Here is a 66,113-nt window from a genome sequence, read left to right as displayed (position 1 = left end):
AGTGGAGAAGACCACTGGATCTTCAATTGTTGTTGTTGTAGCAGTAGTACATTTGGATTTTTGTATTCTGCTAATCTGAAATCTTCTGGAGTGAGTTGGGTAGGTTTGGCTGAGCAATTAGGGTGGGAATACATAAAGCGCTTATCAGGCTGGCTTAAGTCATCGGCTGGCTTCTTCGGAAATTAACAAAGGAGCCTAGGTCCGAAATCGAACAGTTAACATAAAACTCCTTTATTCCTCTACGAATAAGCCTGCCGATGACTTAAGCCAGCCAAATAAGCGCTTTATGAATTCCCACCATTAAAGAGTTTCAGCGTATTGTGCGGGCCTGTATCACACGCCGGGCAGACGTCCCGCTCGTTTTCGTTAATTCGTGCCCAATACGTATTGAGACGACTAAACAATCCTGAAAGTAATTGCGCCAAAACGATTTTGTTTGACTAGGCACCTGGCGTTCATCAGCTGCAATAGATGGGTGTGTACTCCGAGGACGGCATTCATCCTGTGTAATAGCATCTGCGACTGCATCGGTATGAATGCCCTCAGACCTGCCCCATAGGTTTCTACTGGTTCTCTCTTATAGCGTTGGACCTCCTTCTCTAGATCGTGTATGTCCTTCCTGACACGCCTAGGGGCAATTATATCCACCATATGATAGTTGGGATGATTCTCTCGGTAACACCCAAGCAGATACTGCATCGAAAGCATATGATTATGCTGACGCAAAGGAAGGACTTTCGCCTCCTCATGCAGATGGTCCACTGGTGTCATGAGGAGGCACCCTATCGCAGTTCTCAGAGCAGCATTATGGCAGGTCTGGATGTTCTTCCAACGCATAGCACTAGTATTCGCAGACCACACAGTAGCCACAGGAGCTGACAGCAAGGTTTCCTTGTCGCCAACTAGCGCCTTGAGGACCTTGTTCCTGTTTTTCATCTTGTCGCAGATAGATGTGGCTTGCGTGGACGACTTTAATATGCTGTCGAATGTGACCCGTAGAATCTTGAGGTTGTTCGTGGTCGGTATTAGATTTCCGTCGACCTGCACATTCAGCTGTGCTCTTATCTCCGCAGACCATGTGTTAAAGAGTGTGGCCGTTGATTTCGTGGCAGATATTTTCATATTTCTCGCGTGGAAGTATGCAGTAAGCTCCGCGAGATAGAGGTTCAACCTTTCACGTATGTCATCGACCACCTGACCCGACACCATGATCGTACATACATTACGTCATTACGTCTGGAGGGCGAGGAATTCTGGAAAGATAGAGGTAAACAGTTCCGGAGATATCATCCCACATTAGGCAACTCCCTGTTTCACTCTACGGGCTTATGACTTCTTATTCCGGAATTCCACGTACTACTGACACATATAGTTGATTATCCAACGTCCGGAGGTTAGTTCTCTACACGTCCTCGAACAATATGGCATGATTCACCTATCAAATGCCTTTGATAGGTCAAGGGATACCAAAACTGTTCTGTCACACGGCTTGTTCTGGTTCAATCCTCTACTAATATATATGGAAATGACGTGTAATGCTGTTTTGGACGGAATCCGAGAACTACCCGATCCATTTTCCAATCTTCGGAAACTATGTGATTGGCTAGTGACAGGTTGAGAACTTTCGACAGGTACTGGACTCCCGTCGTATCTAGCTGTTTCAGCATTGCCTTTGAGATTCCGTCTGGGCCCAACGCTTTGGGTGACTTAGCGTTCCGGATGACATTTGCAACATCACCTATCGTAAACTGTGGTGGTTCCTCCTCAGTGAGAAGAGATCTGATATGACGTAGTACTCTTCGGTTAGCTCTGCCGCTCTCCGGGTGCTCGACAAATTGTCGGTTAAATTACTCAAAGCACCTCTTCGAATCAGTCACCTTTACGTCGTTAAAAGTTTTCAGGATTCGAGAGCGACTTGGCAAATTGATAGCTTCCTCTAATGCTGGGGAGAAGTAAAGCCTCAAGATTCTTAGCTACTGGCCTGTACGATTCGCCTTTGCTGGCATCCTTGCCTGGATTCAGTAGCGGGACCACCCGGCCCATTTTTCAGGCTTTGAAAACTATGTGGTTGACTAGCGACAGGTTGAGATCTTTCACCAGGTACTCGACTCCCGGCGTATCCAGCTGTTTCAGCATTACCATTGAGATTCCGTCTGGGCCCAACGCTTTGGATGACTTAGCGTTCCGGACGACATTTGCAACATCACCCATCGTAAACTGTGGCGATTCCTCCTCAGCGGGAAGAGATCTGATATGACGTAGTAATCTTCGCTTCGCTCTCCCGTTCTCGGCGTGCTCGACAATTTGTCGGTTAAACTACTCAGAGCACCTCTTCGGATCAGTTACCTTTACGTCGTTAACAGTTTTCAGGGTTCGAGAGCGACTTAACCGTTACCCATAGCTAACTCATATCGGTTCCAATGTTGCAGCACTTCATATCGGTTCCAATGTTGCAGCACTTTTTCTTCTTATGCTCCTGTACCAACCGTTTGACTTCCGCTGTCAAATCACTGATTCTACGATCAGTAGGGTTGGTACAACGGAGATCATCACGCTCATTTGCTAATACCGCTGCCTGTGCTGGAAAATTTGATGTTATCCCGCGTATTAACGGTCTCTTCTCTGTTTTTTATATAGGTATATAGCGAGCGTCTGCAGCTTTGATGATGTTTCTGAAAATCCTTTCTGTTACCCGAATATCAGAATGGTTGGACAGTTCTCTGAAAGACAAAGAGGAGTCCATTCGGCCTTCTATGAAGAAACACACGTCGGCTCTTTGGTCTTTTATGAAGAAGGCCTCTAGGTCTTCTACGAAAAACTACTTTTGGCCGATTTTTGGAAAATATCTATTCAGAAGTGGTGTTCAATTTCGCCCCTCACTGTACACGTATTTACCCAAAATACAAATACATATGTGTATGATATCAAATATAATGATATTTGGTTCTGCTTGATGGTGATTTTGTTGGTGATAGTCTGCAATACATATTATTATTATTATTAGTTATAGCAGCAGCAGTTGTTGTTCTTGTAATTTTTGTCAAATGTTAGTCTGTTAAATATTTTGTTGGCTTTTTTTGTAATTATATATTTTTGTTTGGCATAATTGTTGGAAATTTGTTTGTTGATGCCAATGATTCGAATAGTCGTTCGGTTAGTCCGACTGACTCTAAATGGCCGAGGGGCCATCACCACCATCATGTCCCATACTTTTGTACTTTAGAATTTGATCGAACATGCGATAAACTCGACAAACGGTCTCTTCTCTGTTTTTTTCATCTCCGGTAAAAGTGTTTAACTCGGTTTTTTATTGTTAACACTTTTTTTGTTGCTTTTGCGGGGAAATGAAATTATAAGTTTAAGTGCCATCAAAATGTTGGCATATCGCCTCGGTGGTCACCAGTTTCTATTTGTTGTCAAGGAATTTTGGATTTTTAATTTATTTTTAGTTTTCCGGTCCAGGCCGAAGAAAGTGAAGTGAGGCTGAGAACCATTTTGAGAAGTTGTGTGGGGTCTTTGCTCTTGAGATCACTTCTTGTTGTTGCTGTTCCTTCTTTTCGTCTTAACGTAACCAGCAAGGAATGTTAATGTATCAAAAAATAGAAAGTATTGCCCGGGGGCAACGGAGAAATAAATCATCACCTAATCTCAATGCTAAATCGAATGGTATGTGACGACCATAGAGTTTAGGTGTGGTCAGGCGGATGTTCTAGCAGTTAACGGCAATAAAAACCATGGAGAACAACTTTATATTCTATTTATAGAATACTCATTTTCAATAGACTTCAATGATTTTTAATCTATGGAAGACATTAATAGCTCAATGATTTTCTAGCAATGTAAGGCCACTTCAATGGTATTCAAATTATAGAAGCCGATTTATTTGAAATTTTTTCTTATAAAGAAATATTTAAATGTTATTCCATCTATATTATTGTCTCTTCATTAACCTTAAAAGCCAGGAAAGCCATAATGACCTTCGATTTGTGGAAGTTACTTTTAAGTTTCTTCGCTTCGTTTGGGTTTTTATTTAATTCAGCTTCTCCCACAGTTACCGCCACCTTTATCAGCCGATGTCCATGCTACCAAATTAATAGTCCATCGTTGCAGACCGTCATTATCCACTTAGGAAATGATATTTAATGACTTTATGGTAAGCTCCAATTTTGTCGTCTTCCATTCTCTTGGCTATTTGCGGTTTGCTATTGATTTCTTTCTGACAATACCCTTCCGAAACCAAGAAAATCTCTTAGGCATTTCCCACTTCTTCGATGCATTACTTTCCTGCTAATTTACCATATTCGTCGAAAAATGTTGGGGCCTTCTGTGAGTATCCGTTTTCCTATTTTCCCTCTTCTACAATAAGATTATTTATTTCATTGTTTTATCAAACTCTCATTAAGGTTGCCCTCATTGTCATTACTTCGATCAGTTTTAAATAAATTGATAACTTCCTCCCGGGGTGGTTTTCTATCGGTCAGCGAGGATACAACACCAGAATTTCCAATATCGATCTTGTTTCTTGATTTAGCCAATTGGTGTGGGATCCTTTAACATTACTTTGCAAGACCTCGCTGAAAATTTCCTAAGCACGTTTATTCCCTTACTCCAACAGACGAGATTCAAATTTTTGTTGGGAAATGTTTGCGGACAGACTCCCTATAGCAGCAAAAGAGGATATTGGTTAGGTTACTAACGGCTACATCAACATCGTCCATATTGCTTACTATTTAGAGTAAGCGTAACTGAACCTTTCCAATAGGGTTTCTGAATTATTACATCAAAAGGGATTGGGAAATATGTTTTCTTATCTTCCGAAAAGTAGCATTCATCAGATACCTTCTAGTTCCTGATTCATCCAAGGTTGTAAGAGTGATGTCAATGTGTTCCCTATTGATGATGTCATACGTCGGGGTTGACCCTTTGTTACATATTCGGATATTGTATCTATATCTTTTTAAGTATAAATAAAATATTGACTGACCTCTGGCCTTTCTTCCCCAAAGATATAGTGGGCGTTAACATCGTATCTGATGGCAACGTTGCTCTTAACCCATGCTTCTTCGAGTAGAATACATAAAACCCTTGTTTTGACTGGCATAATTCATCAGCTGGCTTCTTCGTAAAAGAACAAAGGAGCATAGGGTAAACAAGTAGAAATTGTTAGCCAAAATTGAGCTAAAGGTGAGCAATAAATAAAACGCTTTTTCGACTGGCTGGATTCTTCGTAGAAGCTTAAAGGATTTTTAAGTTGACTTAGATCGATTTTGTCAATTGACTTAAGTCAATCTAAAACTCCTTAAAAGCCTTTTATGTATTTTAATCTTTACCTTCCTCAGGCCAGAAATTTTGTTATTATACCCTCCACCTTGGAAAAGTGGTCGTCTTAGACCCCATAAAGTGTATATATTCATAATCAGCATAAAATTCTAAGTCGATTTAACGATGTCCGTCTGTCTGTCTGTTGAAATCACGATACAGCCCACATTATTTGACGTAGAGCGCCAAAATTTAGCAGAGCTATTTGCATTGTGTCTAGGATGGTTGGTATTGAAAATGAGATATATCGGTCCACGCTCTGGTATAGTCCCCATATAACGGTATCTCCCGATATTCGGTATTTTGATGGTTTTTGCCACATTTTTTCACGGATTTGTCTAAAAATTGGTATTTGTGGGTCATAATGGGTCCTAATTCGTGTGGCGAAACATTGCAATTATAGGTCCATGTTTTGGTATAGCCCCCATATAACGGTACCTCCCGATATTCGGTAATTTGATGATTTTTGCCACATTTTTTTCACGGATTTGTCTGAAAATAGGTATTTGTTGGTCATAATGGGTTCCAGCTTCGGTGGCGAAACATTGCATGCATGGGTCCATGATTTGATATAGCCCCCATATAACGTTACCTCCCGATATTCGGTAATTTTATGATTTTTGCCACATTTTTTCACGGATTTGTCTGAAAATTGGTATTTGTTGGTCATAATGGGTTCCAGCTCCGGTGGCGAAACATTGCATGTATGGGTCCATGATTTGGTGTAGCCCCCATATAACGGTACCTCCCGACATTCGGCATTTTAATGGTTTTTGCCACATTTCTTCTGATGCTTCTTTTACCCTAAAGTGAAGGGTATTAAAAGTTTGGCCCGCCCGAACTTAATGTTTTTTACTTGCTTTTTTTTTTCTCTTTGGACCGGCGGGTTTAGATATAGCATTTCCTGTAGTAGCCTATGACCTTTGGTGCTGAATTAGAGGCAGCCTTACTATTGTTTGACAACCCCGACCCCTTAGACGTAGACGCTGTCGGTATACTCTGATTTTGTTTCTGGCTTTGTCGTGCTCTGCAAAACCGTGGCTCCCTGAGCTGTGGTGCGAGCAGCTCTATTTTCCGAAAGGAGAATCCTGTCCACCAAGAGTTTGTGTTTGGGTATATGAGGATAAGTTCTTTCGAACTTCTTCACGAACTAAGCTTAAGGTGAGAATAAATAAAACGCTTCTTTAACCGGATTAAAGGTAAGAATATATAAAACGCTTTTTTGACTAGTTTAAGTCATCGGCTTGCTTCTTCGGAAAGAGCAAAGGTGTATTAGGCTAATATCAAACTAAGTCAACATAAGACTTCTTTGTTCCTTTACGAAGAAGCCAGCTGATGACTTAAGCCGGTCAAAGAAGTGTTTTTTGTATTCTCACTTTTAGTCTAAATATATGAGATTTCGGATGGTGGGGTTCTGAATTAGCTCTGTAGGGGCAAATGTCATGAGCGGGTTTTCAACCCTTCCACCATAAGCCGTAGGTGTCGAACTATTTACTGAGACAGTATTAGAGAAGGTTAGACAAAAAAACAAGTAAAAAAGCTGCTTTAATACCCTCCACCATTTGGTACAAATTTGGCAATTTCCAAAAAATAAAATCCGTTAAAAATTCAGTTAAAATTTTCAAAATACTGAATGCTTATACGACGACGTGGGCCTGCATAGGCAACTTTTGTCATAAGTTATTACAATATTTAAATGCGAAACCTGAAGAAAAATCTGTTATAATGTAGCTAAAATCATCAAAATTCCGAATATGGGGGGAACCGTTATATGGGAGCTACACGAAGACGTGGACCTTCACAGACAATTTTCTGGCATGGGCTGAAGTATCCATTACGAACTTCAATGCGAAATTTGAAACAATCCCGGTAAATAATGTCGCTAAAAACATCAAAATACCGAATATCGGGGGTACGATATCTGGGGGCTATATGAAGACGTGGACCTATGTGGCCAATTTTCTGTTTTATGCTGCAGTATCTATTACGAACTTCAAATACCAAATTTGGAACGATTCCGCTAAATAATGTCGCTAAAATCATCAAAATACCGAATATCGGGGGGATACCGTTATATGGGGGCTATATGAAGACGTGGACCTACATGTCTCATTTTTTGACTTAGTATGTAGTATCCATTACGAACTTCAAATGCCAAATTTGAAACAATTCCGTTGAATAATGTCGCTAAAATCATCAAAATACCGAATATCGGGAGGTACCGTTATATGGGGGCTATATGATAACTTGGACCTACATGGCCCATTTACGAACTTAACCTGCCTACTGATAAAATATACATGTGTGCAAAATTTTAGCCTTCTATCTCAATTTGTTCGAAAGATAGCGTGATTACAACAGACAGACAGACGGACATGGCTAAATCGTCTTAGAATTTTACGCTGATCAAGAATATATATACTTTGTTGGGTCTGACATGAGTATTTCGAGGAGTTACAAACGGAATGACAAAATTAATATACCCTCCATAGTATGGTGGAGGGTATAAAAACGACATAATATAGCATGCAACCATGAACAGGGAACTTGGTCCTAATTTGTCCTAATCTAAAGACAAACATTTTAAAGAGCCTCAATTTCCTCTTGCACTTACCTCACATCAATGTACCCCCTAATAACCTCTTTCACAATAAACACTCAAAGTACATTTAGATCTACGAAATCAACTTGAACTCAAATGTTAAGGTGACAATACATATAACGCTTTTTTGACTGGCTTAAGTCATCGGCTGGCTTCCTCGTAGTGGAACAAAGGATTTTCAGGTTGACTTAGTCCGATTTCGACTCTGTGCTCATTTGCCGATGACTTAGGCAGTCAATAAAGCGTTTTATGTACTCTCACCTTAAGACAATAAATGCCATGGAATACTTCAAGCTGCTTATGTACTCACATCTTAAATCTTCATAGAAACTAGTGTCTGTCATCAAAAGACTTCAGTGACTTTTATCTGAAAAGTCACTCAATGGTATTCTGTCTACCGAAAATCAATAGAATCCTCTCATTTTTTACTCTCGCAACGTTCTTCAGAATAGAAACACCTAGAACCCTCATCACATACCCATTTTATGCATGTTTCTTATCTCGAAATGAAATTTATGTCATCTTTATACGGTCTATTATTTCGAAATCAAAATGCTATTAAAACCAAACACAATTCACCGTTCTTTAATGGCATGCCGATGCGTTTTTTTTTTTTTTTTTTTTGTAATTTTACCAGAAACCAATTTTACTTTCATTGGTTGAAAAATGATATGGGAAAACGACGGGGAAAGGCGATATTGAATATGGAAACCGATTTTGTAATAGAATAAATGCAGCGATTATCTGCTAACTGGTTACCATTGCAGTGCAATAACAATTTTCTGGCAATTTTCCATCCCAAACGGGGATTTCAAAATAACCGTTAATTGTTTTTTCTCCCAATTTCGGGTAATTGAGGTTAGAAAGCCAGCTCATATAAAATTAATTTTAAATATTCGTCCCAACAATTTCGAATCAAATACATAATTATGTTTGCAATTACGACCAAATTATTGTTCCAAAACAAATGCCATTAAAAGATTTGTCAACGACCCCACCATCCATGCCTTTGCCGTTTTGAAATGAATCGTTGTGGGCGGATTGTTTGGCGACCGGGCGGGTTTTATGTTTGGTAAACGGAAGTTTAATGGATTCACTCGGATGTTTTTGTTTTCTTTTTTTTATTTTATTTATTTATTTTTTTTTTCATAAAACATCTACCGTATAATTTTGTTTTGCAAAAATAGACTTCCGCATGTTTTCAGGAAAATTTTTAAAATAAGCAAAATAATAATTGTGCGTTTTTTATTTATTGACAGTCAATGGGGTTAACACGAAAAATTATTGTTTTTTTTAGTTTTAGTAAATGTTGTTATATAATTGACAATGGTGCTAATTTAATTTATATGCTGTACACCTGTATGTAGATGTTATAATAAGTTTGTGTTGGTTGGTAGGCGAGAGTACACAAAAGGCTTTTTTTGCCTGGCTCAATCATCGGCTGGCTTCTTTGTAGAGGAGCAAAGGTGTTTTAGGTTGACTTAGTTCGATTTTGGCCCTTCGCTCCTTTGTTCTTTTACAAAGAAGCCAGTCAAAAAAGCGATTTATGTTTTCTCACCTTTAAAGAGATTTTTTAATGTCTTAAGTCATCGACTGGCTTCTTTGTTAAAGTACAAAGAAGTTTTGGGTTGCTTTACTTCAATTTCGGTACGTAATCGTCTATGCTCCTTTGTTCTTTAACAAAGAAGCCAATTCAAAAAACACCGTATGTATTCCCACCTTTATGTTATTTATCCTACTAGTATTTGTAAACAAATGGCGCCCGAGCAGGGACAGAGTATGGAGCAAAGAGTACCATCGATAAAGTAGCATACAAAGTTGCATTAATAACATGTCTGCCGTCAACAGCAGTAACACATCGCATTGTTATGATCGCCGGTTAAAGGTGCGGTTTGCACCGGTAAGGGTGGAAATACATAAAGCGCATATTTGGCTGGCTTAAGTCATCGGCTGGCTTCTTCGTAGATGAACAAAGGAATTTTAGTTTGACTTAGTTCGATTTTGGTCTTAGGCTCCAGATAAGCGTTTTATGTATTCTAATATAATCGAAGGTATAAATATTAACACGTGCCACATTTGGACTATATCGACTACTTCCTACACTTTATATGAGATATGTGCCAATTTTTGGAAAATGTGGAAATATGTGTGAGGTACCAGATTTAGCGGACCGAAATATTCCACTTCATCTAATACAGATAAAGATATTGGTAAATCGAACATTTATATCCAATTTTATACGAAATCATATATTCCGATAAATTTCATATTCATATCAGATTTCTGTTTAACAGAAATTAGTTAGAATTAGTTGCAAGTTATGACAAATATAAGTATTGGAAATTGCGAGCCTTTGTGGGTGAGGTACCAGAAGTGCTTGACAGATATCTATCATCTTCACAACAGATTTTGCGTTAGCAAAAATGCTTGGATGTATTTGAAAGTTAATTTCACGTTTCGTTTTTTTTTACATTTTGAACCATTGTGGGGGATGTACCAGAAGAAATGCGCCGATATACCCCATTTTCACAGTAGATCTTGTTTTAGAAAAAAATTGAAGAGAACCGGATGCTTACATCGGATTTTATGATTGTTTTGGTTATTTAATATTTTGACCCTTTGGAATGGTCTGATCTCTACCATCTTTATAACGGATATTGTGTTGATGGAAATATTGAGATGCACCAAGTCTGAATAGAATTGAATGTTAATTTCGCGTTTTAATAGCTTCATGGATATTCAAAATTTTGACCCTTTGTGGGGGAGATACCAGATGGAGTGGACCGTCTTACATCTTCACAGCAGATCTTGTGTTAGTAGAAATAATTTGATGTGTGAAATATAAAGAGATCCTGATGCTTATTTCGCGTTTAATGACCTCCATGGATATTCAAAATTTTGACCCTTATGAATACCTTTATGATAAAGAAAATCTATAATGTGAAAATTCAGCTCAATTTTTATTCTGGTACAAAGCTTAACATTTTCATTCAAATGATCTATAATTTCGAATTTGTATTTCCAACGTTTAAAATTACTTGGTATTTAGTTTTGTTCACCTCATACTTGAAGGCAGAATGTTGTCAGAATAGCCAAAAAAATACTCTTTTGGGCATAAATTTTTTGTCATTTAAATTGTGCGATGGAGATCCAATAAAGTCCACATTTTTCATCGTAGTGTAATTCAATGAAGATTAAGGAAATATTCGGTCTCATGTTACTTTCTAATTTCGTATATTTCTGCCACAATTTGCGAAGTCCCAGAGTTACATTTCGGAGTTTATTTCATATAGACGTACATCCCAAATCTACGTTCCCAACCAATATTTTCTTGGGGGTTACAAATTCAATAGAATACCAAATTTTCTTTTCTGACCACACATTGGTTGGGAAAGTGGACTTGGGGGTATACTAATGTGGGGACTATACTTAAATAAATGCCTATGTGGATAATTATCTGTAAGATGGTTTTCTACCTCAGGGTTTTTTACCCAAAGTGGCCTAAAGACTAAGATGGGCCCTTTTCCGAAAAAAAAAATTTATGAGAAGAGGTTTTCTTCCCCCTAAGAAACAAAGATGTCGAATAAGGGCCAAAAATGGAAAAAGTAGCCAAGACCCCGAAAATACCTTAAATCATATGATGGTGATACTAAAATGTGATAATTTCTTGCAAGGATGGTTTTATTTAAATTATCAACATAAGGCAAAATTAGTACGAAAAATATGGTTAAAATGTAGAATATACTTGAAATCGGGTTGTTCCGTTGTCGGGGGTTATGACCCATATCATGACCTGCCAAAGCGATTAAAGGTATCTTGAATGTTTATAAAAAATTTCTGGAAGGAATTCGCTCTACTATTTTGCGTCCTTTATAGTCGGTATTTCACGGATTGCACTCCCAATGTATTTTGCATTTTGAGTTCTCATTGGATGAATTATTGTCATATGAAAGAAACAGGTCCACTTTTTGAAGTGAACCCCATAACGCTTTTTCGATCATTTTTGTTTGTATAAATGTGTTCGCATCTTCCAATATAGAAATAAGAAAGGATTGAAATAAGACAAATAATCTTCAACTGGTTCGCTGATTTTTTACGGCAAATTTTTAAAGGTCCATATGAAGTTTGTCTGTAGAATGTACTATTATTTTGAAATTCAATTCCATTGAAAAATTTTCGATTTTTCCCGATTTTAGAATTTTCATATAATTTTCTCTTCTGAAATTATATTATTCGTATTACCCAATAAATACATAAAATCTATAAATAACAGTTTTATCCGTTGTCGCTTTATACTACCCAAAAAACTACAAATCATATTAGAATTCCAAAAAAAAAAAAAAAAAGCTACAAATGTACATTTGAAAATAGTAAGTCAAAATGGAAAAAAAATTATGCAAAATAAAACATTACTATTGTACGTTTTAAAAGTCAAAATGAAAATTGGAATTTAGACTTTTCTGTCAAGAGGCAATTCCGAATTTGTCTGAATCGTTAAAATCAGACCGTCGGTCTTTATATTATAAGCGTAGTAACTAACATAACTTTCTTTTACATATAGAGAGACAGATTTAAAAGCAGGCGCGTTCCTCAGCCCCCCTAAATAAATACTTACGGTTGGATGGAAAGCCAACAGTATCTCGTGTAATAATTCTCAAACCGATATCTTCATTAATTTGGCAAATATAAGCATTTTAGATAAATCTAAATAGTGGGCGTAAAAGTAGGCGTGGTCAATATTTTTTTCTTTAAAAACCTAACTCGGGGTATGACGAATGTTTGCACAAAAAATTATTCAACAATAACAAATTATTCAATATAACAACAATTGATTTTTATATATATAGAAGATGTAATTATACAAAATTTTAACCCTTTGTAGATGAGGTACTTAATGGAGGGGACCATTTTCGCACCTGACGTAGCACTGATGCAAATACTAGGATTTTCAAAGTTAGAGCAAAATTGGATTATATCTTCTCTTTCTGTGCAGTGAAATATTTTTTTCCGATCTGTTCCGACTTTGTGCCATTCGAGCGTGGCAATACAATACTACTAGCTATCATAGATCGGTTCTCAAAGTGAGTGGAATTAGTGACGTTACGTAAGACTACCGCTAGAGGGTCGTCAAAGCGTTCTGAAAACGAATTGTGGCAAAGCTTTAAGGTGCCCAATCACGGATAATGGGAGGCAACTCACCAGTCGAGAAAAAGGGAAATGCCTTCGGGAATTGTCATCGGAGCGTCCAAAGTAGAGAGCGGGGCGACCTGAGAGCAGTACATCTTAGCGAACTGAAATCCCTTTACTTGATGCACGAACACCAGATGAGGTGTAACAACTGACAAAGAATCGAAATCTTTATCTTCTGCCCCCGAATGTAGCCAGATTTTTGAATTTAGAGTTAGAACCGGATTAGCAGAAATCAAGCAAATCACGCGAAGCTATTACAAGAGCCAAAGTTCCTCATAAAAGAGCCAATTTAATAAATATCATTTACAAAGGGGTTACATAGACTGTTTTTTCCAAATAAATTAAACAAATTGTTATTTTTAATATGACAATTTTTGTTTTCTTTATTAACACATATAATAAATTAAATTATAAAATATAATCATTCTAATGTAAAACAATTACAAATCTATTTCTTCTTTGACATCATCTTGTTTGATTTCTATCTAAAAGAGCAAACAAGAATCCGCAGCAAGATAGGTTACAACACTAAACAAAATAATAAAAAATAAATGTTTATTTTCTGGGGTATTAAATTAATATTCATTTAAAATAGATATCATAGTTGATTATTTTTTTACTGATCTATGGTTTCTTTTCTGTTAAGCAGTAGAACGAACAGTTGGGTTGGACAATAATTTGCATAAATTTAAGGTTATTGTTTTAAAGCAGGTGAGCAAAGGCATAGGGATATTGAAATTGAATACATACATATATACAGTAAAAACAAAAAGTCTTACTCAATGGCATTTAGGATTGACAATATTTTGAGCTCTGTGTAAGACTCCGTTTTCACTTCATATATATCTGGTAGAGGAGAAGAAGAAAAAAAGCTGAATGGAGATTAATTAATTTCCTCCTCTAGAAATGTATTTCGTTATCAATATAATTTTGATTAATTTTGTAAAAATTTCTGTTTTGTTTTATCTTTTGAAAAATACATAACAAACAGTAGCTACATACGATTTAGTTAGAATAAGATATCTTATACAAGAGCTTATACATATATAAAATTTCTAACTAAAAATATATATTTCATTATATCATATATTTATTAGGGGGGTGGAGACACAAAAATGTGTCTAATTTCTGTTTGTTGACAGGAGTTTGTATTTCTATGTCTTCTAAACTCTTTATAAACAAAGAGTGATTAACAAAATGAAAATTTTGAAAAAAAAAACAACTACACAAAATAGATAATTTGGAAAAAAACAAAATAAATAAAAATATCTCATGTAATATTAAAATTAAAAATATCGCATGTTGGATTAGAAAATAAAAATTTATCGCATGCGATAATATTCTAACAAACATAAGGCAATTTTTTGTTGTTACAGCTATTAATATGGAGAATGAATATCGCTGCTATTGCAAATCTAAACAAATATGAATTAACAAAAATAAAAAAAAAAGAAAACCAATTCTAAATTTAAAAACCAATAATTAAAAAATAAACTTAAAAAATAACTATAAAATTACATGAAATTCTCTTTTCAAACAAATGTTGGATGTTGCTGAAGAAAATGGAGCCATGTCTGTTGGTTGTTGAAACTCCTTCTAGTTTATATCGAGAAGTTTTTTGGTTTCTCCTTGTTGGGCGCAGGCGGCAGGTGTGGCATTTCGATTTCAAAATGTGTAATTTAAAAAAAAATTAAGAGATTTTCTGTATGGCTTCATTGTCCTCATATCCTACGTAGCTATAGCTTGGCTATCTAGATTATTAGCCAGCCTTTTGTGTCAGCTTGGCACGTTGCAGCGCCTCAAAGGCCTCAACCTCCTTCTTCTCTTTGGCTTTGTTGCGTCTCTCATATTCGAGGCGATGTGAAATGATACGCTCCACAATACGTTCTGTGGTCATTGTGTTCGACGAATCAATAAGGCAGAAAATGCCTCGTGTCTTTGGTATGGCATAAGGATCAATTTTGCCATCCTCTAAGGCAATGGGTGTCTGACCATGACACACAACATCCACTTTGAAATGATCCAAGAGATCTTCGGTCACACAGTAGGGAGCGCCAATAACCACTTCATTGACATACTGAAAAGAATGGGGGAGAAAACAAAAATACCATGTTAATAACAACCCGGATAATTTTTATTAAAATATAAAAAAATAATATAAATTACATATAATTTTAAAAATGTCTGCAAATGCAATAAAAACTTGTCTTTAAGGGATGTTTGATAGTTCGCCTTTACTTTCAAGGCAATCTGGTTTGCTTTTAGCTAAACTAAAATCCGGCAATGTCAATATTTTAAGTTTGATAGTTTCTCTTTCGAGTTGAGCTATTGGGTCATAAATAAGAGATGGGAGATGGCACTAGTCCCAGGCTTCCAAACATTATTGATCGCATCTCTTTGTGATCCGGTTCTAACTACAGGTCCAAAAATTCGGTTACTTTTACGGGTTGTAGTCAGAAGTCTTTTGGAGTGAGTGGAGAATTTTTGGCACAGCAATTAAATAGTTCAAAGTCAAACGCCATAATTTTTACTTTTTTTAAATTCCATTGAATGAAAGCAAAAAATGTAGGAAATGGCATAAAATTTTAGAATAAGTTTAGATTTGTTCGATTTTGTCAACTTTGGCACGAAATATGGCCTTCAAAGTAGCTTCTTTATTTCTGCTGATGTTGCTGTTTTCTTCTGTCCACTTCCTTGACGTGGGTCTACGCTACAATATAATCAGTTGTCACTGGAATAAGAACATCTGTCGGACGAGTGGCTTAGAAATGACAGCAGTCTGAAGTTGGTTGCAGTTTTTTTCATTTCACCCTGTATATATGGCTTGGACTTTACACTAGTTTGTAAAATAGCCAGAAAACCTTTGATAATCTAAATAAAATCTTATTCCATCACCTCATAACCCTTACCTTGCAGGCTAAAACGCTCAATACACGTTCATGTAGATTCATAATGGGATAATTGCTACCCTTGTAGGAATTCACAACCGGATCTGTGTGGAGACCGACAATTAAATAATCGCCTAATTCCTTGGCCTTTTCCAAAAAGTCCAAGTGGCCAACATGGAATAGATCGAAGGCACCGGCAACATAGACCTTGGAAATGAAAAACAAAAATGATAATAAATTTTCAACTCATTCTTTTGATGGAATACTTACAATTTTATCGCCTGGTTTGGGGGCTTTGCCATCACTGAACTGTATGATCTTTTGTGTGGTGGGCAGGAACTGACTGCAACCGGTCCATGGTGATTTGGCAGATGAATCTTGACCCATATTCGATGAACCTGACAATAATAATTTGCATTTTGATATTGTTTTATTCATGACATTGTCAAATAAAACTTTATCTATGGTTGTTGTATGTGTGGAGTTGTTTTTGTTTGTTTTTTTTTTAATTTAAAAATATTCAATACAAAATCATAAAGATTTTATTAAATAAAGAAATATAATGAAAGAATGACTCAAGTGTTGAAGACATTTACAAATAACAAAAGAAATACAACCAAGACACCAATAGAGTGTGACAATGTTTTACATTGGATTTTTAAAGCATAGTTTTAGGCATAGATAGATTTGTGCAAGAGTTTTGACATATCAGGTGGCAATATTTTTCGTTTTTTAATTAGCATAAATTTAATAAATATACAAACATTTTTGTTTTGTTTTATTGACATTAGAGACAAAGCAAGATTAAGGTTAGGTTGAAACAGGAAAGAGGATTTATTTTAGAGACATTAGGAAGTTATTTTTACGTAGTTTATAGGTTAAGGAGTTGATAGGAAGGTGTTGAATTAGGTGGTAGGTAGTAGTTAGGTAAGTGGAAGTGGTGTTGGGTTTTAGACATAGAATAAAAAAAGAAAAAGAAGAAAAACATAAATAGTTAATTGTTATTTTCATGGCTTTCATGACTTTTAAAAAATAAACATTTGAAACACAAAGATACACTACACTAAATAATTAAATACAAAACTTTCAACATACAAATAATTTGAGATATATAAATAAATTTTAAATAACCTAATCCATAATAAAATCGTAAACAAATACTCAAGACTTTTTCATTTGAGGAAAAGAATAAAATTGTTCAGGTTTGATTTGGCAGCATGCAATAAAATTGTATAGTTATTAATATTAGTTTTGAAGAGAATTTTAATTAATTTAAGGAGAGAAATAAAAAGAATTTTCAAAACAAATTGAGAAAAGAATGTTCTTTCGAGCCAAGCTTTTTAAGAAAATTGTTAACAATAAAACGTTAAAAAGCAACGAAGTTAAATACAACAATTTTAACAAACAAAATTAAAAAATAACCAAATGAACAACAACTAGCAATCTTAAGCATTAAGTATTTGTATTTATATAATTTAAAATACGTTTTCTTTTTTCAATAAAGCATATTTACAAAAGCATTATAATATGGTACTACTTACAACCAACTACTAATTACTGTTACTAAAAAAACATCAAAAACAAAACAACATACCTTCTTTTTCGATGGCATATTCGGCTGAACCCTGATGGAAATGATTTTTGGTTAATAACAACATGCGACCGACTAAATCTGTTGTTGAGACGCCTGCTGTACGTTTAACTTCCCTGGAAAAGAAATGAGAGAATGAGAAAATCTATTTCTTTTGCTGAACAAAATGTAGTTTTGGAGATATTTTGAACAAATTACAACTAAATGGTTCGAAAATTAGAGAAGCGACTTGATCGAAACCCGCGTCGCAGTGGCCAAAAAATGGGTCGTGAGCTGCACATATAGCAATATTCCATTTGGCAAGTATTGAAAAATGAGCTTGGGGTAAAGCCATTGAAATTCCAAAAAGTGCAAGAACTTACACCGCAACAGAAAGAAAATAGACTCAAAAGAGGTGAAGGAGTTGCTTCGCTTGGCAGAAAGTGGTGAACTGCCGAATTTGGTTTTCTCCGATGAGAAAACATTCGTTGTCCAGCAGTTTGTTAACAAACAAAATGATCGTGTTTACTTGCCAAAGAGGTCAGCTGAAAATGTGCACCTTCGGTTGGCCACTAGAACTCACGCGCCGGTCATGGTGATGGTGTGGGCCGCCATAACAGCCGATGCTCGCTCTCCGCTCGTATTAATCGACCGTGGCATGCCGATCATTATAGCGACAATATTCTGGAGGGTGTATTAAACTCCCAACAGGACTCAGCATCATCGAACTCAGTACGCGCCACCCAAGAATGGTTACAAAATGAGGTTCCTTGCTTCATTTTCAGCGCACAATTGTCACCAAAATCTTCGGATACCAATCCGCTGGACTATTGTGTCTGGAGTATTTTGGAAAGCAAGGTTAGCACTAAAAAATATCAAAGTGTCGATCACATCAAGCAAGCGCTTTGCCGGGAATGGACCAAAATATCGCAGATCAACACTTGGGCAGCCTAAGGTGAGCAATTCCAAAAAATCTAAACTCATTCTAAAATTTGACATTCTGAAATTCCCACATTTTTTGCTTTCATTCAATAAAATTTAAAACAAAAAATGTAAAAATGATGGCGTTTGACTTTGTTGCAGTTTTTTATCTCACCCTGTTAAAAAGATAATGATCTCTTGCTCATCTTTAATAATCTATGCTCTTCTGTAAAGATGACCTTCTGGACTTCATGCAAAAAAATGACCTCCTAATCATATATAAAACTGATTTGTCGTCATCTCTATAATGTCCAAAGTTTATCTTTCTATATGACCAGACAGTGAGCAAAATTTTTAAACAAATTAAAATTTTTTTGCTATAAAAATAGTTTCAAATACGTAAATGAATGTCCAAACTTACTTATATCTATTGGCCTTCTTTACCAAGTGATATGTGTCAACACCCTCTGCGGTCATTGTAATATCATCTAAAATTAAAAATAAAATATATATTATTATTTTTTCTTTTTCACACACACAGCACAACGCTTACCTCCATGCACACAAAAGTCACAATTGTGTTCATCCAAAACCTCCAATGTTGTTACATAGGGTGCCCCTAAGACGACTTCATCCACCCATTTGATGCCTTTTACCATTTTGACACGTTCCTCTTCGGTAAATACGGGTGGTCCCTTGTGTTTGGTTATCTCCTCATCGGTGTGTATGCCAACAATGACTTTATCACCAAGGGCTTTGGCTTGTCGCAATGAGTTGGCATGACCGAAATGGACCATGTCATAGCTGGAAAGAAAAAATATATGAATAAAATATGTAAGTATCAGTGTAAAAAATGTAGAAAAAATAATGATTACAAAACAATTTAAAACGTAATTAATAGATGAAATGTCGTTACAAGGAAAAACATTCCAGGCTCTCTGTAGACAATAGTTATCAAATGTGTGGTTGATAACATTTGTGACACTTGCAGTAATTAGAACAAAATACTAGAAATCGATTGATTCCAACACAATTCAGCTTCCTTTTAATTAGCAAAACTGGCTTTTCCGTTCAGTCAGTCTACAAGTTCAGGGTTGTTCAGATTGTGTTCTAGGTAATGTTTTTTGTTGATGAAACAATGCAATTAACAAAATAGTTATTTGTTGTCTGACGGCTCGAAAAAAACCAAATAAAGAAACATGTTTTTTGTTTGATTGAGCCGGAACTTCATATCTTCCTCTTTGCTAACTAGACATAAAAAATCCCAATTCTACTATAGAGCAATACCCCATGTTAAAATGCATTTCGATGGCTTTTTGGGTACATTTTCTTAAAGTTTTGAGTAGAATATACTAAAAGTGTCACCATTACCATTTAGGATACCTAAGCTTTTTACCCAATCTTATGCAACCCTATTAGACATAATAATGGGTTATTATTTCTAGTTAAAAAACAAGTAAAAAAGCTTTAAGTTCGGCCGCCCGAACTTTGAATACCCTCCACCATTTGGAACGAATTTGGCAATTCTCAAAAACAATAAAATCCGTTAAAAATTCTGTTCTAATCTTAAAAATACCGAATGTAGCTATTATTATATTGTCCCTAAAAATCCCTAAACGTGGACCTGCACAGACAAATTTCTGTCTTGGGCTGTAGTATACATTACGACCTTCAAACACAAAATTTGAAACAATTCCGGTGAATTATATCCCTAAAATCATCAAAATACCGAATATCAGGGGGTACCTCTATATAGAGGCTATACAAAGACATGGACCTGCACAGGCATTTTTCTGTCATAGGGTGTAATATCCATTACGAACTTCAAATACCAATTTGAAACAATTCCGGTGAATAATGTCGCTAGTTAACATTATCAGGATTATTGTAATGCTTTGTAATACTTTATTTAGGCCATGAAGGCTTCTGTGTTACAAGTGAATATATAAATAAATAAATAAAAATCATCAAAGTACCGAATATCGGGAGGTGCCGTTATATTGGGGCTATATGGAGACGTGGACTTACACAGACATTTTTCAGTCTTATGCTGTAATATACATTACGAACTTCAAATGTCAAATTTAAAACCTTTCCGGTGAATAATGTTGCTTAAATCACCAAAATACAGTAAAAAGGGAGGTGTCATTACATGGGGGCTATACCATGACCCAAAAGTCCTGCAGACATAATGCGCATTTGAGTAAAATTTTATCAACCTACTTCATTTCGTTCGAAAGCTAGAGTGATTTTCACAGACGGACAGCTGGACATCGCTAAATCGATATAGAATTTATGCTGATCAAGAATATATATACTTTGTGGGGTCTAAAATGTATATTTCGAGGTGCTACAAACGGAATGACAAACTTAATTTATCCTCCATACTATGGTGGAGGGTATAATTAAGCAATTTTGTCCATAGTCAAGAAATATTTTTAATTTGAGGTCTATTTTAAAAATAACTTTGGCTGCAAAGACCAAGTATTAGAATACTTGTCTCTCTTCTAAAGTTTTGATTTCTTAACAATTTTATACTTTCTTCTCCTTTGTTCAATTAAAAAAGGAAAGTTTTAATTAAAATAAATTTAAACAAATTCTATACAATCATTCGACAGGCAGTTTGCGACGTAAGCACTCAAACAAGTTGGCCAATTAAAATTCATATGCAAAGTTCTTTCAAGCAGTATCGAATCAATTTCTCCAAATGGAGCCCACAAGTCGAATACCTTGAATGTTAAGCCCACTTTCAAGAAGAGGCGTTTTTGGGTTTATATTTTGACTAAACAAAATGTCCAGGATCCAAGTATAAGCTGGCGAAGATACTACGCCATAGTTTGGGTTAAAATACCAATGGTTTTGTGATGCTGATACCATGGGTCAAATGGCGTTCAGTTAAGATATAATGCCAAAAGTTGGATGAAAATTCCTTGCCAATAAATTATTTAAATCCTTTGCATGTCATTCAATCTCTAATTAATGCAATTCTTGTCATGGCAAGCGGCAAATTAGAGATTTCAAAAAATAAAAAAATTATTGATTTCAAATACTTTTGTTTAAAATAATATTTATAGTTTCCGTTAGTATACCGACTAGTAATTGTTAGCGTAGCCAATAGTTGCAAATTGAAAACATTTTCTCTAGCACCTTGGTCACAGAATACAAACTTCCTTTAACAATAATTACAAAGAAAATTCGATGTATTCCATTTTAAGTGCAAGCGCAATTACCTAAAATTTGTGAAGAAAACTTATTTTCTTTCCCCCTCGATATGATTCGAACTCACAACCTCCAGAAGGCAAGGCAAACACACATACCCCTGGACTATGTGTTGGAATCGTAAAACCTGTGTTGTTCATTCATAAATGACAAGATTAGCATTTATAGGAATCCAAAAAACCCCAAGTGTTCACAGAGAGAGAGATATAAAGACGTAAACGAGAGACTAAGAAGAGAGGGAGTGGAGTGACCGTATTAAGCGATAACTCTGGCCAACTGATGATTGTGTGTCAGAGAATATGAAAAAATAAAAACAAATAACAAAGAAGAGACAGAATGAAAAAAAAAAATAAATAAAAACAAACAGACCCCAACAAATAACATATGATGCGGTCCAAAGTCCGTAGCACTTTTAATTTAACCCAATATAAGAAATATATAAAGCAAAACAACAACAACAAAATATGCAACAATAAATACACCAACTAAAGCAAATTGGTACCATGCTAATAAAAATTTTAAATTTGTTTGAAAAAACGTGTCTGGGGGTTTATAAACGGTTTTGTTGTTAGTGTTGCTGTGGTATATCAACAAAAAACGATAACTATTTAGCCACTTTGTTTGTTTTCCTGTTGGTTTCTGCCTTAAGATTGGTCCGGCAATTGTTATATTTAATTATGGCGCGTCTGCCTGCCATATGCATTATTTGAATATTATTATGAGCGCTGAATATATTAGTTTGCTAAAAGATTTTGCAGCAAAACAAAATCGATTAAAAATTAAACTAAAAATAAACAAAAAAATAAATTCAAAATATTTCCACAATATTAGAACAATGTATTTCCGAATTTAGCTTAAGATGAATAAAACAAATTCTCGTGATAAATTATAGGGAAATAATTTTGAAATTATTTTAATGACCCATTTATGCAATTTAGCTTCTAAGCGGAATTCTATAATTTTGTAGCAAAATCGGTTTTATAAATTATTTAAATAATTAAAATTTGTTTTTGAAATTCAGCAAGATCTGCAAACAGTATTTTAATGATGAATAACAGTGTGAGACTAAATGGAATTTTTCCAATATTTAGGGGGAAAATCTAGCAGGATATGGAAATAGATTTAAAAACAACACTTAAATTTTTTGAAAATATTCGGATTGTCGTCGTCGTCGGCAATAGTGTACATAAAAATTTAAAGTCTCAAGCGAGTCAACAAAGGTGTCTTTATGGAATATATGGTTGAAAAACTTACTTTAAACGGGATCGTAATAAAACAAAACACAAAATTATTTGTCATAAAATTCTACTATAGGTCTTAGAAGACCTCAAGAGTCTACAGGGTGAGATGAAAAAACTGCAACCAACTTCAGACTAGCCCGACGTCAAAGAAGTGGAAGTGGAAAACAGCAACATCAGCAGAAATGATTCGAAAATTAAAGAAGCGACTTGATCGAAACCCGCGTCGCAGTGGCCGAAAAATGGCTCGTGAGCTGAACATATCGCGATATTCCATTCGGCAAATATTGTAAAATGAGCTCGGGGTAAAGCCATTGAAATTCTAAAAAGTGCAAGAACTTACACAGCAACAGAAAGAAAATAGACTCAAAAGAGCTAAAGAGTTGCTTAGCTTGGTCAAAAGTGGTGAACTGTCGAATTTGGTTTTCTCCGATGAGAAAACATTCGTTGTTCTGCAGTTTGTAAACAAACAAAATGATCGTGTTTACTTGCCAAAGAGGTCAGCTGAAAATGTGCACATTCGGTTGGCCAATGGGCCAAAATGCAGCGGGCAGCGTTTCGTGCCAAAGGTGAAGGTTAGAAAAAAAATAAACTTATTCTAAAATTTGATTCTATTTTCGAGATTTTTTTACTTTCATTCAATAAAATTTAAAAAAAAAATGTAAATATTTTTGGCCTACTCTTTCAAACATTTTGGCTGGTATCTCACAAATAAATGCTTCAATATTGTCTTCCAATGCAATTGGAGCGCAATGAACTTTCTTAGCAGGGCCATCATGATGATGTCTTCCAATGTGTCAATCGTCTGTATAGGCATGAGCTTTAACTTAGCTTTACAAAAATAATGTAAAGGCGTGCTCGATTTAGGAAGTGAATTGACCGGTCCTGAACAGGAAATAAAATGTTCGCCAAATCCGCTTCTCAAAAGGGCCATTGTTAGGCGTGCTGTGTGGCATGTGGCACCCCGTCTGGTTGAAGCCTCATGTGAGACAAATCGCTCTCTTGCATTTTGCGCCATGAAAGTTTGATATCATTTCACGGTAACCCTTACCATCCACAGTTACGTTACGAATCGCGAATCGCTTCTTGGAGGAGATACGGTTTAATGCTAAATGATGCCACCATCATAGGATTCAATGTTGAATCCATTGGTAGCTTTTTCAATACTCTGGGTGATCTTCAATCCAAAGTTGACAATTCTGCTTATTTTCGCAGCCATTAAGTCAAAAATAAGCTTCGCCCATAAAATGGAAGAATACAATTAATTTTAATGACAAAATCATAAAAATTTTCAAATTTAATATAAAATATTAAATTTTAATATTAAAAATGCATCCCTGTTGCACATCGTTGAATGGGTATTCACTAAACGGAATAGCTTGTAGTCCCCACATATGCATGCATTCATTTACATAACAATACTTATAGCACATTTACACTTTACAAGATTTAGTTAACCCATTGGCTTAAAATTGCCAATTCGTCAAAGGAATCCTCACAAAAAATGTACCCCTATCAAAAAATCGAATATAAACATATTATTAGCTACGCTTAATATTGTTTAAATTGATTTCATTCAGCAAGGACAAATTGATAGAGTTACAAAGTATTAGGGAAACATTTTATTTCTTGTATAGCTACAACTACTACAAATCTCACATATGACGTCCATTTCTTGTTTCGTTAAATAATTTTGTTTCTTTTTCTGGTGCGATTTCTTATCGCAAAGGAAGTGCAACAAAAAATGTAATATTTGCTGCCCGCCCTATCATAAATTATAATTCCACTTAATAATGTTAACAATCCTCATTCGAAAGGCTAAAAAGTCATCTAATCATTTGCTCCAAACCAACAACTATTATAATACATATTCCAATATATGAACACATATATATTTAAAATATATAATCAAGAACCAGAACCCACATGAGACCAAATGGCAAAAGTGTCGTATCAGGCGAAACAATCAAAAGCATTGACGTAATTGAAAGCAACCAAAAAAAAAAAAAAAGAAATGGCACCACCAACACCTCCAGTAGCCAAAAAAATACCCCTGATAATTTGCTTGTGAAACGTGTACACACAAATAGATTTCGTTGCAAAATTTTGCCCTCAAAATGGGGCCACACTTACGTCTGATTTCAAAAGGGAAATGCTAATAAAGCAACGTAACTTAACTAGGTGGTCATTGAACTTGTGATGACTTTGCCCATTTTTTAATTTTACAATTTTCAAATTCGGTCGCGAAAGACCCCCTTTTTGGAATAGCAGCAGAATACGATTGTTTTATTGTCAGTAGTTTTAGGCTCCGGGATCAAATGAGGAGCAGCAGAACATTATCGATAAGCATTTGTTTTTTGTTGTTGGTTACGCGACTAATCGACCACCAATATGTTTAGTGGTTAGTCTCACGCTTCAAATTAAGCAATGCTTATCTTTAAAATGTCTGGCGATTTTTTTCTATGATTCGTTGTCATAAAAGGAAAAGCAAATGGTATGGAAAGCAGGGCAGAGTGGGGAAATTAGGTTACCGCCAATTTTTTTTTTTTTTTTTTTTTTTTTTTGCTGCCTTCATTGTTGCTATCTTGACATTGCCAGATTAGATGGTATGCCAAAATTCATTATCGGGGCATTTTTTTATTTCGTTTTCAATTTACAGCCGTCTACGTACTACCTTCGTAGCTCTAGCTTTAATTTTTCCACATTATCTTGAGATTTGTTCAACCAGTTTTCCGATTTTAAATTTACCTTGGATTTTATGTAATAAACAACAACAAAAATTTAGATAAATTCAAATTGTTGCTATGTTTTGAAATAGTCTACTCTTTTGGGAAGGTGGTTGGTTGGTTGCTAATTGCTATGGGTATTATGATAAATTTATCGATGTGTTTGATTTTTAATTAACATTGGTGGTGTTAGAATTCATTCGGTTAGGTAAAAAGTTTCTTTTGAGTTTATTTTTATGTTTATAAATTGCTTAAATTTGAATTTTCAACATAAAAGGGTAAATATAACATCTTCTAAAACTTCATGGTTATGGAAATTTATTTTAAAGTATTAAGAACTTCATAAACATGGAAATAGCAAATTCAGCTGAGCTGATTATAGCAGAATGGCTATGTAGCTAACTGGGATTTCTTGAAATAAAATTACATGATTTGGAAAACATGATTTTTAAACCAAAAACAAGTTAAAAAGTATCCGTCGGTTTTGCCGACAGATGTTAACTCTGAGTCAATGTTCGATTATTTAAATATATTTTAACTTCTGTTATGGCTTTTTTATTTGTTGACCCTCTATGGAGTAGGTTCATATCTCTATGGAGTAGGGCTATCTTAAAGCCTATACAGACGAGCCCGCTTAATTTCTTGCATTCTTGCTAAATGCTTAAGATACCGGTCGAAATGTTGGAAAGTGTATGCCAAAATTGAACTAATCTTCAAACATTTTTAGAAGTTTGTGTTTTTTTAAATAACTTTTTTGAAGCTCTCAAAAAATAACCCTTTACAAAGTTAGATTCTTATTTTAAATAAAATCCCAGTAGATATCTTTTAAAATACCAATGAAATAATAATCGCGAAAACAATTAAAAATGCAGATGTGCGTAGAAGTGGCGATTTTGCAATGTTGGCGTTACTGAAAGTTAACGAAAAATACGAACAATAAGCACGTTTTAAACAAACCAAATTTAACCACAATAACTGCGCCTGATAGTACTTGAAATTTTAATTTGTTTTTTATTCAAAGTCTAGTGAAAGAAATGATAAGTGCTGGAGCGAACATTTTATACCCTTCGCCTTATGAAAACTTGGCATATGGTCAAAATGGTTATCCTCAAGGTCCCTGCAATCTGGAAATTCGATTATTGTAAGACAGGAATTTAGAAATATTTTTTGACAGGGTTTAAACTACCATCAGAGAACCCGAAATGTGAGAATGCATGAAATTGGAGATATTTAAGAGAAAAAAAGATACATTGAATATTTTTCGGGGGATTTTACCCACTAGAAATTTTTACCCACAAATTTGGTTGGATCTTGGGAGGCACAACTCTGCGAAATACCGTAAATCAGGAGGTACCTTTATTTGGGATCTATGTCAAAAAGTTAACATACGTTTGATATTTCCGAAAATGCAAGGAGCCAATCTACCCATAGAAAACCCGAAATATTTGAGACAGATTGGGTTAGAAATTTGGGAAATCTCCAAAATGCTTAAATTCAGGAGTTGCTGTTAGATGATATAATATTTTATATAATTTATAATAATAAATTAAAGACGGCTTTCTTATATTTTTCATTTAAGCTTTCCCTTCGGATATTTTGCTTAGAATTTAACCGCCCAATCAGCTGTTTTCTGTCATCCTCCTACATCTCTTCTTCCGTACAATCTGATGGCCAACGTTCAACATGAAATTGCTGTTGATGTCATCAACTTTTGTAAAGTGAGAGAAAAAGTCGTATGATTTACTCCCTTGTTGGCGGCATCTCTCTCCTAACAAAAGCACATGGATGTAAACAGAGATGGGAGTTTAAAATTACTTAAATTTAAGAATTTACTTTTTTATTTTTAAATTCCCTGTGCCTTACTTATTATTATTTTTGAAACTCAATACAATGAATGTATACAATGGCCTGCATAAAATCAGCTAGCAAGCCCTCCTGACAACTAAGTTTGCCGTCAAATTATGGAATTGGGATTTGAAATCATAATAGTTTAAAAACTACAAAGGTTAGGTGTATCTGTTAACCCTAAAATCTATAACAATTGTTACTGGAAGCCGTCTGTTAACACGAAAGTTCTGAAAAAGAGAACGATTTGAGGGTGACATTTTTGACAGTTCTTACACTGAGAGTTAGCAAATTATTGTTGGAAAAATTTCTTCTTGCAATCAAATTATTATTCTCCTTCCGGTGAGTAAGCTATTTAAAAACGTTGGGCGCATTTTTAACTTCTGAATGTTTAATTTCCTTTTCATTTCATTTTCATTTCATTTCATTTATTTACCTTACAAAGAAATATAAATAAGCCCACAGGGCCCATAACTTATATTATCTATCTACAATACCCTAACATAATACAAATTCAATGATTAATTCAAACTTAACAAATAACATATTAAACCTAATAATTTATCTTAATAATTCACGAGAAGCTCGAACCCTACACCTCGATTCACCATCACCAACTAAACAATAGTCTAGTAGAGCAGTGAAAAAGTGTAGCAGAAACGAGCTAAAAATAAGAGATAACTATTTTATTACTCACAAAACAGAGTATAAATAGTAACTCACATTATACCCTACAAATAAAATTAAGAAGATAATATAGTGGCTCCCCAGCCCAAACAAAAAGAAAAGCAAAAAGAAAGACCCATAATAAACCGACGCAACCACTACAAAAACATAGCCTACATATTTAGGCGAAGGTATTCAATTACTTTAACCCTAAACAGATAATTGGTATGGGCAAAAGTACGTAAGGCCAAAGGAAGCTGATTCCACAATCTCACCGCCCTAACCACAAATGATCTCTCACCAATGGAGGACGAAAACCTTGGACACAACAATTGAGGATTTCGAGATGATCTACAAAACACAAAGTTGTCACGAAGAGGCGAGTCAAAATTGCACATAACACTGTAATGAAATTGAAGAATACGAAGATCAACGTAGCTGCTAAATGCCAATCCCAGGAGATCATTAACAAAACAATAGCACACAAATTGTTAGTTTTGACAAATCAGCTGATTTCCGTCTTTTTAAGTTTTCTTGCAAAAGAGAATAAAACTACCTTTCTCCTCAGACAATTCCTGCAACAAGAAAAGTAACCAGAATTTATTGTCAAAATTAGTCGTCTTGTCCGATCTTCTGTGTACCTTGGGTATATATGTACCAATCATTTATATTTTTTTTTTATCTTTCGTTACTAAACTAAACCAATGCTTTCCATCCCTGACACCCGCATTCTTTTAGATTTTTTTCTCACCCGCCAATTGTTCTCGTTCTTATATTTAGTTTTAATTTTATTTTTGTTCATCTCTCTCACGCAGCATCCACAAACCAGTACAAGTTCAATGCCATAATTTCGGCATCGCCTGACAAATTCTTTCTTGTTAACGATTGGTTGTGGCCACAGAATCACGTGATTTTTGTGAAGTATAACTACAATACCGACAATGAAGACAACAACAATAACAACAATGTCCGGTTACAATTGAAAACATCCCCCGTCTATGTAAACAGGAAGAGAGGACTCACCTAACTGGAGTTGTTCTCATTTATATATTTGTTTACATTTTGTTTTTGTAGAGTTGTGAGTTGTTGTGCGAGAGATGACTGTTGCAGTGCGTGGTGATGCCAATGGTAAAGAAAAGAAATTTGGCTTTCTTCCACAAAATCAACACAGTGGGATAAAAATAGAAAATACCTGGCAAATTTGAAATAGAAAAAGGCGGATAAAAGGAGACTAGAAATATATAAATAGGAAACACATGAAGATAGTTTACACTCGAGAAAAAAAAACCTGGAAAACCTCAATTTGAATGTAAGGAAATTAATATGATAGAAGTGGTGTGAGAGGCTCGATGCTACCCCAATCCATCAACTCAAATATCATGTGTGCTAATGTAAGTGCTAAATGTCATTGGAATAGGTCTGGTGGAGATTCCCTTTTATACCCACCAACATATATAGTATTTAGGGTATATTAAATTCTCATTCCGTTTGTAACTCATCGAAATAATTCTAGAAACAACAAAGTATAACTATTTTTAATCAGCGTAAAATCTAAGACGACCCGTATGTCTGTTGTAATCACTCTAGAGTCAAAACGGAGAAAGAAAGCAAGCTAAAATTTTAGTAAAGAGTAAAGAATCGACTTGATCGAAACCCGCGTCGCAGTTGCCGAAAAATGACTCGTGAGCTGAACATATCGCAATATTCCATTTGGCAAATATTGAAAAAAGAGCTCGGGGTAAAGCCTTTAAATTTCCAAAAAGTGCAAGAACTTACACCGCAACAGAAAGAAAATAGGCTGAAAAGAGCTAAAGAGTTGCTTCGCTTGGCCGAAGTAGTGAACTGCCGAATTAGGTTTTCTCCGATTAGAAAACATTCGCTGTCCAGGTGTTTGTAAAAAAACAAAATAATCGTGTTTGCTTGCCAAAGAGGTCAGCTGAAAATTTGCATCTTCGGTTGGCCACCAGAACTCAAGTGCCGGCCATGGTGATGGGGTGGACCGCCATAACAGTCGATGGTCGCTCTCCGCTCGTATTAATCGTCCGTGGTATCAGAATAAATGCCGAATATTATCGCGAAAATATTCTGGAGGATGTATTGAAGCCTTGGCACGCAAACATTTTGCCAGCAGTCCTTGGACATTCCAACAGGACTCAGCATCATCGCACTCAGCACGCGCCACCTAAGCATTGTTGAAATCAGGTTCTTCGCTTCATTTCCAGCACACAATGACCGCCAAAATCTCCGGATACCAATCCGTTGGACTATTGTGTCTGCGGTACTTTGGAAAGCAAGGTTGGGACTAAAAAATACAAAAGTGTCTTCGCCGGAAATGGGCCAAAATACCACAGATCAACATTCGAGCAGCGCGTATGGTTTCATTGGCCGTTTGAAGGCCATAATTCGTGCCAAAGTTGACCAATTCAAACAAATCTATACTTATTCTAAAATTTGATGCTATTTCCGATATTTATTGCTTTCATTCAATAAAATTTAAGAAAAAAATGTAAAAATTATGGCGTTTGACTTTGTTCCATTTTTTTATCTCACCCTGTTTAGCCTTTCCAAAGTGCTACAAAATATATTATAATCTTCCTAGTTCTGCTCACTTGGAGGTATATTCATTAGCTTTTGAAAAATGATATTGTCCATATGGATTTAGTAGATCCCGGACTTTTGGGTCAAATTTCCGGGTATCCCTGCCCGTCCTCCAAGAAAATCATTTCCATAAATCAAGATTAAAACACCTACCTCTGCAAAAAAAATCAAAAAATCCGAGAGAGTACCAAACTATAGCTGTTCCTGGTTCTTTGCTATATCCACTTTAAATCGATGAATATTTCCAATTTGTCATTCCGTTCGCAAGACCTTGAAAAATTCCACGCAGATCATGCAAAAGTTACGTTTCTTGGAACATATGTACGAAATTTAACGATTTTTTTCTATTCTCCCATTCGCAAAAAAAATCTAATGTAAATTGCGACAAAAATTTTCCATTTCGAGATTCACAGCGATGTTGTCATAACCGCAAAACCATAACCCCCCAGCAGCCGCCAAGCAATCAACCAACCTTGACATTGATAAGTAACAGACACAATTATCGGTCAAATAGAGTGCAACTGCACCCATCGACAGACGGTGATGATGATGTTGGGGGGGGCATTGTTTTTGTCATATGGATAAAACACTAAACCCCCTTTAAAACAACAAACATGCACACATTCCATTTGACACACATAGGTATAAAGACACAAAAAATTCAAAATTGCTTTTTCAGCTAGCAACAGCAAAAGATTTTGTTGGAAAAAGAAAATGCGCAAAAAATCAATAACAGAAAACCAGCAATGGAAAATTTTTTCAAACATCAACATCATTTGCCGGCTGGCTGACAACAGATTGAATGCAAAAAAATGCATTACAATGCAGATTGTGAGCAAACTAATCTTCGTCGTTGAGCCCCTACTTCTCCTGTCACCACCTATTTTTTTTTTTTTGTTTTTTGTTATTTTCTTTACAATTGTATCCAATTTTGCCGAGTTTTTTTCTTTTTCGTACTTTTTTTTTTGCTAAATTTTTGTTTGTTTATCTTAAATTAACATTTTAGCACATGTGCTGAAAACGTGCTCAGTTTTGTTTTTTTGTGTATTTCTTCTATCTATGCGGTGCAATATATACAACAATAAGGCAGCAAAACAATAAATAATCCCAACAACAATAATAATAATAAACAAAACGAGCGCCAACGACAAAAAATTTATGTAAATTTTTTGTATAATCATCAACGTCAGAGAGTCATCAGCAAACTTGCGGCACAGAGCAATAATGTATAGCTGCTATGTGACATTTATGTCACAGTGGGTCATTCGTAAGGCCATCGAGAACATAGGGTATCCACTTTGCAATTTGGCAATGCAAAATTTCAATAAACCGGGATTGGTTGTGTATGATCTGATCATACATTTTAAAAGATTGCATTTTTTGTTTAAATACTAAAATAAGAATTCTTCTCTTCAGTATTCTTTCATTGCCAAACAAATATTTACATTTTCTGCTGTTTACTTTAGTTTATTAGAATCTACCAATATTCATCATTCTCAACAAACATCTTCCACTGTGTTTCTTGTAAAATTTCCATAACAAGTAAAGAACAACAACAATGTTTAGAACACATGATGTAACAACGATTTGACAACCTAGCCATGCGGCTAGAAAGGGAGTGATTTGGAGAGAGAGAGAGAGAAAACCATTTGTGAAGAGAAAGGGGGAGGCGAATAACAAAAATCTTACAACCTTTCTTAACACAACAAAAAAGGGCGTTTATCCATAACCAGAGAAAAAAAAAATACCATAAAAGAGAGCAACGCCAACAAAATACAAACGAAACAACAACACCGAACACAACGACAAAATTCTGACGTTTCAACTTTGAGTCATTTGTGGAAATTTTCGTCATCGATTCACGAAATTATTTTCAAATTGGCATTAAAAAAATGCTGGTGAGAAAGAAATTATTGGGTATTTTCCTCCAGGCAAAAGTGACTCACCATCCATCACACCATACACGAATTTCCTTGTTAGGTTCCTTCTGGCCATTGACCACCGCCTCTGTATTACCGTTATTCATTTTTGTATCACTCATTTTTTTCTTCTTTCCCTTTTCGATTGGTTGTTGAATTTTCTAAATATTATATTAAATTTTTTCACTTATTTTTGAAAGGTAAGTAGAAAAAATTTCACTTGATAGCTTCTCTATGGATTGTTGAGTTGTTTCTACTTTTATTTTCTTGTTGTTGCCTTTTTTCAAACAACAATCCTCAAAACGAAACGTCGACAACGGTAGGTAATAAAGTAATAATTCAAAAGACAGAAAAACTAAATCACAACAAATGTTGAACGAAGAGCGACCCACACAATAACGCGCTTGTTTCTCCGTTTAACAACTAAAATATTACTGACTGACGTCGTTTTGAGACTGAACGTGTAGCTGAGTGGTTAATTTCTTATAAAATAAAAATTGTTTAGGTTGCCACAAAAAAGACGGATAAAGAGAGAAAGAGAGAGAACAGACGCGTGCGCCAGCTACAAGAAAATTATTTAACAAATGAATGTATAATAACAAAAGTTTTATTTGGTTCTTTCCCAACGGGGATGAGCAATGTGTGAGATGAAATGATACACAATTTGGTACGTGTGTACTAAAGGGGCAAATGGTAGAAGTATACAGGTAAATGCATCGACGCTTGGGAACATTGAAATATCAAAAAATTTAAAATTTTTTTTTCAAATGTAAATAAATTTTTACATGTTTTCTTATACGATGTTATTCGGAGGTTATTAGAATTCGCGTTTTTTTTTTTAATTTTTTATAAATTTAAATAATTTTTCACTCAACATTTTCAATTCCAAAATTGTTTTAACAGTTCAGCAGCTGTGTCGATTCGTCTACCTATATTCTTCTACTATGATATATGCGAAGGCTGGGGTTATGTGCCGACATTGCAAAAGTATAAATACAGGTAGCTGCATGGTAAAAGAGTATAGATAGCCGCGTCGACAAATCTGACAGGATAATGAACTGTGAAAACTTTTTTTGGAATTGAAAATGTTGAATGAAAAATTATTTAAATTTGAAAAATATTAGAAAAACGCGTATTACAATGACCTCGTCAGCAACTAGGAGTTTGGAGTTAAATTTTGTTATGACATTTTTATATACATACAATATTTTTGAAGCCTTTTAAATGAAGTCTATTTTAGTGCTATGCAACATTATTCAACAATTTCAGACATAAATATTGGAAAGTTACTGTTCGAAAATAAAATTTGATAAGCTGTAGAGCTCAAATAAATATGTACGAATTTTATAAATTTGTACAAGCATTAAAATATATCATCGTCTGTTCACTCGGCTAAAACGAAAATAGCAGTAGCCGAAATCAAAGTTATTGCTTTTTTCGTACGCTGAATTTTTTGCTTCATTGTTGGTTAGGTTGTTGTTCTCCAATCGGTTGTTCCATCTCCAATCATAACAAACTAAAAGAGAGCGTATTGTCCTCTCTTTGCAAAGTACTCAACAACTGTATATAATTTTATTGGATTATTGTTGTTGTTTTCTGTATAAAAACATTGTTCATTTGATTTATTGTCTGACTCTCTCTCTATTTTGTTACGAAGGATAGGGGTTCCAATGCATATCTCAGTTAATTGGAAATTATGGAAATATTCCGAGACTTTCAGATCCTGGTTGGTAATAGAATACATAAAAAGCTTTTTTGACTGGCTTAAGTCATCGGCTGGCTTCCTGGTAGAGGCACAAGGGAGCATAGGGCCAAAATCGAACTAAGTCGACATAAAAATCCTTTGTTCCTCTACGAAGAAGCCAGCCAGTCAAAAAGCGTTTTATGTATTCTCACCTAAACTCTGTTGATGTAATTCTTTGTTGTAGTGATTCGTTGTGTTTAATGTACCGTGAACGTGACAAAGTTTAAAAAAAGAAGAAAAAAAAAAAAAAAACAACTGGGATCAGAATAACTTCAAATCGCGGCAACATTGGCCGCCAACACAAAGATATCCTTTTTCGAACTTTTCGGACTGTGCTCTCTTCATGCAACAAAGAACAAAAAACTTCCATCGGTGAAAATCGGGCGCCTAATGTTTCTCTTCGAACTTCCTGATTTGGTTCTGCATTGGAAGCCACCTCCATGAAGTGTATATTCAATTAAATTAGAAATGAAACAACTACAATTACAAGGAGATTTCTAACCTTTGGATCTACACTGACACCTTTTGTGTAGAAAAAGTCTATGGTATCTATGGTTCTATGGTATCCGGAAAAAACAACACTGTTCTGCAAAAGTCTAACAAATTTATTTTTTCGCATTTGTAAAAAAACAGTTTTTATATAAAATTCCTTAGCCAATAACACTGCCTGGGTCGTAAACCATAGCAAATGGACTATGGACCAAACATAAATATTGAAATCTCATTTTGAAATTTTTACGGACTAGCGGATAATCACCACGCCTTGTACATATGTATGTATTGCGTACTCACAATTAATTACTGATATAATGCGGTAGGTATAAAACGGAGATTATTTATTGGTCATGGCTAGCTAACTTGCCCATTAATACAAGTTATATTTATAGGTACCTACTATTCATAAAATTGATTTTTTTACAAAACACCGATCAAGGGTTATTACTGGTTTATATTGAACATTGTTTGGCATCCAAAACAAGAAGAAGAAGAAAAATCACAATTTCAATGATTGTTTGTTTTTATTATTTTTTTCGCTTTTCAATGAAACCTACTTATCATTTCTATTGTATAGAAAGCAATGATCCATTCCATACAACCCGTATTGGATGGAGTAAGTACATCAGCGTATAAAATACCAACATACCGATGTACATAAGTATCGCCGACGGGTTCAACCGGTCGTTGGTTGTATTCTGAATGAAATTGGAATTGATAAAGAAAAAGTCACGCCACTTTTTTGCTTTTCATAGAATATGTTGTTATTGTTATTTCTTTTTCTTTTCTTTTTTAATTTTGTTTGTTGAGTTACTACGTGAGCTACTTTACTATTAAAAACAATAGCAAGCGATAATTAATCAGGGAATCCTACATTTAGAGTGTAGCTGAAAGTCGTAGTAGAAGAATGTGGTATTATAAAATTGTCTATAATGGGAACATGGCAGATGAGGTAAATAGATGAAATGGTATTTAATACGACAGGAAACGGAACTTTTTCTCTTCTCACACTCTCTCATGAGAGAATGAAGTTGCACATTTGCATGCACCAGAGATGGAAACTACGATATATAAAACTACGCGTACGTATCACAATGTTTACAAAGAAGAGGGCATGCACGGTACAATAACAGAAAGTAGCATTTAGCAAGCAAAAATATAAACAGTTTGTCTATATATGTGTGCTATTTTGCATGACAAAGCAAAAAAATTGCTTTTGCAAGTAAATTTTATAAAAAATATTTTTAATAACTTTGTGATAAAACAAATTTGTCCTCCTATCTTGAATTATATCATGTGTTATAGCCCCAATCGTGTTATTTCTCATCGGAGAAAACCAAATCGGCAGTTCACCACTTTCGGCCAAGGGAAATATCTGTTTTGAGTCTATTTTCTTTCTGTTGCGGTGTAAATTCTTGCACTTTTTGGAATTTCAATGGCTTTACCCCGAGCTCATTTTACAATATTTGCGAATGGAATATTGCGATATGTTCAGCTCACGAGCCATTTTTCGGCCACTGCGACGCGGGTTTCGATCAAGTCGCTTCCGCAAAATTATTACAAGGTAACAGCAAAAACCAGATTTGAACCTACAGCACAATTTATTATTTTGTGATTCTATTTTCTTTAAGAAAACCCCGCAAAAACTGATTGGAATATTGGGATTATTCCAAAAATATATATTGTATAATTTTTTGCCCATTAATGTCGTTCATTTCAAATGGTTTTCAAATTGTGTATGTGTTTTTATAGAATAGGCGCACAAGCAAAATTGTATTTAGGAGTAAAGTTGAGAATACATAAAAAGCTTTTTTGACTTCAAAGGAACTAGAAAAATGCAACTCTGTTCTGGTATCTTATAGTGTCAAATAGACTTTTAAATATGTAACAGTTGGCTTTGTTTATTTTTAATTTTTTTAAACTAAATTCTTATATTGGGAAAAACCGGTGAAATAAGAATGGAATTTTGGGGTTATTTCACAAGATTGAATTAAAAATAACGGGACAATAGAGTTTTATCACAGAATTGTGCAATTTTTCACCATTTATTTTATTTTTTTATTCAAAGCAATACACAAAAATTATGGCGTTTGACTCTGTTTCAATTTTTTTATCTCAACCTGAGATAAAAAAAATTGAAACAGAGTCAAACGCCATAATTTTTACATTTTTTTTAAGTTTATTGAATGAAATCAAGAAATGTCGGAAATAGCATCAAATTTTTAAATAAGTTTTGATTTGTTCGAGTTTGTCACCTTTGGCACGAATTATGGCCTTCAAACGACCAATTAACCCGTCACACGCTGCCCGAATGTTGCTCTGCGGTATTTTGGCCCATTCCCGGTGAAGAACTTGCTTGAGGTTATTGACACCTTGGTATTTTTTAATGTCAACCTTGCTTTCCAAAATATTCCAGACTCAATAGTTTAGATTTTAGATTTTGGTGGCCATTGTGCGCTGGAAATGAAGCGAGGAACCATGGTACAATGAAGAGAAGGTAGGTCAACTTTGAAAAAATTGCAAGTATAGAGGTCTACCTGTTTGGCTTGTAATGTCAGAAATAGTATCAAAACAATAAAAAATCAAACAACTTGTTGCATTTATTTTGAATAAATAATTGAAAACCGCGATAACTGAATGAAAAGTCAACACTTCTTTTCAAAATATATCTCTTAAGGATTATTTCGCTACAAAAACTCTAGATTTTGTCGATGCATACGTTGAAATAATCATTTTGAAAACATCCGAATTTGAATATTTTCTGAACAATTTTTTTGTTATTGAAAAGAAAACACATACATAAACAAATAAAGGTGACATATTAAGGCAAGAAAATAAAAAAATTGAAATCATATGGTATCATAGCCCTACCTTGATATCATTGTACCATGCGAGGAACCTCATTTTATAACCATTCTTGGGTGGCGCGTGCTGAGTGCGTGCGATGGTGCTGAGTCCTGTTGGAATGTCCAAGGTCTGCGGACAAAATGTTTGCGTGCCAAAGCTTTAATACACCCTCTAGAATATTTTCGCGATAATATTCGGCATTTTCTCTGATGGCACGGTCGATTAATACGAGCGGAGAGCGACCATCGGCTGTTATGGCGGCCATCACCATGGCCGGCGTTTGAGTTCTGGTGCCCAACCGAAGGTGCACATTTTCAGCTGACCTCTTTGGCAAGTAAACGCGATCATTTTGTTTGTTTACAAACTGCAGGACAACGAATGTTTTCTTATCGGAGAAACCCAAAATGCGGCAGTTCACCACTTTCGGCCAAGCGAAGTAACTCTTTAGCTCTTTTGAGTCTATTTTCTTTCTGTTGCGGTGTAAGTTCTTGCACTTTTTGAAAATGCAATGGCTGGCTTTACCCCGAGCTTATTTTTCAATATTTGCGGAATGGAAAATTGCGATTTGTTCAGCTCACGAGCCCTTTTTCGGCCACTGGGACGCGGATTTTGATCAAGTCGCTTCTTTACTTTTCGAACCATTTTTGCAGATGTGGCTGTTTTCTTCCGTCCACTTCCTTGACGTCGGGCTACGCTACTAGTATCACGGTAACTAGCGATGGTACGAGACACAAAAGATTTATTCACATTTAAATGCTGTAGTGCTCTAACGATAGCCACTTATGACTATCTATCACGCTTGAATTCCATCACGAATAAAATTTTTTCTGGAAAATTCCCACCAAAATACTTTTGTACGCTTGTAAACAATATAATGAGCTGTCAGCGGAATAATTTTAACAGCTGTCGGACGAGTGGCTTTGAAATGACAGGAGTCTTAAATTGGTTGCAGTTTTTTCATCTCACCCTGTATAGTGCGGAATCTTAAGTGATAGACTATCTTTTTCATAAAAGAACAAAGGATCTTTAGGTAGACTTAGTTCAATTTTGGCCCGCAATTTATACTTGTTCACCCTATGCTCCTTGGTTCCTTCACGAAGAAGCCAGCCGATGACTTAAAGCAGTCCCAACTTTTCTAAGAACTAAGTCAACCTGAACCTCTTTTGTTCCTCTACGAAGAAGCCTGCCGATGACGTAAGCCAACCAAATAAGCGCCTTAAGGGTTTATCTAAACACACAAGATTTACCCACTGGATCTAATAAATCTAGTGGGTTAATCTTCAATAGAATAAATGCGCTATAAGACTCCAGTACAGAGTTGCATTTAATTCTAGTTCCTTTGAAGCTAAACTACCTTTCTTGCTGTGCTATAGATTCATGTATTAATTGACAAAACCCAAATAGCAGTTTCAAAAACAAATTTTTAAATCATGAATGAATATTTTTTTTGTAAGTGGCCGTGAATGTAATCTAAATAGCATGTTATCTACTTTACCTTTAGATATCAAATCATTATCAGTGTTTTTTGATTATAGGGGTGTGCGTTTACCCAATCATTATTATAAACTTGTACGACTTTGTAGTGCATGCTATTTCTTTTCCACTTAAACCAATCAAATAAAATTGATGGAAAGAGCATCAGATGTGTAACAGGTAGTTTACAAATTCTTCCTAGGGAACACGGCCGATATAAGCTCGGCCAGTAAGCCCATCTGACAATTAAGTTTGCTGTCAAAATACATAATTGTGATTTGAAATTTAAAGAAAGTCAAATCAAAATAAAAACTACTAAGTTCGTTGTCAAATTAGGTGTTTTTGTTTAATTTTCCTATAGGAATCGCCCAGCAACTTCTTTCTGAGGGTGTAAGGTAGTTTTATTCTCTTATGCAAGAAAATTGTGAAATGTAAACAGACAGAATTCCAGCAAAAACTTGCAAGCAATCAGCTGGTGTGTCAAAACATTGCAATTAGTGCGTCATAAACACAGATTAATCATGCAGAAATTAAAAATAAGCCGAAAACCAAAACACTTGCGCTGCGATTTCCAAAATAAAGATGGTTTTAAATTGCTTGTCCGAATATAAATCACCGGAAGGAAAAGAAATTTGTCCAGCAAGAATTTACAATCTCTCAGTGAATAAACTGTCAAAATAGTTCTCTCAAATTGCTCTCTTTTAGAGATCTTTCGGTTCCATTTATGGTAGTAGAATACAGGTGCATCAACGCTAGGGAACATTGATATGTCAAAATTTTTAAAAAAATTTTGTCAAAAATAAGTAGATTTTTATAAGTTTTCTTATGCGACACCATTCGGAGGCTGTTATGATATGTATTTTTAAAATTTTTTACAAATTTGAATAATTTTTCATTAAAAATTTCCAATTTTAAAATTGGTTTAACAGTTCATTGTCCCAGCAGCTGTGTCGATGGGACTACCTGAATTCTTCTAACATGGTTAAATTACAGAAACCGAAAAGTATCGACACTCATGGTACAATGAAAAGGTATGATAAAGCTACCAGCTGATTACAATTTTTTGTAAATATTTTCAAACTCAATGATTGGAAGAAGCGTACATTGCGGGACGTATATTAGTAATATTAACTAGTTTTGTCCTGGAATTGAAAATTTGAGCAGTTCAAGACATATTCTTAATTTTTTACGATTTTTAACTCATTTAGATAATGAGGAACTATACCAAATAAATTAAAACAACTTGTTGGATGCAATTTTTTAATAATTCTGTTATGAAGCGGGCATAGGTTCAGGGCTGTATTTCTTTAAGGTGGGAATACATAAAGCGCTTATCCGGATGGCTTCTTCGGAAATGAACAAAGGAGCCTAGGGTAAAATCGAACTAAGTCAACTTAAAACTCCTTTGTTCATCTATGAAGAAGCCAGCCGATGACTTAGGCCATCCGGATAAGCGCTTTATGTATACCCACCTTAATGCTAGGAACACAATTGGAGCGAACGACGATTTTTTTCGCGGCGTATGTTCGTCGTCAAAAATAAAACACATATGTGTATATGGAAGTGCACACAATCACGGCACCGGCGAAAATTTCGTCGGTCACCGCGAACTCAATTAGCTTTATTTCTATTTCATACGCCGGCGACCGGCGAACAAAACAGTAAAAGGTGGCCATACTTGTACGAATTTTATGTGTTTTAGTAAATAAAGTTACTTTTTACTTTAAAATTTGTTATGGTCACTCTACTATCTGTTACTCGTATAAAAAAACATAATTAATTTGTTTATTTATTTGTGTACTTGCGCCTGAGTGAAGATGGATATCAGTGAATTTATAATAGAGAAGATGGACATAAGTGAAATTATAATAGAGAACGTAAAGAATTATGTGTTCTTGTATAATTCATTGTAGTCAACAAATGAGCAAAAAGTAAACAACTTCATCAGCTGTTTTATAATTTCGTCGGTATTGTGTTCCATACGACGAATTTTCGCGGCTCATTTTGTCGCCGCGTAGGGCGAAATTCGTCGTTCGCTCCAATTGTGTTCCTAGCATTAAATAAGATCTTAAATTTCTTTGCAAATACAGGGCATATCAGAACATTCCATTTTTCACCACTACTTATGTGCTAAAATACAACCCTGTGCTTATATCAAATGTTTCATTCCAAAATGTTTCAATGCCTCTTGCTCCGTTGCTCTTTCATGTTTCTTAATCATGATTTAATTGTATCAATTAAAATAATACAGAAATTCAATTTTTAAGAATTAAAACAAATAATGGGCTTATTATTTATTAGAAAATAAAGAAATCTATGTCGAATGATCAATCATTTATTTTATATGTAGGAAAACAACTGTTGTTTCTCTTTAGCCAGACGTGAGAGAGCTAGCTAAATTAACGTCCCATTCGGGGACGCCGTTGCATGACATCGTCCATGACTCCGTACTCTGCCTAGCATGTCAATGAAACAGCTAAGTTGGCAAAGTGTTCATTCGTTCACTAGATTTCGTGGGAATTAATAACAAAAAAAGCCATAGAACGAATGGGTCTCTAAACTATTTTACACTATTTACCTCTTATAATATACAAAGTAGTCATATTAATAATAAATGACGTGTGGTTATTTAAATATTGATTAAAACAACCAAACACCGACTGTAGTTTCACAACGCAACAACAAATAAACACAACAACGACAAGATAGTGAGTGAATGACGTAGTAGTGTGGCATAAACTAAACATTTGAAGTTCAAAAAGCCGCAACAACTAAGCAAGTAATAAACGTAATTATAGCTAATAGAAAAGTTTTTTCGTCTTCTGAAAACTAAAATTAGCCTTGTGTGAACACTGAGTACTTTTTTATGTAATGAAATACACTTGATGACCATTTGTAATTAAAATCATTTTGTTTTTGTTGTTGTTTTTATTTTGCATTTGTTTCTTTATGCGAACACCAAAGATATCTACAAAAACAACATCAGCTATAAGTTAAATTGACAAATTACACGCCAAGGAGGAGAAGAAGAAGAAATAATTAAACACAAAAATGCCTAAACCTGATGTGCGAAAACGCAAGGTAAGTACAAAAAAAAAAAAAACCCAAGAGAATGAAAGATATTAATGTAAGATATTTTTGTATATTTCTTGGGATGTGCATTGCATTTGATGCGAGTGCAACAGGTATTCGGAAAAATAGCTGCGGCGTACTAATTCAAATTCATTCATTAGTGTTAAACACTGTTTATTTTGACTACTTAAAAAGGGTTGATTACAAAAGTGATATATAAAAAATTGGGAATAAGCTGAAAATTTCTGCCTCATAGAATAACAAAATCACAATAAACTTGGTTACTGGCGGAAAAAAAACTTGCCATACAAAGAAAACTGACTTGGTATATTAAAGCTTACAATGCAAAAGGGTCTTTTTATACCCTTTCGAACAGGTATACAGTAAAGTAAATAATTTATTATTTGCCAACATAAATATACAAGATTGTCTACCTTGCAGAATAGCCACCATCGTTAGCAGATCAGTTACCGGAATAACGTTCTAGAATTTTATGATAGCAGTCCAATGGAAAGAGTTTCCGTTAGTGGGAAAATTTACCACTGCTCGGAGAATTTACACTTCGCCATACACGCAAAACTCGGCTACGATTAGGGTATTCACCTAGCGGGCTACGCGAACCTAATTTTCTTAAAAATCATTAGTTTGCAGTCTACAGACAGCCTCAGGCCGAGTACTTTTTTTTTAAATATGCGTAAAAATATTTCTTTTAAATCGTTAGTTTAGCGTATATACCCTAGCCGAAGAAGTCAGTAGATATATATTTTATTAAGTAAATATGTTAGTAATAAAGTAAAGTAGCCATTCAAAAATAAATGTGGCTCTTGACGAAAATGAGAATGAAATTGGATCATGCCCGGTCTTCATTTGGGAATTTAATATTTCTGCTAGGTGAAAGACTCAGCTACGCGAATCTAATTTTCTTTTGTGTTGTTGCCTTAGAATACGAATGCAGACATCGGTCGGCTACGAGAACCAAATTTTCTTTAAATTCTAATTACCAATAACTCGGTATACATTTCCAAAAAAAAAAAAAATCATTATTACCAGCATTACTAGATCTACCCAATTCGATCCATTATTCGGAAAAGATATTTCATTATTACCAGCATAACAAGATCTACCCAATTCGATCCATCATTCAGAAAGAACCCTCAGCCGACATCTTCATCAGTAGCAGTCCTCAATTGTAGTTACCCAATATATTTATAAGGGTGAGGGTGTTAGGTCAGAAGAACCCAAAGCGATAGTTTCAAATGAAGTATTTAACATCGCCAATTTTTTTTTTTAAATTTGTATTATTCAGTCCTCCTTGGAGAAAATATTTTATTATAGCAAAAATTTGGGGTTGTGACATAAAAGCTTCCTCCAGATTTTACCCATAATTACAATCTATTTTGTGGTTTGAGAAGATAAAATGTAAATATACGACCACAATGTCCATTCATCCATTCATGTTTTTTTCGAAATTTTCTTTTATTTTGGTTGTCCAAAATAAGGGTTATACCCTGGCTGTATATTTAGGCCGTATTTTTGTGTATCGATAATATCTATCTTTTGCGAGCACCACAGCTTGGTGTTATATCTTTGTGCATCTGTTTTGTAACATGTAGAAGTAAACGAGCATGTCCGTTCGTCCGTCTGTCCATGTATTTTTGTAAACAAAGTACAGGTCGCATTTATTGTCCAATTAAGATGAAATTTTCCACTAATAAAATTGGTCCAAAACTCTGTTAAAGTTTTCTTATACAGTGTGAGATAAAAAAAAACTACAACAAAGTCAAACGACATATTTTTTTTTAAATTTTATTGAATTAAAGCAAAAAAATTTCGGAAATATCATCAAATTTTAGAATAAGTTTAGATTTGTTCGAATTGGTCACCTTAGGCACGAATTATGGCCTTCAAACAGACAATGAAACCGTCACACGCTGCCCGAATGTTGCTCTGCTGTATTTTAGCCCATTCCCGGGAAAGCGCTTGCTTAAGGTGATCGACACTTTGGTTTTTTTAGTGCCAACCTTTCTTTCGAAAATAGTCCAGTATCCGGATCGGACCAGTATCCGAAGACTTTGGTGGGTATTGTGCGCTGGAAATGAATCGAGATACTTAATTTTGTAACCATTCCTGTGTGGCGTGGGCTGAGTGCGATGGTGCTTAGTCCTGTTGGAATGTCCGAGGTCTGCGGCCAAAATATTTGCGTGCTCAAGGCTTTAATACACCCTCCAGAATATATTCGCGATAATATTCGGCATTTATTCTGATGCCACGGTCGATTAATACGGAGAGCGACCACCGGCTATTATGGCGGCCCACACCATCACCATGGCCGGCGCTTGAGTTCTGGTGGCCAACCCAAGGTGCACATTTTCGGCGGTTCTCTTTAGCTCTTTTGAGTCTATTTTCTTTCAGTTGCGGTGTAAGTTCTTGCATTTTTTGGAATTTCAACGGCTTTACCCCGAGCTCATTTTCAATATTTGCCGAATGGAATATTGCGATGTGTTCAGCTCACGAGCCGAAAGGCAATTTCGATCAAGTCGCTACTTTACTTTTCGAACCTTTTCTACTGATGTTGTTGTTTTCTTCCGTCCACTTCCTTGTATCACGGTAACGAGCGATGGTACGAGACACAAAAGATTTATTCACATTTAAATGATGGAGTGCTTTAACGATAGCCATTTGTGGTTTTCCAGCCACATATAAAGAAATCACAATATCACGCTTGAATTCCATGACAAATAACTTGTTTTCTGGAAAATTCTCACCAAAATGCTTTTGTACGCTTGTAAACAATATAATGAGATGTCACTGGAATAATTTTAACAGCTGTCGGACGAGCGGCTTAGAAATGACAGCAGTCTGAAGTTGGAATAAATTGAACCATTTTATCTCCTTTCTTTATAGGGGCGACTTGCAGTCTTCTTTGTTTAAGGTTCTTTCCTGTTTTTTAGATAGAAAACGGACATTCCCTCTTAATATGGAATCCAAATTACGGTGTCCGCCCTTTCGTTTTCATTGAAATATCTAGCAGAACCATGCCATTTTATTGTCAATAACCACCTATCTGTTTAATTTCCTTTATCAGCGTTATTTTCAAAAGCTTTGTGCTTGGGATATCAAATGTATTGTGTTTTTTTTTCGTTCGTTTTTTTACTAAATTTGTTTCGATATTTGACAACAATAATTCATTGGGGTTGGCCAATTTGAAAATTAGCCAAAATTCTTGAAATACATTCAATTGAACAAATTGTACCAAAAAAAACTGAACTAAATGAACTCAACTTACGACCGACATTAGCATCCCACAAATCAAATAAGCGATGACATCAATAGAACAAGACAAGAACATTGGTGTGTTTTAAATTAAATAATTCAACTATCATTGAATCAAATGTCTGTGTAAACATCACTTTTGTTATTCGATTTCATTTTTACCAAGTCATCCTTGTAGAATTTCACAATATTCAAACGAATTTTCCTATATCAGTAATAGATTAGTTTCAAGACCACCACGTTTTGAACTTATCTTGTTGATATGCTCAAAATAAAAATACATACATGTTCATGGTGACTCTTAATATTTTACAATCTTAAAATATCAAAAATTGACCTACGCCACGATGGTTGTGGAAACAGATCAATATTGAAATCACAAAACAAAACAAGCAATGAATTTTTGTTTTTTTTTTTTTTTAATGCGGCCCTAGAAATAGTCCCATGGTTCAATGTGTGTACATATAGTATAAAAATTACTAATCTCCCCTTGCCGCTACTCTGACACACATCTAAGTGTATTTTATCTTCTAGCCTCTACTTTTTTGCAAATCATTTTGTGAATTACAATCATAAAAAACGACAACAACGTGTTCAGAATTAAGTAAACTTGTAAATAAAATAGTACACATTTGCACACTCACAAACAAATTTGTATAAATAGATAAGATGAACTACCACCATGAGCAAAACAAAAAAAAACACAATTGGCGAATGAAGGGGCTTTTTATTTCTATTTAATACCCCCTTTGATTGGCAAGATAAGCATGATAACATTCCATTTAGGGTAAAGATTTCTTTTGCTATTATAGGGATTTATGCACGGAAAGATTTGTAAAAGAACCCCCGTAATGAAAATCCAAACATTTATTTTTCTTTAAAGAACATTTTTGTTTCTGACTCATGGGTTACATTTCTAACAGTGATTTACCAAATTTCAATTTCGAAAAAGGTTACGATAAACGATATTTTTCAGTCAAATTAAAGCGTTTTTTTAATGCCATCAAATTGACATTACCGTTATGTATCTCAAATTCAGTTTTGTTTCCTCTCTGTATTTGCATCTCTTCAAGATTTTCTCTCTCCATTCAAATCACTAATTGAGTGTGGCCAACAACTCTAGTTTACAAAAAACGTTAAAAATGTGAACATATTTTCAAAAAAGAAATGACTTTAAAGCCGTGAATGCCAACAAAATCAAAAGAAAACAAAAGTTTTTTATTATCGCTTAAGTTTTGGGGCGAACATAACAGCTTCGTCCAGATTTAAGCAACAGTAATAGCTGCTTGATGGTTGTGTGGAATTCTGGGGGTTTCAGGACATTAAATATAGTTCCACATTGTGTTGAAGTGCCCGCAGAATCCTTTGGATTTTTCGAGATTTTAAAAATAAAATCTAAATATAGCTCAAATTAAACATAATCAGTTCGGTTGCTTTCAAGATTACTTTAAGTATCGGTAGTAGGTTTAGTCGGAATCAGGCGTTTTGTCTGTAGAACACAATTCTATAGGGAAGGTGTGGCTTGCGGCCGTATTTGCTTACCGATAATTTGGGATTGAAATTGTGATACATGGTTCCACATTTATGATTGATAGCTTTGGCCGGCCTTTTATTCATTTTAACATGTAGATACAAACAATTAGTATTTTTAGGCATATAAAATAGGATAGAGTCAAGATCGTTTAAGACTTGGATAAAGCTTCCATATATATCCTCGTCCGATTTACATTTTATTGTGCCATATGTGTAATATTTGTACAAATAGGATGTATTGCAGCACATCCAACCGAATTTACCCTAAAAATCTATTAACGATATTATTCATCAGAAATTTTTCAAATTTGGTATTTGAAGTTCGTAATGGATACTACAGCCTACGACAGAAAATTGCCCGTGCAGGTCCACGCCTTCGTATAGCCCCCATATAACAGCACCTCCCGATATTCGGTATTTTGATAATTTTGGTATTTGGTATATGGTATTTGAAGTCCGTAATGGATATTACAGCCTATGACAGAAAATGTGTATGTGCATGTCCACGTCTTCGTATAGCCCTCATATAATGGTACCTCCTGATATTCGGTATTTTTATGATTTTAGCGATATTATTTATCGTAATTGTTTCAAATTTGGTATTTGAAGTTCGTAATGGATACTACAGCTTATAACAAAAAATTCTTATGCAGCACACGTCTTTGTACAGCTTCCATATAAAGTTTAGATCTGAGCGGTATTTTTCGGCAGATTTTTTTTTGAAAATTTTCAAGTTTCTTCCGAATGGTGGAAGATATAAAAAGTTAGGCCCGGTCGAACTTAGCTGCTTTTTATTTATTTCTCATATTAAAGATATTACTAGTGTGTGTACATTGTTTCATTTTAATTGTCTGTTCTTCACGAATCTACTAGTTTTGATTCTTTTTTCAATATCATAAAGAAAAATTCGTTTATCATAGTAAAAAAATTGAAATTCTTGCAGCTTTGGAACAGAGCAAATATCTTTTGGAAAGTTGTCCAATTTAAATTGTTTTGTATAATTGTGATTGTTGATATTAGGTAGTGGTACGAATATAAAATATGGGTTTATATTTGTTTTATGATACTAAACCGAGCTGTTCGTCATCTACCATGACATTTAATTCATTCACACCCTTATACCCATAAAACTCCATCTCTTGCTTTAGCTGTTTGTTTACAATCTTACTATGGCATAAACATCTCCCAACCGCTTTTTAGTGAACAAAATATTAACCCCTATTTGCATTTATGCATCAGTGCTTAAGTCGCCAAATAACTCAGATAATCAATTTTTCGTTTTAACGTTCGTTCATTCATCATGCCATAACCCGGTTGTGCTTACATTTGACTAACAAATTGGCGATGATAAAAAATCCCCAAAAGCAGCGCTAACATAAGGCTATTGACATCACTGTTTTGAATTGCAAACAAATCAACTTTTTTCTCTCGCTCTCCTTACCGACGGAAACCAGAAATAAGATTATTTTTTTATTTCAGAGATGGATGTTGTGAGGAAATGTAAATTATTAAACCATGTGTAATAATAGAACAAATATTCTTATTAGAATTTTCCATAGGTTAAAAAAAGTCCAACAGAAAAGTCACAAATTACAAGTTGTTATTAAAAACTTTACATTACAACATACTTAACTTACCGTTACACATACCACAGAGTCACAGCTCCCAACTCTGTTGTAGTAGAATAACAGCACTAAATAAAGAAACACTTGACATAACATGGGAAGTGAAGTCGATAAGAGGAGGACCCACGAAGTAACATCTCATTTTTTGACGTGTTAAAAAGCCAACAAAAATTTATATTCTTTGAAACAAGGAAAACATTTTAAATTTATTTCGTAAAAAAATTATTGATAACGTCATGCAATTTTAAAGAAAAGTAACACTGAGAGTTGTTAGAACTACGGACGTAAACAGAATATGAAATTTGACTACGTTTTGGTAAGCAAAGAGAAAGACCATGTAAAAATAGGGGGTGGGGTGGATTTATTTCATGCGAAACCTTTTTGTTTGCATATTTTTTTTATAGATTTTTATGAGTTTAGTCAAAAATTATAAAAATATTTTCTTATTTAATTTATAGCTAAGTTCCAGCGATGACAAAAATGCTTCAGTCTCCACCACCCGCCGTAAGTCACCCAGCAGTGGTAATTCTGGCGGAGGTTTACCCAGTGGCCTCAAATTATCATTCTTATGTTTAATTGTATCAGTTTGCCTGCTTTTGGTAGTATTTGGTATGTGATGGATGTATTTTCAATCTTTGTGCGCTACTCCTAACATTTTTTATTCTTCTTTTTTTAGGTTTATATATTGACACAACCAGTCCATTTCTAGTACAATTAGCGTCCAAATTGGGTTACAATAAAAATCAATATGCTGTGATTATTGATGCTGGATCGACCGGTAGTCGTGTCTTGGCCTATAAATTTGATCGTAGTTTTATAGGTATGTGAAATTTAATTTAAGTCGAAATGAAATTTAATTAGAGCTGGTTCATCATACCTTCCCAAATCGAGAGACGGGCAAAAGGCCTTTAAAAGGATTAAAGAGCTGAAAAGTTTTTACTGTTAAAAAATAGATAATGTTCTTGCATGCGTTTGCTTTATCAAGTCATCCGGGTTTGTAATATCTAAGTGGCAAAATATTTAAAAACTACGCGTCTAGAAAGCTGCACATACCATGGTCAGGAACGTACTAAGGGTGAACCTTGGGTAATGTTTACATTACTGATATTTCCTTTACATTAAACAGGGTTAATTTTTAATTTCTATGTGGGCTTCCAGAAATTGTTCGAAAGGTATTTATGTGTAGGTTCCTGGTCATGGGAGAACGCTAAAGCCGTTAGGATGCTAATAAATTGTCTCCATTAAAATCTTAACAAACAATTTCTTGGTTTGTAATATGTTATGCGACCTAGGTGTGCATTAAACGACACAGAATCGAGGTATATTCCGGACCATGATTGGTTCTGCATGTATCCAATTGCTACTTTATCGTGATGAAAATCCTCACCATATAAATATACAGGGTGAGATAAAAAACTGCATCAAAGTACATTCCTGGGGAATTGCTTGCTTGAGTTGATCGACACTTTGGAATTTTTTAGTGCTTTCCAAAATACTCCAGACACAATAGTCCAACCGGTATCCGGAGATTTTGGTGGCCATTGTGCGCTGGAAATGAAGCGAGGAGCCTCATTTTGTAACCATTCTTGGGTGGCGCATACTGAGTGCGATGGCTAAATGCGGCCAAAATGTTTGCGTGTCCAAGGCTTTAATAAACCCTTCAAAATACTTTGCGATAATATTCGGGATTTATTCTGATGCCACGGTCGATTAATTCGAGCGGAGAGCGACCATCGGCTATTATGGTGGCCCACACCATCACCATGGCCGGCGCTTGAGTTCTAGTGGCCAACCGAAGTTGTACATTTTCAGCTGACCTTTTGGCAAGTAGACAAGGTAATTTTGTTTGTTTACAAACTGCTGAACAACGAATGTTTTCTCATCGGAGAAAACCAAATTCAGCGGTTCACCACCTTCGGCCAAGCGAAGCAACTCTTTAGCTCTTTTGAGTCTATTTTCTTTCCGTTGCGGTGTAAGTTCTTGCACTTCTTCAATATTTGCCAAATGGAATATTGCGATATGTTCATCTCACGAGCCATTTTTCGGCCACTGCGACGCGGGTTTCGTCGCTTCTTTACTTTTCAAACCATTTGTGCTGATGTTGCTGTTTTCTTCCGTCCACTTGACTTGACATCGGGCTACGCACCAGTATCACGGTAACGAGCGATGGTATGAGACACAAAAGATGTATTCAAATTTAAATGCTGGAGTGCTCTAACGATAGCTACTTGTGGAATAATTGGAAAAATTTTAACAGCTGAAGTTGCTTGCAGTTTTTTCATCTCACCGTGTATAGCTATATCTAAACAGATTTTCTCCATATTTGATGTACTTGCTTCCAGACTGAATTCGGTGGGATGTATCAAAGTTCATGTCATTTGGACTTATATTGGCCATTTGGTGCACTATCAATCCGAAATCTGTTGAGGATGTATGGGAGCTATATCTAAATCTGATCCGATTATCGCCAATTTCAATAGGGTTCGTTCTTGGCCCAAACAAATATTGTTTGAAAAATTTCAGCTTAATCCGGAAAATAAATGCGGCATGCAATTTATTCACAAGAATACTTGCACAAACTATGGGTCTATCTCGCTTCCTTCTCCATGTTACAAACAAATGCACAAACACAATACTCTTACCTCTACGTGTGTAGGACATTTTCGACTTACTTATTCTAATGTCTTTCAATCCGCCCTGTTTATAACTATTTTTTTTTTACTTTTATTTTCAGATAACAAATTGGTACTCTCCGATGAGCTGTTCAAAGAACGCAAACCCGGCCTTTCATCATTTGCTGATGCCCCAGAAAAGGGTGCCCATTCCATTAAATTACTTTTGGATGAGGCTCGGGCTTTTATACCCAAAGACAAATGGTCTTCCACGCCGTTAGTACTTAAAGCTACAGCTGGTTTACGTCTTCTGCCCCATAGCAAAGCGGAAAATCTTCTCAATGCTGTACGCGATCTTTTCACCAAATCTGAATTCAGTGTTGATATGGATGCAGTTGAGATTATGGATGGCACCGATGAGGGTATATTCTCATGGTTTACTGTTAACTTTTTGCTGGGACGTCTATCGAAAACAAATCAGGCAGCTGCCTTGGATTTAGGTGGTGGCAGTACCCAGGTGACATTTTCGCCCACCGACCCCGAACAAGTACCGGTATATGAAAAATACATGCACGAGGTGAATACCCTGAATCAAAAGGTCAATGTCTTTACTCATTCCTATTTGGGTTTGGGTTTAATGGCGGCAAGACATGCTGTCTTCACCAAAGGTTATGCCAAAGATGAAACAAGCTTAGAATCGATTTGTGTTAATCCCATCATATCGAATCGTACATGGATTTACAGTAATGTGGAATATAAGATCTCGGGCAAAGATCATGCCAAATCTACGCAAGAAAATCCCATTGTTGATTTTGATGCCTGTTTGGATTTGATTAAAAGTAAAGTGATGCCATTGGTTAAGCCCAAGCCCTTCACCCTGAAAGAACACACGATTGCGGCATTTAGTTATTATTTTGAAAGGGCCACCGAATCGGGTTTAATTGATCCCTTTGCTGGTGGTGAAATTACCGTTGAAGCTTATCGCAAGAAAGCCCAAGCTGTATGTGCCATACCCAATGATGAGCAACCGTTTATGTGCTTTGATTTGACATATATCTCTGTGCTGCTGCACGAAGGTTTTGGTTTGGGCGAGGGCAAGAAAATTAAAGTAAGTTGTGGATACAGAAAATGGAAATTAAGATCTAATAGTAATTTCTTTTATAATTTCAGCTGTACAAAAAAATCGATGGCCATGAGATATCTTGGGCCCTGGGCTGTGCCTACAACGTTTTAATGAGTGATGATAAATTTAATTCCTAGATTTTTTTGTTTGTTTAATTTAATTTGTTTTTAGAATATTTTTTTTAGTATTCCTCCCCCCTCTCCATTAATTTTTCGTTTGTTTACCTTGTAGTATGTGGTGTGCTGCTAAATATGCTATAGTGCCTTAGAATGTAGCCTTTTTAGTTCGTTTGTTATTCTGTTTTGTTTCTCTTTCCTCTATGCACATATCACTTAACCAACCATTCTAAATTCGGAACATTTTCATGCTTTTTAAGCTACTGAATATCTAGTTATGTTTAGATATTATTGTTATCTACTTTGAGCAGGAAATGTAGTTCACTTTTGTATTGATATTATAACTACTATATTATTGTAAATATAGTATTTGATTTTAAGTTTTCTCTTTTTATTATTATTGAAAACACACACAAAATTAATAATTGTGCACACTTAGTGGCAAAATAATTTAATTAAAAAGAAGCTAATAAATTATAGTAAATTAAAGTGTTTTTTTTTTATTCTACACATTAAGTAACTTGGGAGATGTTCTTAGTTGCAATCAATTGGGTAAAGATCGCCATCAGAACGACAACCTTCTGTTTTGTAGGATCTCCCTCTCTAGATTGTGTAAGTCCTTACTGACTCGCCTGGGTAAGGAAATTTTATCATCCATATGGTTGGATGGCTTCCACGATAACACCCAAGCAGGTATTGCGACGAAAGAAAATGGTTATGCTGTCGTACGGGAAGGACCTTAGCCTCTCCATGTATATGGTCCAGCATTCTGGCTGGATACTTTTCCATTGCGTTACATTAGTATTGATAGACCAACTGGAACCGCATAGCAGACGAAAAACCGACCTATCGCCTTATGAGAGGCCAACAAAATCTCCTGATCCCACCCCAAGAGCTGCCAGCTAGCACCTTGAGGACCTTCTTTCTAATTTTCATTTTGTCGCATATAGCAGTGGCTTGCGCGGACGACTTGAACATGAATTCTCTAGGTGCACACAAACAGTGTACCGTGGTCAAGGAGCTTGTTCTGACTTAATCCTCGACTGATATGTGTGGATATGGCGAGCAATGTAATATTGGGGTGCTATGTTGTGAACGGATCTGGAATATTGATGGTTGGCAATTGGACATCTTCCTCTAATGCTGGGGAGGTGAAAATCCTCAAGAATCTGTTTTAATACCGACAAAAGCGAAATTAGCCCGTATGTTTCGCCTTTGCTGGTATTCTTGCCTGTCTTCAGAAACGATGTGAATGGCTAGCGACAGGTTGAAAACTTTAGTCAGGCACTCAACTCCCTGTGTCTTCGCTCAACGCTTTGGATGGCTTTTGCAACATCATCGATCGTAAACTGTGGTGTTACCTATTCAGCGGAAAGAGATCTGATACGACGTGGTACCATTCGCTTCGCCCTGTCGCTCTCGGGGTGCTCGTCAAATTGTCGTTTAAAATACTTAGCGCACCTCTTCGGATCAATCACGTTTACGTAACTAAAAGTGACTACAGTCCCATCATCCTTTTTCCCAGGATTCGAGGACGATTTAGCCGTTACCCACAAATTACTCATATAAGTACCTTGTGGATGCTGAAACCGACGGCAAAAAAGTTAAATATAAGTAGGAGAGGATAAAAGTATAACTTACCTTATTGGCTGGTTGTTTGGATTCTTAATTCATATTAGCACCCCCTGTAACAAAATGTTTAATAGAGGTACACATTTTGACTAAACCCCAAGTAGACGCACTACTAAAGATCTACTGGGAAAATTTTCAAGAAAGCTCCCATATGACACTACTGCCCATGTACTGGGAGTTTCAAATGGTAGGATTATTTGAGTGTAATTTAAAAATTCGTACTTTTCTGTGTCAATTTAAAACCAATTGGGAATAAGTTTCATTTTATATAATAAAATTGTGGCCAGAATTTGTCTTATATATAGAGAAGAATTTCGTAGGCTATCAAACAACGTTTAATATTTGAAATTAATGCAAATTTTGGTATTATAAAATTATTATTTTATTTCGTATTCTTTTTTGTTATACTAAAGAAGTTATAATTTAAATAACTTATTCTTTGTTTGTTCCTTTACTAGTTTTGTTTTAGACTTATGTACGTAAATGCAAAAATAATAAAGCTAATATATGTTCTTTTTTTCTTATATTTTTTGTGAGTGTGTGTGTATACAATAAAATAGTATAATAACAAATTGTCTATAAAAGTTTACAAAATACAAAAAGGAAGAAAATAGAGACAAAAATAGTAAAGATTTAAATAAATAAGATAGGGCCTGGAGAACGGTCGTTAATACCATGAAATTGAATTTTAAACATAACAATTGTACATATCCATGATTGACTATATATTCTATATACCATTAGAATTCAGAGAAAAATATATTGACTTGCGTTCTTTGCCGTCCCTTCGAAAAGTAGTATAAAATAGAAAAGGGGAAAGCTTTAGTCATCTATCGTTTTCGTAGAGAAGAGAGAGAGAAAAAATGCAAATATTCAGGAAAACGTTTGAAAAGTTTGGTGCACCAAGTTGAGATAGAGTGAGCGTGTTTTTTTATAGAAGAAAACTATTTTTCTGTTATTTTTGCAATCGAGTTTCATTACACTTCAAAATAAAGCTTTCTTATTTTTGGGTCTTTTGTCGTGTCGAAAGGTAACACTTGGAGACTACTTTCCACAATCTTAAGGCCTCTCCAATATTTGTGGTTTAATTTCTAGGCGATCCATAACATATTGTGGCATACATAGAGTGGCATTAATCGCTTTTAGGCCCTCAAATCCCAACAAGGAAAGGGCGCCAATGCCGAACAGTGTATGGAATATATCTGGTAAATTGCCCGTGCGATCGGCAAAACCTCCCGTTTCGTTATCTTGGCAAGATAGTATAAATTGTTTGAGTTTATCGGCACTTATCCAATGGAGACGTCCCATAATTGTAAGCGAGGCTAGCACCCACCACGAGTAACAGACGTCGGGCAACTTTTCAGGACGTCCATTAAGGCCACCTGAGGGTAATTGACGTTCACACAGCCACCAGCCCAATTTATCCACATCCAAGAGATGTAAACGATGTGTCAACGACAAAAATCCCACACAACAATAAATAAGACCTGTTGTAGGACAAAAAACAAACACATTAATCTTAGATCAAATGTAAGGCATTAATTTAAATGTTACCCGCATGCGATTCAGCCCCTGGCTTAGAACCGAAACCTCCATCAGTTTGATTGCAACACGACATAACAAACTGTACTGCCTTCTCGACGTCAATTGTTGTGGCCAAATCTTTTTTCAACAGCGTCAATATGGCAACAGCACAAAATGAAAATCTCGTATCTACTTCACCCCAACGATCACCAAAGAAACTGCCATCATGCTGTTGCAGTGACATCACATATTTAACTACGGCCTCGCAGTCAATTTGTTCTAAGGCATCGTAAATACACAATATCTGCACTGCAGATAAAGTGTATAGTATATGGGGGTCGTGACCTTCACACGGCGCAAAACCACCTGTCGTCGGACACTGGCAGCGTTTAATAAACTCAATTATGGAGTTTCGGTCAAGGCGTTCCAATTGATTCATAATGTCTAGCGCCGTGACGCCCCAATATATTCCAGACATGCGTAAAAATTCCGTCATACAGTACTCATAGTCATCCTGATCTTTACCATGATTCTCAATATATTCGACATGCTTCCAGAAATGTAATTCTTCTGTCTTGGAGTCATCCGTAGTTGGGCTGTTTGCATCCGAATTCGTTGGCTTTGCAAACGATGCGAAATCCATGGCTTTGAGGGTAAGGCTGGCGGTAACGTGGGGAAGGATCTAATAATAAATTACAAAAGCCTCTCTTGCAGCAAATTTGTGGCGTTTTATTGTTGCAAATAGATATATGAAATGATAAAATGACAAAGTATTCTTCTTTTTTTTGTCTCGGTAAATCACAGTGAATTGACAACAAATTGTATGATACATTCCTTGGCAAATTATAAAGTCGTTCAATAATAACAGCTGATTACTAAATTTAATGTCAAAATGTCATGCATTGAACAAGTGTAGAGAAGATAATTAAGAACAAGTCTAGAGTAAGAACTCTCAGATTTTTTGTACATTTTTTTCTAGACCTGCATCTACTAAACCAATATGCACAATATAGGTACCATGGTAAAATTAAGAAGGTAAAGTAATTTCAAATAAGCATTCCCATCTATGCATTTTCTGTAATTTACCTTGTCAAATTTCACCGAATAGAAAAAAATGTCCCAACTCTGATTTGTGTATGTACAATGGATTTATAAATAAACACTTTGACAATGATTTGTTGTCAAATGAATAATTTTGAAAATATTGTTAACATATGATTGTATGACGTACCTTCTTAAGTGGCACCATTATTGGGGTCTACGAAAGACATGTTAAATTATTGGATACACTTTAACCTTTCCCATGGTAGAATGAAGAAGGTAAAGTCTTGCATATCATATGTTTACAATTTTTTTTTCAAAATTATTCATTTGACAACAACTCATTGTCAAAATTTATATTTTTAAATCCTTTGTACATACACAAATCAGAGATGGGAACCTGATTTACATTCAGTAAAATGTGACAAGATAAATAACAGAAAAAGCAAAGATGGGAATGCTTATTTGAAATGTCTTTACCTTCTTAAGTTTACCATGACCTTTCCAAAGTCTGACAATGTTTCTGTATCCAGACATAAGGGGTTTTGAAAATGTTATACTGTTTTCTGGAAATTTTCCAAATTTGATTTTTTCATGCTTTGTTTCAGAACTGCATGAATGTAAAAAAAATTAATACGATAACCGATATTTCCTGTATGATAAAAATAATTGCAAAACTAGTATATTCGTGCATGTTCTGAAATAGAGCATAATTTATAATGTTGAATGAAAATTCCCTCATAGAATTAAGAAGGTGAGGTCGTGGCTCAATAAGAAAGATTGATCAACTTCGAAGATAATAGATAAATGCAACTCAGTGCTGGAATCTTATAGTCTCAAATCGAGTTCTAAATATGCAACAGATGGTTCTGTTTACTTTTTAATTTTCTAAAAAAATCTTATATTAGAGAAATCCCGCGGCTTATTCCACAAGACTGAATCAAAAGTAGTAGTAGTAGAAAATATGCATTTATGGGTACACCATGGCACAATTACAGAAGGTAGAACAAAGCTATCCCTAAATGCAATTTTTTTTTTGTTTGGGTCCCTTATTTTGTCAAAACATATACACATTTTGTGTATTGTTCTGAATAAAAAAAAATATAAAAATTTGAAATTATTTCAAATTCGGTTGCAAAATAAATGCATACTTTCGGTGTTAATGGGCAATACATTGTACAATAATGGTATAAAACTGTATTGTTTAACTATTTTGGATTCAATCTTGTGGAATAACTCCATAATTCCATTCTTGTTTCGCGGGTTTTCTCCAATATAAGAATTTTGTTAAGAAATTAAATATAAACAAAACCAACGGGTGCATATTTAAGAGGCTATTTGACACTATAAAACTCCAGCACATAGTTGCATTTTTCTAGTTTCTGTGAAGTTGAGCAACCTTTCTTATTGAGCCATGTTACATACCTTATATAGAAATGTACATACTTTTAAATAATAATTAAAATAAATTTGAATGTATAAAAACTACTTTTCCACATAATTTTAGTCAGAAGACTCTTTTTAAATGTATTTTACAGTGTTATTTGTCATTATATGTTCCCACACAATTTTTAATTTATAATTTTATCTCTTAAAATTTGGACCAACCAACTTGCCGTCTGTTGTGCTGATGCAATTGCCTAATATATCAACCTTGCTTGCAACCATGGTACAATGATATCAAGGTAGGGCTATGATACCATATGATTTTAATTTTTTTATTTTCTTGGCTTAATAAGTCATCTTTATTTGTTTATGTATGTGTTTTCTTTTCAATAACAAAAAATTGTTCAGAAAATATTAAAATTCAGATGTTTTCAAAATGTTTATTTCAACGTATGCATCGACAAAATCTAGAGTTTCTGTAGCGAAATAATCCTTTAGAGATATGTAGTACATGATTTTGAAAAGAAGTGTTGACCTTTCATTCAGTTATCGCGGTTTTCAATTATTTGTTCAAAATAAATGCAACAAGTTGTTTGATTTTTTATTGTTTTGATACTAATTTTGACATTACAAGCCAAACAGGTACACCTCTATACTTGCAATTTTTCCAAAGTTGACATGGCAGAAGAATACAGGTAGATGCATCAACGCTTGGGAGCATTGATGTGTCAAAAAAAAATTTAAATGGGTTTTTCAAATATAAGTAGATCTTTAAATACTTTCTTATACTAAGTCATTCGGAGGCTATTATAATTCGCGTTTTTCAACAATTTTTACAAATTTAAATAATTTTTCATTCAACATTTTCAATTCCAAAATTGGTTTGACAGTTCATTGTCCAAGCAGCTGTGTCGACGCGTCTACCTATATTCTTCTACCATGAAAGTTGACCTACCTTCTCTTCATTGTACCATGCTTGCAACAACAAAATAAATCAGCTGTTTTTGTTTATACGTCGACTTATATTTGTGCAAAACATTTGAATATATTTATACCCTACAACACTATGTGTTGGGGGTATTATAAGTTTGATTGGGCCAAAAATTATGTAACACCACGAAATATTGGTTTCCCACATAGGAAAGTATATATGGATCATCCTAGCTCGCCGAGCTGAGTCGATCTAGCTATGTATGTCCGTCCGTCCGTCTGTCCGTCTGTCCGTCTGTCCATGTTAATTTGTAATCACTCTACAGGTCGCAATTATGGCCTGATCTTCACGAAATTTGGAATGGAGGTCGGGGTTGGGCCAGAATAGAACCCTATTTCTTTTTGAGATGATCGCCAAATGTTTAGGGGTTGAAATGGACCAAATACTGAAAAAATGTCGGATTTTGCAGTAGCTATACAGGTCGCAATTATAGACCAATCGACGCGGAATTTCGCATGTAGCTAGAGTTTAGGACGGGGAAGAAGCCTACCAATTTGGGTGGTCATCGGATAATATTTAGCGGGTAAAATAGACCATATATTTTGTGTTGAAAAAATTCAACATTTTTCATTAAACCGCGAATATTTTAAATCCCGGCGAAATCACAAAGCCATGACAAGGTTACTTCTGACCTTTACATTGATGTTAACATCCAACAAATCGAATATATAGCAAAATATGTGCGATATATATGTTTATCAAAGAAGATATGCTTGAAAGATCTCTAATATGTCGAGAACGGCTAAACTGATTTCGACAGTTCTCATTAATTCAGAATGGCCTCTTGGCAGGAAAGAAAAAACGTCCAAAAAAATCGCATAAAAATATCTCTCTAAAGATGAAAATATTGATTTTCTAAAATTTTCTCATATTTTTTCAATTTTGTCATATTTTTGGCATATTTTCATTTTGAATTAAACATTTGGTAATATTTCTACAGCTAACAAAACTAAGTAGTTATGACATCAGAATATCATATACAGATCGCATTTATGGCCCGATCCTTACGAAATTTTGCATGGGGATAATATGAGGGTCAGAATAGAAGCCTATTCTTTTTGGAGATGATCGTTATACATTTAGGGGTTGAAATGGACCAAAAAACTGCAAAATTGTCGGCAGGTCGTAATTATCGCCCGATCCTCACGCACATTTGAAAGGGGGTTACCGGACATTGCAAAAGAAAAGCAGTTTTGGATGGCCATCCAAAAATATTCAATGTGTGAAATAGTTTGCCAACTTTTGTAGACAAAAACGAAAATGTCCATTCCAGAGACTTTTTCGAGAATTCACAAGTACAGGAAAGACGCACTTCTGACTATTTCGTTAACGAATATAGTCAAGTGTCTGTATCTCATATAGATGCGTTTCAGTCAAAAACCAATAATAAATGTTAATCTTTTGCCACTTCTAAGAAATTATAGGTCTTTGGGAAATATTGGTTCCAAATCTAGGAAGACCATTTAAGTGCAACATCTACCAATAAATTGGAAATGAGCAAATTAGTTTAAGTTGCTATAATTCGAAAATTAGAGAACGAAACCTGATGGTTTTCTTTTATTATTTGTCACAATATCTTGTGCAATTCTTTCGAGTATCTCGCCTATATAAACTGTATCGTTTATTATAGTGTTGTAGGGTATTCAACGGTCGGCCCCGCTCGACTGTAGCCTTTGCTTACTTGTTTTATTTTGCAATTGCAAAACCACGATTATTAACGAAAATGTTATATGTTTGCTCATTTTCTGTGCCCTTATGATTTGTTTATCCTTCCTCTTCCAAATGTTTTTTCTAATTAATGTCAAATGTAGTGTCGAACATAATTCAAATTTCATCAACCTGTCTTACTTCCCAACAGGCATGTGATAGTTAAGGTGAGAATACGAATAAGCCAGCCGATGACTTAAGCTAGTAAAAAGAGCGTTTTATGTATTATCACCTTAAGATTCATTTACGATTCATGAAAAATTGACTTTTGTAAACATCTGGCTAAATAATGGAATACATCTCTTAAACTGTTTCCATACAACACTGTAATTTCATAAGTCTTAACTTTTCTTACACAACCCTGCACGATACCATTTCAGAGCACCATTGTGTGTGACATTTCTTCTACTACCTTTTTGTACAGCTCTGCTAAAAATATGTAAAAGTGTAAAAAATTTTGGAACATAATTTCGCCTCGTTTTCTTTTTTCCACACAAAATATTAATCAAATTGTTCGTGGCAAAAGTGTGTGTGTGTTTTTGGGTCGACACAAATCCAAAATTGAAACATTTAACTGCAACAAAAACCTAACACTTTTTGATATTTTGTAACGCAAGCTGGCTCTATTGCATGAAGAAGAAAGAAAACACCATAACGAAGGCAGGGCGAAAAAGAAGAAGAAAGCAACAGCGACATCAGCAGCAGAAGCAGTAGCACTGACGGAAATTGTTAGACTAGCACGAAGCAGCAGTGGTGGAACTGTGATTGCGATTGATCGAGAACGTCTCCACACGAAGGATCGGCACCTCAGAGGACAACAAATTAATTGGCATTTAATTGATAGGTGAAGCCTGTTGACATATTCCACTACCACCTTTCGCTCGCTCTCTCTCTGCTGTGTAGGTTGTGCGCGTTCTGTGATTTGTTGTTATTGTTGTTGTTGCTGCACAGTGCCAGCATAAATGCTTCAACAACATTGATTACACAAAAGGTTCAAATATCAAGAGGAAAAATTTGAAGAAGAAAAAGTAATTTTGCCATATGGAAGGCAATTGAGTCACAAGCAAGACGGACAAGCAAAAAATCTCTTGGAGATTTTTGTGACCTTAGTTACGTGGGAAGTTATTGCAGGGACCAGGTATTCAGTAAGTCAGCCAGCCAGCCAACCAGTCTAGTTGGTCCCTTTGAACTTCGACAGACAATTGTTGATTTGCATTTTGTGTGAAAATAAAGGCCATGTCAAATGGTGACGATGTGCTAGACAATTGGGAAGAATTTGACGAAGCCGGTGTAAGTTTTCCCCCATACGTATATAGCTATATTTAAAACATGACTAACAATGTATTTTTATGTTTTAGTTACAGACTTCTTTGAAAAACTCCAAAGCCTCATCACAAGATACCTCGTCTACGACAACAGAAAGGATTGGCTCATTAAAATCCACAACATTGCAAAAGAGTTCACAATCGTTGTCATCGAGTCAAAGTCAAATATCTTCTACTACTGCCACCACTCCATCATTGTCGCTGTTGAAACATCCGCAACAACCACCAATGAAATTACTACAACGTTCATCAACTCAGGCCCAGGATTCTTCCGCATCAACGCAAACAACGACTGCTGGAAATAAGAATTTTGTAAAATCACCATTGGACGATATGGCGGCTACATTTGAACCGGTCATGATGGTTTTACACAAGCCAAACGATGAGTACTCATCAGCCACCTATACTCAGCCGACAGTAAATCAAACGGTAAAAATCTTACGACGTCCCACTCAATCGTCAGAGCCTCGCAATAATGGTATGCGACCGAAACAACCGATTAAGACACTCAAACAAAGGGAGCAGGAATATGCCGAGGCAAGGTTACGGATATTGGGTTCGGCGAAAAATCCCGAAGATGATGAACAGAAGTAAGTAGCAATGTGGGTGAAAAAAGGGAGAGAATGCGAAATTTGGTAAAAAGGGGGAGAACGCGGCATCAAAATCGGTATAGTCAGGGTCTTATGTATGAAATATGATGCTTATTTCGGATCTTACAATCGTTTTGGTTATCCAAAACTTTGACCCTTTGTGAAGGAGGTACCAGAAGAAGTGAACCAATATATTCTATATTCACACCAGACTTTGTTGTGATGTGTGTAATTTGGAAACAGTCGAAACTATTAGGATTTGCAAAGTTGGAGCAAAATCGGACTGTCCTTTCTCTGTGTAGTATAATATTTTCTTTGAAAATGTCGACCTTTTGTGGGGGAGGTATCAGAAGGATCTAAGTTTCATAATAATATTACGATTTACCAAGTTTGGACAAAATCGGATGCTCCCTTCGAGAGTTATCGTGCGCACCAGCCAGACAGAGAGAGGGACGGACATCGTTAGATCGACTCCAAATGTCCTGAAACGCATTTGGTCTAAAGAGACCTAGGGTCTAAAACAGTTATTTGGATTAAGCACGTTTTGGCCGTATCAAGTAGACATACGGCTGAGGGTATAAAGATATACAAACCTGCCTAACCATCTATCTAGGGACATTCGGATCTTGTATTGGATTGTTTTTGCGCGTATTGAATGCGCTGTCGAATTTCGGTATAGTGGTCGGAATTCATTTTCCATCGAAATGCAAATTTATCTTTTATCGATGAACTAGGACGACATGATCCTTATCAAGGGTTTCAGAGGAGATTTATGCTGCATTACCCAGACTTCGGGATCAATCTGCATGACTGCCGATAGATTGTGGATCTTTCTTGATGTATATGACTCCCCATTTATCCGGAATACCCATTGATGCCTACATTAAAGCAAATTAATGTCTAGGAGAGAACAGTGGCCAATGGAATTACCCTTTTCAAAGAATTCTAACAGAAATAGGCAAAAAACTTAAAATCTGACGGAACTTCCATGGCTGGCACCCTTGCTAGAAAAAGAGTGGTCAGTAAAATTATCCTTTTTGAATATTTCATCATGAAAATTGCCAAATATCTCGGAATCCGGCGAAACTCCTTTGATATATTGGGGCCGAAAAATTGTCCTTAAAAACAGTGGCCAATGGAGTTAGCTTTTTTAAACATAATCTGGTAAATCATTCCATACTTATTAAAATGGACCAATATAATTGTCCTGGAAAGCACAGAGTTCAATGGAGCTATCCTTTGAAAGCATTTTTCCAGAATGTGACAAGAATTTTTCTCAGCTTCCTATATTTTGGTTATGTTTTTTAGCTCTTGTCTATTAAGCAAAACTGATGTTGGTTCTTCTTTCTAAGGAATTAAACCTCAGACCAGAACATTGTTTAATAAACATTTAAAGTTTTGGAAACCTTGAAAACACCAAATATATAGTTGCTTCATTAAATATTTTTACAATTCTTTTCTCCTTTTTTATTTCAGGGCGACATCATCGCCAAGTGTGGCAACGTCTACCGGTAATTCCGCACCTTCTACACCAACAACGGCTGCAGTTACAACACCTTCTGCTGCAACGCCGTCATACCCAACAACACCATTAAATGTTGGTCCAACGAAAATGAATTCGCCCAAAACTCAAAGTGGTGGTGGCGGTGGACCACCACCCTACAATAATCACTATCAATATCAGCAGCAGCAGCAACAACTCCAACAACAGCAGCAACAACAATATCAAGCGCAACCACAACCACAACAATATCATCCGAACTATCAACAACAACAAAATTTCTACTACAACAATCAGCAACCACAATCACCTGCCTACAACAATAACAATCGCACATTTAACAGTATGCCCCTGTTGGGACATGGACCGATGGGTGCCATTGGCCAGCCAGCAGCACAATACCAACAGGGTCCAACGGTGCATCAGCAACAGCAAATGCAAAAAATGCAACAGCATTATCACAAGTCATCACAACAGCAAAAGCAACAGCAAACCTGGTCTCCAGTAGTGGGTGGCAGTGTTTCTTCAGCTTCGTTGAGGCAACAACAAAATGAAAACTTGTTACGTTTACCCAAGGGGCCAGATGGTACCATTGGCTTTCAAATGCGCCGGTAACGCGATGATAGGCCTCTGGACTAACGCCTAGCGATGGTCGTCGCCAGTTAAATGAATTAATCAATCATCAAATCCTAATAACTGCTAAATTGTAATATTACTCAACTCAATATCTTTATTAAGTGCAACGCCTTTCGGATTCGAACATTTGTTTTTTTTATTCGTGGAACTGTTGCCGGATATATTTGGCATTTAATAGATATATTGGGTTAAACAAAATATATTCCCTCGATGTCGCTGCCGTTTATTTTCTACATTTGAAAAAAGAAGAAGAAGGAACATTACTATTTTTGGGGAACCAACAGAGATTTTTGCTGTTTTATAAATGATACAAAGAAGAATGGAATGGAAATTCCCTAAATAAAACAAATGAAAGTAAATTGTTTTACATTTAAAATTATACTTTTCTTCTAACCACCCAATTACGTTACACTTGTTTTGGCTTCTTCTTTTTTTTTACTAATCCAGACCCAATCTAAGTCCAAGTCCCCCATAAACAGCCTTTTTACACATTTTGTCACTGATTGATTTGATTTAAAAATTTGATTTTTTTTTAAACTGTATGGAACATATTAATTATATATAATATTTTACAAACAAAACTTTACTTTTGTGCTGTTTTTATTACTTTTACAGAAGAAGAGTGGCTGCCGAAATATGCTTTTAAATAGTCAATTTTACAGCAGAGTTTTTTTTTACCAAGTTACAGTACTTTTACAGTTTACCGGATGTAGTAAACCCAGTGAATTTGTATTGGCAATTCCATTACATTTTCTTCAAATAAATTCTCATTTTCGGAGATTAAACCGGCAAAAAGCTGTATTGTAAACACACTATTAACCTGCCTTATGAGGATTAACTTGACGTATATGCAATGGAATTGACAATGGGTTTACTACATCCGGTAAATGGTACAAATATTCTTTTACAGGGCTAATGCAAAAATATGAACTTATAATCAAACATTTTTTTTGGGGGAGAACACTCCTACCAATTAATTCTGGTTCCTAAATTTCAACTGATTTGGATTTGAGTTATGTACAAAATCTTCACAGTACCAAAATATAGAAGGATATGCCTTAACGTGGGCCGATATTGCCTATTTTCAATATGTGGAAGCTTCATACAGGGTGAGATAAAAAAACTGCAACAAAGTCAAACGCCATAATTTTTACATTTTTTTTTTT

The 66,113-nt window shown here is 35.3% G+C and overlaps 4 protein-coding genes across 12 annotated transcripts; 2 read left to right on the top strand and 2 right to left on the bottom strand.

The window, feature by feature from the left end:
- Nucleotides 1–13,993: 13,993 nt before the first annotated feature.
- On the bottom strand, nt 13,994–33,181 carry LOC101895775 (ethanolamine-phosphate cytidylyltransferase). 3 transcript variants are annotated; one of them, XM_020036148.2, is made up of 8 exons: nt 32,729–33,181; nt 19,044–19,294; nt 18,912–18,978; nt 17,594–17,706; nt 17,131–17,166; nt 16,270–16,397; nt 16,021–16,206; nt 13,994–15,188 (listed from the first exon to the last, which is right to left on the bottom strand). In XM_020036148.2, the coding sequence occupies exons 1-8, from the start codon at nt 32,821–32,823 to the stop codon at nt 14,871–14,873; spliced, it is 1,194 nt and encodes a 397-aa protein (XP_019891707.1). In that variant the 5' UTR covers nt 32,824–33,181; the 3' UTR covers nt 13,994–14,870. The 3 variants fall into 3 exon arrangements, with proteins under 3 accessions (XP_019891707.1, XP_005181836.1, XP_005181838.1); XM_005181779.4 differs by lacking the exon at nt 17,131–17,166 and having other exon boundaries at nt 16,270–16,460; nt 32,729–33,180; XM_005181781.4 differs by lacking the exon at nt 17,131–17,166 and having other exon boundaries at nt 32,729–33,178.
- LOC101895369 (ectonucleoside triphosphate diphosphohydrolase 5) lies at nt 22,701–53,021 on the top strand. 6 transcript variants are annotated; one of them, XM_059130019.1, is made up of 6 exons: nt 22,701–22,713; nt 42,306–42,341; nt 49,222–49,372; nt 49,440–49,583; nt 51,498–52,483; nt 52,546–53,021. In XM_059130019.1, exons 2-6 carry the CDS (start codon nt 42,312–42,314, stop codon nt 52,633–52,635), a joined length of 1,401 nt encoding a protein of 466 aa, XP_058986002.1. In that variant the 5' UTR covers nt 22,701–22,713; nt 42,306–42,311; the 3' UTR covers nt 52,636–53,021. The 6 variants fall into 6 exon arrangements, with proteins under 6 accessions (XP_058986002.1, XP_058986001.1, XP_005181834.1 ...); XM_059130018.1 differs by lacking the exon at nt 22,701–22,713 and adding an exon at nt 41,739–42,035 and having other exon boundaries at nt 42,225–42,341; XM_005181777.4 differs by lacking the exon at nt 22,701–22,713 and adding an exon at nt 41,740–41,968 and having other exon boundaries at nt 42,225–42,341.
- Nucleotides 53,022–54,604: 1,583 nt separating this feature from the next.
- Nucleotides 54,605–56,573, bottom strand: LOC101895196 (geranylgeranyl transferase type-2 subunit beta). The gene is made up of 2 exons (XM_005181775.4): nt 55,801–56,573; nt 54,605–55,733 (listed from the first exon to the last, which is right to left on the bottom strand). The coding sequence occupies exons 1-2, from the start codon at nt 56,411–56,413 to the stop codon at nt 55,306–55,308; spliced, it is 1,041 nt and encodes a 346-aa protein (XP_005181832.1). The 5' UTR covers nt 56,414–56,573; the 3' UTR covers nt 54,605–55,305.
- Nucleotides 56,574–61,299: 4,726 nt separating this feature from the next.
- LOC101895029 (putative mediator of RNA polymerase II transcription subunit 12) lies at nt 61,300–65,533 on the top strand. Of its 2 annotated transcripts, none has more exons than XM_059129916.1 (3): nt 61,300–62,185; nt 62,260–62,810; nt 64,287–65,533. In XM_059129916.1, the coding sequence occupies exons 1-3, from the start codon at nt 62,132–62,134 to the stop codon at nt 64,924–64,926; spliced, it is 1,245 nt and encodes a 414-aa protein (XP_058985899.1). In that variant the 5' UTR covers nt 61,300–62,131; the 3' UTR covers nt 64,927–65,533. The 2 variants fall into 2 exon arrangements, with proteins under 2 accessions (XP_058985899.1, XP_005181831.1); XM_005181774.4 differs by having other exon boundaries at nt 62,254–62,810.
- The last annotated feature ends 580 nt before the right edge of the window (nt 65,534–66,113 follow it).

This window comes from Musca domestica, unplaced genomic scaffold (genome assembly GCF_030504385.1).
Source record: "Musca domestica strain aabys unplaced genomic scaffold, Musca_domestica.polishedcontigs.V.1.1 7, whole genome shotgun sequence".
NCBI lineage: Eukaryota > Metazoa > Arthropoda > Insecta > Diptera > Muscidae > Musca > Musca domestica.
Note: the sequence above shows the minus strand (reverse complement) of the source record. Positions and strands in the feature narration are given on the sequence as shown.

Coding starts and splice junctions, on each gene's coding strand:
- LOC101895775 (XM_005181779.4), bottom strand. CDS start 32,823: ATGAGTGATACAAAAATGAATAACGGTAATACAGAGGCGGTGGTCAAT. Junction 17,707..18,911: donor AAGAAGGCCAATAGATATAA/GTAAGTTTGGAC, acceptor TTTCTTTTCCAG/GGAAGTTAAACGTACAGCAG. Junction 15,189..16,020: donor TGAGCGTTTTAGCCTGCAAG/GTAAGGGTTATG, acceptor CATTCTTTTCAG/TATGTCAATGAAGTGGTTAT.
- LOC101895369 (XM_059130019.1), top strand. CDS start 42,312: ATGCCTAAACCTGATGTGCGAAAACGCAAG. Junction 42,342..49,221: donor CTGATGTGCGAAAACGCAAG/GTAAGTACAAAA, acceptor TTTAATTTATAG/CTAAGTTCCAGCGATGACAA. Junction 52,484..52,545: donor GCGAGGGCAAGAAAATTAAA/GTAAGTTGTGGA, acceptor TTATAATTTCAG/CTGTACAAAAAAATCGATGG.
- LOC101895196 (XM_005181775.4), bottom strand. CDS start 56,413: ATGGATTTCGCATCGTTTGCAAAGCCAACGAATTCGGATGCAAACAGC. Junction 55,734..55,800: donor AGGGGCTGAATCGCATGCGG/GTAACATTTAAA, acceptor GTCCTACAACAG/GTCTTATTTATTGTTGTGTG.
- LOC101895029 (XM_005181774.4), top strand. CDS start 62,132: ATGTCAAATGGTGACGATGTGCTAGACAATTGGGAAGAATTTGACGAA. Junction 62,186..62,253: donor AAGAATTTGACGAAGCCGGT/GTAAGTTTTCCC, acceptor TTTATGTTTTAG/TTACAGACTTCTTTGAAAAA. Junction 62,811..64,286: donor CCCGAAGATGATGAACAGAA/GTAAGTAGCAAT, acceptor TTTTTATTTCAG/GGCGACATCATCGCCAAGTG.